Here is a 72089-nt window from a genome sequence, read left to right on the forward strand (position 1 = left end):
TACAAATGCCACAATGCCTACTTAAGTACAAGAGGACTGACACTCTCACTTTCAATGAATTCATCCTCTCCTGTAAGTCCAGTTTTAGGTTCCGATGCCTCACTTCATTGTTACTGTGTACCTTGCACCTTCTTATTGACGACGAAACACAGATATTGCATCCGAATTTAATACAAAAGGCACAATGCCGACTTAAGTAATAGAAGACAGACACTCTAACTTTCAATGATATGAACCTCTCCTGTGAGTCCAGTTTTAGATTCCAATGCTTCACTTCAGGTTTACTGTATCCCTTGGACTTTCTTATTGACGATGAAACACAGAAATTACATCCAAATTTAATACAAAGGGCACAATGCCGACTTAAGAAAATAGGACTGACACTCTAACTTTCTATGATTTGAACCTCTCCTGCGAGTAGAGTTTTAGATTCCGTTGCTTCACTTAAGTTTACTGTATCCCTTGGACCTTCTTATTGACGATGAAACACAGAAATTGCATCCGAATTTAATACAAAAGGCACAATACCGACTTAAGTACAAGAGGACTGACACTCTCACTTTCTATGATATGAACAACTCCTGTGAGTCCAGTTTTAGATTCCGATGCTTCACTTCAGGTTTACTGTATACCTTGCACCTTCTTATTGACGATGAAACACAGAAATTGCATCCGAATTTAATACAAATGCCATAATGCCGACTTAAGTACAAGAGGACTGACACTCTCACTGTCTATGATTTGAACCTCTCCTGTGAGTCCAGTTTTAGATTCCGATGCTTCACTTCAGGTTTACTGTATACCTTGCACCTTCTTATTGACGATGAAACACAGAAATTGCATCGGAATTAAACTCAAAAGGCACAATGCCGACATAAGTGCAAGAGGACTGACACACTAACTTTCAATGATTCGAACCTCTCCTGTGAGTACAGTTTTAGATTCCGATGCTTCACTTCAGGTTTACTGTATCACTTTGACTTTCTTATTGACGATGAAAAACAGAAATTGCATCCGAATTTAATACAAATGGCACAATGCCGACTTAAGTACAAGAGGAGTGACACTCTAACATTCTATGATTTGAACCTCTCCTGTGAGACCAGATTTAGATTCCGATGCTTCACTTCAGGTTTACTGCATCGCTTGGACCATCTTATTGACGATGAAACGCAGATATTGCATCCGAATTTTAATACAAATGGCACAATGCCGACTTAAGTACAAGAGGACTGACACTCTCACTTTCTATGATTTTAACCTCTCCTGTGAGTCCAGTTTTAGATTCCGATACTTCACTTCAGGTTTACTGTATACCTTGCACCTTCTTATTGACGATGAAACAAAGAAATTGCATCGGAATTAAATTCAAAAGGAACAATGCCGACTTAAGTGCAAGAGGACTGACACACTAACTTTTTATGATTCGAACCTCTCCTGTGAGCCCAGTTTTAAATTCTGATGCTTCACTTCAGGTTTACTGTATCATTTGGACCTTCTTATTGACTATTCAACACAGAAATTGCATCCGAATTTAATACAAAGGGCACAATACCGACTTAAGTACAGGAGGAGTGACACTCTAACTTCCTATGATTTGAACCTCTCCTGTGAGTCCAGTTTTAGATTCCGATGCCTCACTTCAAGTTTACTGTATACCTTGCACCTTCTTATTGACGATGAAACACAGAAATAGCATCCGAATTTAATACAAAAGGCACAATGCCAACTTAAGTAAAAGAGGACTGACACTCTCACTTTCTATGATTTGAACCTCTCCTGTGAGTCCAGTTTTAGATTCCGATGCTTCACTTCAGGTTTACTGTATCCCTTGGACCTTCTTATTGACGATGAAACACAGAAACAGCATCCGAATTTATTACAAAAGGCACAATGCCGACTTAAGTAAAAGAGGACTGACACTCTCACTTTCTATGATTTGTACCTCTCCTGTGAGTCCAGTTTTAGATTCCGATGCTTCACTTCAGGTTTACTGTATCCCTTGGACTTTCTTATTGACGATGAAACACAGAAATTGCATCCGAATTTAATACAAATGCCACAATGCCTACTTAAGTACAAGAGGACTGACACTCTCACTTTCAATGAATTCATCCTCTCCTGTAAGTCCAGTTTTAGGTTCCGATGCCTCACTTCATTGTTACTGTGTACCTTGCACCTTCTTATTGACGACGAAACACAGATATTGCATCCGAATTTAATACAAAAGGCACAATGCCGACTTAAGTAATAGAAGACAGACACTCTAACTTTCAATGATATGAACCTCTCCTGTAAGTCCAGTTTTAGATTCCAATGCTTCACTTCAGGTTTACTGTATCCCTTGGACTTTCTTATTGACGATGAAACACAGAAATTACATCCAAATTTAATACAAAGGGCACAATGCCGACTTAAGAAAATAGGACTGACACTCTAACTTTCTATGATTTGAACCTCTCCTGCGAGTAGAGTTTTAGATTCCGTTGCTTCACTTAAGTTTACTGTATCCCTTGGACCTTCTTATTGACGATGAAACACAGAAATTGCATCCGAATTTAATACAAAAGGCACAATGCCGACTGAAGTACAAGAGGACTGACATTCTAACTTTCTATGATTTGAACCTCCCCTGTGAGTCCAGTTTTAGATTCCGATGCTTCACTTCAGGTTTACTGTATCCCTTGTACTTTCTTATTGATGATGAAACACAGAAATTGCATCTGAATTTAATACAAAAGGCACAATACCGACATAAGTGAAAGAGGAGTGACACTCTAACATTCTATGATTTGAACCTCTCCTGTGAGACCAGTTTTAGATTCCGATGCTTCACTTCAGATTTACTGTATCGCTTGGACCTTCTTATTGACGATGAAACACAGATATTGCATCCGAATTTTAATACAAATGGCACAATGCCGACTTAAGTACAAGATGACTGACACTCTCATTTTCTATGATTTTAACCTCTCCTGTGAGTCCACTTTTAGGTTCCGATACTTCACTTCAGGTTTACTGTATACCTTGCACCTTCTTATTGACGATGAAACAAAGAAATTGCATCGGAATTAAATTCAAAAGGCACAATGCCGACTTAAGTGCAAGAGTACTGACACACTAACTTTTTATGATTCGAACCTCTCCTGTGAGCCCAGTTTTAAATTCCGATGCTTCACTTCAGGTTTACTGTATCATTTGGACCTTCTTATTGACTATTCAACACAGAAATTGCATCCGAATTTAATACAAAGGGCACAATACCGACTTAAGTACAGGAGGAGTGACACTCTAACTTCCTATGATTTGAACCTCTCCTGTGAGTCCAGTTTTAGATTCCGATGCCTCACTTCAAGTTTACTGTATACCTTGCACCTTCTTATTGCCGATGAAACAATAAAATAGCATCCGAATTTTAAACAAAAGGCACAATGCCAACTTAAGTAAAAGAGGACTGACACTCTCAATTTCTATGATTTGAACCTCTCCTGTGAGTCCAGTTTTAGATTCCGATGCTTCACTTCAGGTTTACTGTATCCCTTGGACTTTCTTATTGACGATGAAACACAGAAATTGCATCCGAATTTAATACAAATGCCACAATGCCGATTTAAGTACAAGAGGACTGACACTCTCACTTTCAATGATTTCAACCTCTCCTGTAAGTCCAGTTTTAGGTTCCGATGCTTCACTTCAGGGTTACTGTATACCTTGCACCTTCTTATTGACGACGAAACACAGAAATTGCATCCGAATTTAATACAAAAGGCTCAATGCCGACTTAAGTAAAAGAGGACTGACACTCTAACTTTCAATTATATGAACCTCTCCTGTAAGTCCAGTTTTAGATTCCGATGCTTCACTTCAGGTTTACTGTATCCCTTGGACTTTCTTATTGACGATGGAACACAGAAATTGCATCCAAATTTAATACAAAGGGCACAATGCCGACTTAAGTACAAGAGGACTAACACTCTCACTTTCTATGATTTGAACCTCTCCTGTGAGTCCAGTTTTAGATTCCGATGCTTCACTTCAGGTTTACTGTATACCTTGCACCTTCTTATTGACGATGAAACACAGAAATTGCATCCGAATTTAATACAAAAGGCACAATGCCGACTGAAGTACAAGAGGACTGACATTCTAACTTTCTATGATTTGAACCTCTCCTGTGAGTCCAGTTTTAGATTCCGATGCTTCAGTTCACATTTACTGTATCCCTTGCACTTTCTTATTGACGATGAAACACAGAAATTACATCTGAATTTAAAACAAAAGGCACAATACCGACTTAAGTGCAAGAGGAGTAACACTCTAACCTTCTATGATTTGAACCCCTCCTGTGAGTCCAGTTTTTGATTCCGATGCTTCGCTTCATGTTTACTGTATCCCTTGGACCTTCTTATTGACGATGAAACACAGAGTTTGCATCCGAATTTAATACAGAATGCACAATGCCGACTTAAGTACATGAGGACTGACACTCTAACTTTCTATGATTTGAATCTCTCCCGTGAGTCCAGTTTTTAATTCCGATACTTCACTTCAGGTTCACTGTATCCCTTGGACCTTCTTATTGACGATGAAACACAGAAATTGCATCCGAATTTAATACAAAATTCACAATACCGACTTAAGTACAAGAGGACTGACACTCTCACTTTCTATGATATGAACAACTCCTGTGAGTCCAGTTTTAGATTCCGATGCATCACTTCAGGTTTACTGTATACCTTGCACCTTCTTATTGACGATGAAACACAGAAATTGCATCCGAATTTAATACAAATGCCATAATGCCGACTTAAGTACAAGAGGACTGACACTCTCACTGTCTATGATTTGAACCTCTCCTGTGAGTCCAGTTTTAGATTCCGATGCTTCACTTCAGGTTTACTGTATACCTTGCACCTTCTTATTGACGATGAAACACAGAAATTGCATCGGAATTAAATTCAAAAGGCACAATGCCGACTTAAGTGCAAGAGGACTGACACACTAATTTTCAATGATTCGAACCTCTCCTGTGAGTACAGTTTTAGATTCCGATGCTTCACTTCAGGTTTACTGTATCACTTTGACTTTCTTATTGACGATGAAAAACAGAAATTGCATCCGAATTTAATACAAATGGCACAATGCCGACTTAAGTACAAGAGGAGTGACACTCTATCTTTCTTTGATTTGAACCTCTCCTGTGAGTCTAGTTTTAGATTCCGATGCTTCACTTCAGGTTTACTGTATCCCTTGGACCTTCATATTGATGATGAAACACAGAAATTGTATCCGAATTTAATACAAATGGCACAATGCCGACTTAAGTACAAGAGGACTGACACTCTCACTTTTTATGATTTGAACCTCTCCTGTGAGTCCAGTTTTAGATTCCGATGCTTCACTTCTTGTTTACTGTATACCTTGCACCTTCTTATTGACGATGAAACACAGAAATTGCATCAGAATGTAATACAAAAGGCACAATGCCGACTTAAGTAAAAGAGGACTGATACTCTAACTTTCTATGATTTGAACGTCTCCTGTGATTCCAGTTTTAGATTCTGATGCTTCACTTCAGGTTTACTGGATCCCTTGGACTTTCTTATTGACAATGAAACACAGAAATAGCATCCGAATTTAATACAAAAGGCACAATGCCGACTTAAGTAAAAGAGGACTGACACTCTCACTTTGTATGGTTTGAACCTCTCCTGTGAGTCCAGTTTTAGATTCCGATGCTTCACTTCAGGTTTACTGTATCCCTTGGACCTTCTAATTGACGATGAAACACAGAAATTGCATCCGAATGTAATACAAATACCACAATGCCGACTTAAGTACAAGAGGACTGACACTCTCACTTTCTATGATTTGAAACTCTCCTGTAAGTCCAGTTTTAGATTTCGATGCTTCACTTCAGTTTTACTGTATACCTTGCACCTTCTTATTGACGATGAAACACAGAAATTGCATCCGAATTTAATACAAAAGGCACAATGCCGACTGAAGTACAAGAGGACTGACATTCTAAGTTTCTATGATTTGAACCTCTCCTGTGAGTCCAGTTTTAGATTCCGATGCTTCACTTCAGGTTTAATGAATCCCTTGGACCTTCTTATTGACGATGAAACACAGAAATTGCATCTGAATTTAATACAACAGGCACAATACCGACCCAAGTACCAGAGGAGTGACACTCTAACTTTCTATGATTTGAATGTCTCCTGTGAGTCCAGTTTTAGATTCCGATGCTTCACTTCAGATTTACTGTATCCCTTGGACTTTCTCATTGACGATAAAACACAGAAAAAGCATCCGAATTTAATACAAATGCCACAATGCCGACTTAAGTACAAGAGGACGGACACTCTGACTTTCTGAGATTCGAACCTGTCCTGTGAGGTCAGTTTTAGATTCCGATGCTTCACTTCAGGTTTACTGTATCCCTTGGACCCTCTTATTGACGATGAAACACAGAAATTGCATCCGAATTTAACACGAAAGGCACAATGCCGACTTCAGTACTAGAGGATTGACACTCTCACTTTCTATGATTTCAACCTCATGTGTGAGTCCAGTTTTAGATTCCGATGCTTCACTTCAGGTTTACTGTATCCCTTGGACCTTCTTATTGACGATGAAACACAGAAATTGCATCCGAATTTAACACAAAAGGCACAATGCCGACTTAAGTACAAGAGGACGGACACTCTCACTTCTATGATTGGAACCTCACCTGTGAGTCCAGTTTTAGATTCCGATGCTTCACTACAGGTTTACTGTATCCCTTGGACCTTCTTATTGACGATGAAACCCAGAAATTGCATCCGAAATTAATACAAATGGCACAATGCCCACTTAAGTACAAGAGTACTGACACACTAACTTTTTATGATTCGAACCTCTCCTGTGAGCCCAGTTTTAAATTCCGATGCTTCACTTCAGGTTTACTGTATCATTTGGACCTTCTTATTGACTATTCAACACAGAAATTGCATCCGAATTTAATACAAAGGGCACAATACCGACTTAAGTACAGGAGGAGTGACACTCTAACTTCCTATGATTTGAACCTCTCCTGTGAGTCCAGTTTTAGATTCCGATGCCTCACTTCAAGTTTACTGTATACCTTGCACCTTCTTATTGCCGATGAAACAATAAAATAGCATCCGAATTTTAAACAAAAGGCACAATGCCAACTTAAGTAAAAGAGGACTGACACTCTAACTTTCAATTATATGAACCTCTCCTGTAAGTCCAGTTTTAGATTCCGATGCTTCACTTCAGGTTTACTGTATCCCTTGGACTTTCTTATTGACGATGGAACACAGAAATTGCATCCAAATTTAATACAAAGGGCACAATGCCGACTTAAGTACAAGAGGACTAACACTCTCACTTTCTATGATTTGAACCTCTCCTGTGAGTCCAGTTTTAGATTCCGATGCTTCACTTCAGGTTTACTGTATACCTTGCACCTTCTTATTGACGATGAAACACAGAAATTGCATCCGAATTTAATACAAAAGGCACAATGCCGACTGAAGTACAAGAGGACTGACATTCTAACTTTCTATGATTTGAACCTCTCCTGTGAGTCCAGTTTTAGATTCCGATGCTTCAGTTCACATTTACTGTATCCCTTGTACTTTCTTATTGACGATGAAACACAGAAATTACATCTGAATTTAAAACAAAAGGCACAATACCGACTTAAGTGCAAGAGGAGTAACACTCTAACCTTCTATGATTTGAACCTCTCCTGTGAGTCCAGTTTTTGATTCCGATGCTTCGCTTCATGTTTACTGTATCCCTTGGACCTTCTTATTGACGATGAAACACAGAGTTTGCATCCGAATTTAATACAGAATGCACAATGCCGACTTAAGTACATGAGGACTGACACTCTAACTTTCTATGATTTGAATCTCTCCCGTGAGTCCAGTTTTTAATTCCGATACTTCACTTCAGGTTCACTGTATCCCTTGGACCTTCTTATTGACGATGAAACACAGAAATTGCATCCGAATTTAATACAAAAGGCACAATACCGACTTAAGTACAAGAGGACTGACACTCTCACTTTCTATGATATGAACAACTCCTGTGAGTCCAGTTTTAGATTCCGATGCATCACTTCAGGTTTACTGTATACCTTGCACCTTCTTATTGACGATGAAACACAGAAATTGCATCCGAATTTAATACAAATGCCATAATGCCGACTTAAGTACAAGAGGACTGACACTCTCACTGTCTATGATTTGAACCTCTCCTGTGAGTCCAGTTTTAGATTCCGATGCTTCACTTCAGGTTTACTGTATACCTTGCACCTTCTTATTGACGATGAAACACAGAAATTGCATCGGAATTAAATTCAAAAGGCACAATGCCGACTTAAGTGCAAGAGGACTGACACACTAATTTTCAATGATTCGAACCTCTCCTGTGAGTACAGTTTTAGATTCCGATGCTTCACTTCAGGTTTACTGTATCACTTTGACTTTCTTATTGACGATGAAAAACAGAAATTGCATCCGAATTTAATACAAATGGCACAATGCCGACTTAAGTACAAGAGGAGTGACACTCTATCTTTCTTTGATTTGAACCTCTCCTGTGAGTCTAGTTTTAGATTCCGATGCTTCACTTCAGGTTTACTGTATCCCTTGGACCTTCATATTGATGATGAAACACAGAAATTGTATCCGAATTTAATACAAATGGCACAATGCCGACTTAAGTACAAGAGGACTGACACTCTCACTTTTTATGATTTGAACCTCTCCTGTGAGTCCAGTTTTAGATTCCGATGCTTCACTTCTTGTTTACTGTATACCTTGCACCTTCTTATTGACGATGAAACACAGAAATTGCATCAGAATGTAATACAAAAGGCACAATGCCGACTTAAGTAAAAGAGGACTGATACTCTAACTTTCTATGATTTGAACGTCTCCTGTGATTCCAGTTTTAGATTCTGATGCTTCACTTCAGGTTTACTGGATCCCTTGGACTTTCTTATTGACAATGAAACACAGAAATAGCATCCGAATTTAATACAAAAGGCACAATGCCGACTTAAGTAAAAGAGGACTGACACTCTCACTTTGTATGGTTTGAACCTCTCCTGTGAGTCCAGTTTTAGATTCCGATGCTTCACTTCAGGTTTACTGTATCCCTTGGACCTTCTAATTGACGATGAAACACAGAAATTGCATCCGAATGTAATACAAATACCACAATGCCGACTTAAGTACAAGAGGACTGACACTCTCACTTTCTATGATTTGAAACTCTCCTGTAAGTCCAGTTTTAGATTTCGATGCTTCACTTCAGTTTTACTGTATACCTTGCACCTTCTTATTGACGATGAAACACAGAAATTGCATCCGAATTTAATACAAAAGGCACAATGCCGACTGAAGTACAAGAGGACTGACATTCTAAGTTTCTATGATTTGAACCTCTCCTGTGAGTCCAGTTTTAGATTCCGATGCTTCACTTCAGGTTTAATGAATCCCTTGGACCTTCTTATTGACGATGAAACACAGAAATTGCATCTGAATTTAATACAACAGGCACAATACCGACCCAAGTACCAGAGGAGTGACACTCTAACTTTCTATGATTTGAATGTCTCCTGTGAGTCCAGTTTTAGATTCCGATGCTTCACTTCAGATTTACTGTATCCCTTGGACTTTCTCATTGACGATAAAACACAGAAAAAGCATCCGAATTTAATACAAATGCCACAATGCCGACTTAAGTACAAGAGGACGGACACTCTGACTTTCTGAGATTCGAACCTGTCCTGTGAGGTCAGTTTTAGATTCCGATGCTTCACTTCAGGTTTACTGTATCCCTTGGACCCTCTTATTGACGATGAAACACAGAAATTGCATCCGAATTTAACACGAAAGGCACAATGCCGACTTCAGTACTAGAGGATTGACACTCTCACTTTCTATGATTTCAACCTCATGTGTGAGTCCAGTTTTAGATTCCGATGCTTCACTTCAGGTTTACTGTATCCCTTGGACCTTCTTATTGACGATGAAACACAGAAATTGCATCCGAATTTAACACAAAAGGTACAATGCCGACTTAAGTACAAGAGGACGGACACTCTCACTTCTATGATTGGAACCTCACCTGTGAGTCCAGTTTTAGATTCCGATGCTTCACTACAGGTTTACTGTATCCCTTGGACCTTCTTATTGACGATGAAACCCAGAAATTGCATCCGAAATTAATACAAATGGCACAATGCCCACTTAAGTACAAGAGGACAGACACTCTCACTTTCTATGATTTGAACCTCTCCTGTGAGTCCAGTTTTAGATTCAGATGCTTCACTTCAGGTTTACTGTATCCCTTGGACCTTCTTATTGACGATGAAACACAGAAATTGAATCCAAAATTAATACAAATGGCACAATGCCGACTTAAGTACAAGAGGACGGACCCTCTGACTTTCTGAGATTCGAACCTGTCCTGTGAGGTCAGTTTTAGATTCCGATGCTTCACTTCAGGTTTACTGTATCCCTTGGACCTTCTTATTGACGATGAAACACAGAAATTGCATCCGAATTTAATACAAATGCAATAATGCCGACTTAAGTACGAGAGGACTGACACTCTCACTTTCTATGATTTGAACCTCTCCTGTGAGTCCAGTTTTAGATTACGATGCTTCACTTCATGTTTACTGTATCCGTTGGACCTTCTTATTGACGATGAAACACACAGTTTGCTTCCGAATTTAATACAAAAGGGACAATGCCGACTTAAGTACAAGAGGACTGACACTCTAACTTTCAATGATTTGAACCGCTGCTGTGAGTCCAGTTTTAGATTCCGATGCTTCACTTCAGGTATACTGTATCCCTTGGACCTTCTTATTGACGATGAAACACAGAAATTGCATCCAAATTTAATACAAAAGGCACAATTGCGACTTAAGATCAAGAGGACTGACACTCCCTCTTTCTATGATTTGAACATTTCCTGTGAGTCCAGTTTGATTCCGATGCTTCACTTCAGGTTTACTGTATACCTTGCATCTTCTTATTGACGATGAAACAGAGGAATTGCATCGGAATTAAATTCAAAAGGCACAAAGCCGACTTAGTACAAGAGGACTGACACTCTAACTTTCTATGATTTGAACCCCTCCTGTGAGTCCAGTTTTAGATTCCGATGCTTCACTTCAGGTTTACTGAATCCCTTGGACCTTCTTATTGACTATTCAACACAGAAATTGCATCCGAATTTAATACAAAGGGCACAATACCGACTTAAGTACAGGAGGAGTGACACTCTAACTTCCTATGATTTGAACCTCTCCTGTGAGTCCAGTTTTAGATTCCGATGCTTCACTTCAGGATTTCTGTATCTCTTGGACCTTCTTATTGACGATGAAACACAGAAATTGCATCCGAATTTAATACAAAGGGCACAATGTCGACTTAAGTACAAGAGGACTGACACTCTCACTTTCTATGATTTGAACCACTCCTGTGAGTCCAGTTTTAGATCCTGATGCATCACTTCAGGTTTACTGTATACCTTGCAGCTTCATATTGACGATGAAACACAGAAATTGCATCCGAATTTAATACAAAAGGCACAATGCCGACATAAGTACGAGAGGACTGACATTCTAACTTTCTATGATTTGAACCTCTCCTGTGAGTAAAGTTTTAGATTCCGATGCTTCACTTCAGGTTTACTGTATCCCTTGGACCTTCATATTGAGGATGAAACACAGAAATTGCATCCGAATTTAATACAAATGGCACAATGCCGACTTAAGTACAAGAGGACTGACACTCTCACTTTCTATGATTTGAACCTCTCCTGTGAGTCCAGTTTTAGATTCCGATGCCTCACTTCAAGATTACTGTATACCTTGCACCTTCTTATTGACGATGAAACACAGAAATAGCATCCGAATTTAATACAAAAAGCACAATGCCGATTTAAGTAAAAGAGGACTGACACTCACACTTTCTATGATTTGAACCTCTCCTGTGAGTCCAGTTTTAGATTCCGATGCTTCAGTTCAGGTTTACTGTATCCCTTGGACTTTCTTATTGACGATGAAACACAGAAATTGCATCCGAATTTAATACAAATGCCACAATGCCGACTTAAGTACAAGAGGACTGACACTCTCACTTTCAATGATTTCAACCTCTCCTGTAAGTGCAGTTTTAGGTTCCGATGCTTCACTTCAGGGTTACTGTATACCTTGCACCTTCTTATTGACGACGAAACACAGAAATTGCATCCGAATTTAATACAAAAGGCACAATGCCGACTTAAGTAAAAGAGGACTGACACTCTAACTTTCAATGATATGAACCTCTCCTGTAAGTCCAGTTTTAGATTCCGATGCTTCACTTCAGGTTTACTGTATCCCTTGGACTTTGTTATTGACGATGAAACACAGAAATTGCATCCGAATTTAATACAAATGCCACAATGCCGACTTAAGTACAAGAGGACTGACACTCTCACTTTCAATGATTTCAACCTCTCCTGTAAGTCCAGTTTTAGGTTCCGATGCTTCACTTCAGGTTTACTGTATACCTTGCACCTTCTTATTGACGGCGAAACACAGAAATTGCATCCGAATTTAATACAAAAGGCACAATGCCGACTTAAGTAAAAGAGGACTGACACACTAACTTTCTATGATTTGAACCTCTCCTGTGAGTAAAGTTTTAGATTCCGATGCTTCACTTCAGGTTTACTGTATCCCTTGGACCTTCATATTGAGGATGAAACACAGAAATTGCATCCGAATTTAATACAAAGGGCACAATACCGACTTAAGTACAGGAGGAGTGACACTCTAACTTCCTATGATTTGAACCTCTCCTGTGAGTCCAGTTTTAGATTCCGATGCCTTACTTCAAGTTTACTGTATACCTTGCATCTTCTTATTGCCGATGAAACACAGAAATAGCATCCGAATTTAATACAAAAGGCACAATGCCAACTTAAGTAAAAGAGGACTGACACTCTCACTTTCTATGATTTGAACCTCTCCTGTGAGTCCAGTTTTAGATTCCGATGCTTCACTTCAGGTTTACTGTATCCCTTGGACTTTCTTATTGACGATGAAACACAGAAATTGCATCCGAATTTAATACAAATGCCACAATGCCGACTTAAGTACAAGAGGACTGACACTCTCACTTTCAATGATTTCAACCTCTCCTGTAAGTCCAGTTTTAGGTTCCGATGCTTCACTTCAGGGTTACTGTATACCTTGCACCTTCTTATTGACGACGAAACACAGAAATTGCATCCGAATTTAATACAAAAGGCTCAATGCCGACTTAAGTAAAAGAGGACTGACACTCTAACTTTCAATTATATGAACCTCTCCTGTGAGTCCAGTTTTAGATTCCGATGCTTCACTTCAGGTTTACTGTATCCCTTGGACTTTCTTATTGAAGATGGAACACAGAAATTGCATCCAAATTTAATACAAAGGGCACAATGCCGACTTAAGTACAAGAGAACTAACACTCTCACTTTCTATGATTTGAACCTCTCCTGTGAGTCGAGTTTTGGATTCCGATGCTTCACTTCAGGTTTACTGTATACCTTGCACCTTCTTATTGACGATGAAACACAGAAATTGCATCCGAATTTAATACAAAAGGCACAATGCCGACCGAAGTACAAGAGGACTGACATTCTAACTTTCTATGATTTGAACCTCTCCTGTGAGTCCAGTTTTAGATTCCGATGCTTCACTTCACATTTACTGTATCCCTTGTACTTTCTTATTGACGATGAAACACAGAAATTACATCTGAATTTAAAACAAAAGGCACAATACCGACTTAAGTGCAAGAGGAGTAACACTCTAACTTTCAATGATTTGAACCGCTCCTGTGAGTCCAGTTTAAATTCCGATGATTCACATCAGGTTTACTGTATCCCTTGGACCTTCTTATTGACGATGAAACACAGAAATTGCATCCGAATTTAATACAAAAGGCAGAATGGCGACTTAAGTACAAGTGGACTGACACTCTCTCTTTCTGTGATTTGAACCTCTCCTGTGAGTCCAGTTTCAGATTCCGATGCTTCACTTCAGGTTTACTGTATACCATGCACCTTCTTATTGACGATGAAACACAGAAATTGCATCGGAATTAAATTCAAAAGGCACAATGCCGACTTAAGTACATGAGGACTGACACTCTAACTTTCTATGATTTGAATCTCTCCTGTGAGTCCAGTTTTTAATTCCGATACTTCACTTCAGGTTCACTGTATCCCTTGGACCTTCTTATTGACGATGAAACACAGAAATTGCATCCGAATTTAATACAAAAGGCACAATACCGACTTAAGTACAAGAGGACTGACACTCTCACTTTCTATGATATGAACAACTCCTGTGAGTCCAGTTTTAGATTCCGATGCATCACTTCAGGTTTACTGTATACCTTGCACCTTCTTATTGACGATGAAACACAGAAATTGCATCCGAATTTAATACAAATGCCATAATGCCGACTTAAGTACAAGAGGACTGACACTCTCACTGTCTATGATTTGAACCTCTCCTGTGAGTCCAGTTTTAGATTCCGATGCTTCACTTCAGGTTTACTGTATACCTTGCACCTTCTTATTGACGATGAAACACAGAAATTGCATCGGAATTAAATTCAAAAGGCACAATGCCGACTTAAGTGCAAGAGGACTGACACACTAATTTTCAATGATTCGGACCTCTCCTGTGAGTACAGTTTTAGATTCCGATGCTTCACTTCAGGTTTACTGTATCACTTTGACTTTCTTATTGACGATGAAAAACAGAAATTGCATCCGAATTTAATACAAATGGCACAATGCCGACTTAAGTACAAGAGGAGTGACACTCTATCTTTCTTTGATTTGAACCTCTCCTGTGAGTCTAGTTTTAGATTCCGATGCTTCACTTCAGGTTTACTGTATCCCTTGGACCTTCATATTGATGATGAAACACAGAAATTGTATCCGAATTTAATACAAATGGCACAATGCCGACTTAAGTACAAGAGGACTGACACTCTCACTTTTTATGATTTGAACCTCTCCTGTGAGTCCAGTTTTAGATTCCGATGTTTCACTTCTTGTTTACTGTATACCTTGCACCTTCTTATTGACGATGAAACACAGAAATTGCATCAGAATGAAATACAAAAGGCACAATGCCGACTTAAGCAAAAGAGGACTGACACTCTAACTTTCTATGATTTGAACGTCTCCTGTGATTCCAGTTTTAAATTCTGATGCTTCACTTCAGGTTTACTGGATCCCTTGGACTTTCTTATTGACAATGAAACACAGAAATAGCATCCGAATTTAATACAAAAGGCACAATGCCGACTTAAGTAAAAGAGGACTGACACTCTCACTTTGTATGATTTGAACCTCTCCTATGAGTCCAGTTTTAGATTCCGATGCTTCACTTCAGGTTTACTGTATCCCTTGGACCTTCTAATTGACGATGAAACACAGAAATTGCATCCGAATGTAATACAAATACCACAATGCCGACTTAAGTACAAGAGGACTGACACTCTCACTTTCTATGATTTGAACCTCTCCTGTAAGTCCAGTTTTAGATTTCGATGCTTCACTTCAGTTTTACTGTATACCTTGCACCTTCTTATTGACGATGAAACACAGAAATTGCATCCGAATTTAATACAAAAGGCACAATGCCGACTGAAGTACAAGAGGACTGACATTCTAAGTTTCTATGATTTGAACCTCTCCTGTGAGTCCAGTTTTAGATTCCGATGCTTCACTTCAGGTTTACTGAATCCCTTGGACCTTCTTATTGACGATGACACACAGAAATTGCATCTGAATTTAATACAACAGGCACAATACCGACCCAAGTACCAGAGGAGTGACACTCTAACTTTCTATGATTTGAATGTCTCCTGTGAGTCCAGTTTTAGGTACCGATGCTTCACTTCAGATTAACTGTATCCCTTGGACTTTCTCATTGACGATAAAACACAGAAAAAGCATCCGAATTTAATACAAATGCCACAATGCCGACTTAAGTACAAGAGGACGGACACTCTGACTTTCTGAGATTCGAACCTGTCCTGTGAGGTCAGTTTTAGATTCCGATGCTTCACTTCAGGTTTACTGTATCCCTTGGACCTTCTTATTGACGATGAAACACAGAAATTGCATCCGAATTTAACACGAAAGGCACAATGCCGACTTAAGTACAAGAGGATGGACACTCTCACTTCTATGATTGGAACCTCACCTGTGAGTCCAGTTTTAGATTCCGATGCTTCACTACAGGTTTACTGTATCCCTTGGACCTTCTTATTGACGATGAAACCCAGACATTGCATCCGAAATTAATACAAATGGCACAATGCCCACTTAAGTACAAGAGGACAGACACTCTCACTTTCTATGATTTGAACCTCTCCTGTGAGTCCAGTTTTAGATTCAGATGCTTCACTTCAGGTTTACTGTATCCCTTGGACCTTCTTATTGACGATGAAACACAGAAATTGAATCCAAAATTAATACAAATGGCACAATGCCGACTTAAGTACAAGAGGACGGATCCTCTGACTTTCTCAGATTCGAACCTGTCCTGTGAGGTCAGTTTTAGATTCCGATGCTTCACTTCAGGTTTACTGTATCCCTTGGACCTTCTTATTGACGATAAAACATAGAAATTGCCTCCGAATTTAATACAAAAGGCACTATACCGACTTAAGTACAAGAGGAGTGACACTCTATCTTTCTATGATTTGAACCTCTCCTGTGAGTCCAGTTTTAGAATCCGATGTTTCACTTAAGGATTACTGTATCCCTTGGACCTTCTTATTGACGATGAAACACAGAAATTGCATCCGAATTTAATACAAATGCAATAATGCCGACTTAAGTACGAAAGGACTGACACTCTCACTTTCTATGATTTGAACCTCTCCTGTGAGTCCAGTTTAAATTACGATGCTTCACTTCATGTTTACTGTATCCCTTGGACCTTCTTATTGACGATGAAACACAGAGTTTGCTTCCGAATTTAATACAAAAGGCACAATGCCGACTTAGTACAAGAGGACTGACACTCTAACTTTCTATGATTTGAACCCCTCCTGTGATTCCAGTTTTAGATTCCGATGCTTCACTTCAGGTTTACTGAATCCCTTGGACCTTCTTATTGACTATTCAACACAGAAATTGCATCCGAATTTAATACAAAGGGCACAATACCGACTTAAGTACAGGAGGAGTGTCACTCTAACTTCCTATGATTTGAACCTCTCCTGTGAGTCCAGTTTTAGATTCCGATGCTTCACTTCAGGATTTCTGTATCCCTTGGACCTTCTTATTGACGATGAAACACAGAAATTGCATCCGAATTTAATACAAATGGCACAATGTCGACTTAAGTACAAGAGGACTGACACTCTCACTTTCTATGATTTGAACCACTCCTGTGAGTCCAGTTTTAGATCCTGATGCATCACTTCAGGTTTACTGTATACCTTGCAGCTTCATATTGACGATGAAACACAGAAATTGCATCCGAATTTAATACAAAAGGCACAATGCCGACATAAGTACAAGAGGACTGACATTCTAACTTTCTATGATTTGAACCTCTCCTGTGAGTAAAGTTTTAGATTCCGATGCTTCACTTCAGGTTTACTGTATCACTTGGACCTTCATATTGAGGATGAAACACAGAAATTGCATCCGAATTTAATACAAATGGCACAATGCCGACTTAAGTACAAGAGGACTGACACTCTCACTTTCTATGATTTGAACCTCTCCTGTGAGTCCAGTTTTAGATTCCGATGCCTCACTTCAAGTTTACTGTATACCTTGCACCTTCTTATTGACGATGAAACACAGAAATAGCATCCGAATTTAATACAAAAGGCACAATGCCGATTTAAGTAAAAGAGAACTGACACTCACACTTTCTATGATTTGAACCTCTCCTGTGAGTCCAGTTTTAGATTCCGATGCTTCACTTCAGGTTTACTGTATCCCTTGGACTTTCTTATTGACGATGAAACACAGAAATTGCATCCGAATTTAATACAAATGCCACAATGCCGACTTAAGTACAAGAGGACTGACACTCTCACTTTCAATGATTTCAACCTCTCCTGTAAGTCCAGTTTTAGGTTCCGATGCTTCACTTCAGGGTTACTGTATACCTTGCACCTTCTTATTGACGTCGAAACACAGAAATTGCATCCGAATTTAATACAAAAGGCACAATGCCGACTTAAGTAAAAGAGGACTGACACTCTAACTTTCAATGATATGAACCTCTCCTGTAAGTCCAGTTTTAGATTCCGATGCTTCACTTCAGGTTTACTGTATCCCTTGGACTTTGTTATTGACGATGAAACACAGAAATTGCATCCAAATTTTAGTACAAAGGGCACAATGCCGACTTAAGTACAAGAGGACTAACACTCTCACTTTCTATGATTTGAACCTCTCCTGTGAGTCCAGTTTTAGATTCCGATGCTTCACTTCAGGTTTATTGTATACCTTGCACCTTCTTATTGACGATGAAACACAGAAATTGCATCCGAATTTAATACAAAAGGCACAATGCCGACTGAAGTACAAGAGGACTGACATTCTAACTTTCTATGATTTGAACCTCTCCTGTGAGTCCAGTTTTAGATTCCGATGCTTCACTTCACATTTACTGTATCCCTTGTACTTTCTTATTGACGATGAAACACAGAAATTACATCTGAATTTAAAACAAAAGGCACAATACCGTCTTAAGTGCAAGAGGAGTGACACTCTAACTTTCTATGATTTGAACCTCTCCTGTGAGTCCAGTTTTTGATTCCGATGCTTCACTTCATGTTTACTGTATCCCTTGGACCTTCTTATTGACGATGAAACACAGAGTTTGCATCCGAATTTAATACAGAAGGCACAATACCGACTTAAGTACAAAAGGACTGACACTCTAACTTTCAATGATTTGAACCGCTCCTGTGAGTCCAGTGTAAATTCCGATGATTCACTTCAGGTTAACTGTATCCCTTGGACCTTCTTATTGACGATGAAACACAGAAATTGCATCCGAATTTAATACAAAAGGTAGAATGGCGACTTAAGTACAAGAGGACTGACACTCCCTCTTTCTATGATTTGAACCTCTCCTGTGAGTCCAGTTTCAGATTCCGATGCTTCACTTCAGGTTTACTGTATACCATGCACCTTCTTATTTACGATGAAACACAGAAATTGCATCGGAATTAAATTCAAAAGGCACAATGCCGACTTAAGTACATGAGGACTGACACTCTAACTTTCTATGATTTGAACCTCTCCTGTGAGTCCAGTTTTAGATTCCGATGCTTCACTTCTTGTTTACTGTATACCTTGCACCTTCTTATTGACGATGAAACACAGAAATTGCATCAGAATGTAATACAAATGGCACAATGCCGACTTAAGTAAAAGAGGACTGACACTCTAAATTTCTATGATTTGAACGTCTCCTGTGAGTCCAGTTTTAGATTCTGATGCTTCACTTCAGGTTTACTGGATCCCTTGGACTTTCTTATTGACAATGAAACACAGAAATAGCATCCGAATTTAATATAAAAGGCACAATGACGACTTAAGTAAAAGAGGACTGACACTCTCACTTTGAATGATTTGAACCTCTCCTGTGAGTCCAGTTTTAGATTCCGATGCTTCACTTCAGGTTTACTGTATCCCGTGGACCTTCTAATTGACGATGAAACACAGAAATTGCATCCGAATGTAATACAAATGCCACAATGCCGACTTAAGTGCAAGAGGACTGACACACTAACTTTCAATGACTCGAACCTCTCCTGTGAGTACAGTTTTAGATTCCGATGCTTCACTTCAGGTTTACTGTATCACTTTGACTTTCTTATTGACGACGAAAAACAGAAATTGCATCCGAATTTAATACAAATGGCACAATGCCGACTTAAGTACAAGAGGAGTGACACTCTAACTTTCTTTGATTTGAACCTCTCCTGTGAGTCCAGTTTTAGATTCCGATGCTTCACTTCAGGTTTACTGAATCCCTTGGACCTTCTTATTGACGATGAAACACAGAAATTGCATCTGAATTTAATACAACAGGCACAATACCGACTCAAGTACAAGAGGAGTGACACTCTAACTTTCTATGATTTGAATCTCTCCTGTGAGTCCAGTTTTAGATTCCGATGCTTCACTTCAGACTTACTGTATCCCTTGGACTTTCTCATTGACGATAAAACACAGAAAAAGCATCCGAATTTAATACAAATGCCACAATGCCGACTTAAGTACAAGAGGACGGACACACTGACTTTCTGAGATTCGAACCTGTCCTGTGAGGTCAGTTTTAGATTCCGATGCTTCACTTCAGGTTTACTGTATCCCTTGGACCTTCTTATTGACGATGAAACACAGATATTGCATCCGAATTTAACACGAAAGGCACAATGCCGACTTCAGTACCAGAGGATTGACACTGTCACTTTCTATGATTTCAACCTCATGTGTGAGTCCAGTTTTAGATTCCGATGCTTCACTTCAGGTTTACTGTATCCCTTGGACCTTCTTATTGACGATGAAACACAGAAATTGCATCCGAATTTAACACAAAAGGCACAATGCCGACTTAAGTACAAGAGGACTGACACTCTCACTTCTATGATTGGAACCTCACCTGTGAGTCCAGTTTTAGATTCCGATGCTTCACTACAGGTTTACTGTATCCCTTGGACCTTCTTATTGACGATGAAACCCAGAAATTGCATCCGAAATTAATACAAATGGCACAATGCCCACTTAAGTACAAGAGGACAGACACTCTCACTTTCTATGATTTGAACCTCTCCTGTGAGTCCAGTTTTAGGTTCAGATGCTTCACTTCAGGTTTACTGTATCCCTTGGACCTTCTTATTGACGATGAAACACAGAAATTGCATCCAAAATTAATACCAATGGCACAATGCCGACTTAAGTACAAGAGGACGGACCCTCTGACTTTCTGAGATTCGAACCTGTCCTGTGAGGTCAGTTTTAGATTCCGATGCTTCACTTCAGGTTTACTGTATCCCTTGGACCTTCTTATTGACGATAAAACATAGAAATTGCATCCGAATTTAATACAAAAGGCACTATACCGACTTAAGTACAAGAGGAGTGACACTCTATCTTTCTATGATTTGAAACTCTCCTGTGAGTCCAGTTTTAAAATCCGATGTTTCACTTAAGGATTACTGTATCCCTTGGACTTTCTTATTGACGATGAAACACAGAAATTGCATCCGAATTTAATACAAATGCAATAATGCCGACTTAAGTACGAGAGGACTGACACTCTCACTTTCTATGATTTGAACCTCTCCTGTGAGTCCAGTTTTAGATTACGATGCTTCACTTCATGTTTACTGTATCCCTTGGACCTTCTTATTGACGATGAAACACACAGTTTGCTTCCGAATTTAATACAAAAGGCACAATGCCGACTTAAGTACAAGAGGACTGACACTCTAACTTTCAATGATTTGAACCGCTGCTGAGAGTCCAGTTTTAGATTCCGATGCTTCACTTCAGGTATACTGTATCCCTTGGGCCTTCTTATTGACGATGAAACACAGAAATTGCATCCAAATTTAATACAAATTGCACAATGGCGACTTAAGATCAAGAGGACTGACACTCTCTCTTTCTATGATTTGAACATTTCCTGTGAGTCCAGTTTCAGATTCCGATGCTTCACTTCAGGTTTACTGTATACCTTGCATCTTCTTATTGACGATGAAACACAGGAATTGCATCGGAATTAAATTCAAAAGGCACAATGCCGACTTAGTACAAGAGGACTGACACTCTAACTTTCTATGATTTGAACCCCTCCTGTGAGTCCAGTTTTAGATTCCGATGCTTCACTTCAGGTTTACTGAATCCCTTGGACCTTCTTATTGACTATTCAACACAGAAATTGCATCCGAATTTAATACAAAGGGCACAATACCGACTTAAGTACAGGAGGAGTGACACTCTAACTTCCTATGATTTGAACCTCTCCTGTGAGTCCAGTTTTAGATTCCGATGCTTCACTTCAGGATTTCTGTATCCCTTGGACCTTCTTATTGACGATGAAACACAGAAATTGCATCCGAATTTAATACAAATGGCACAATGTCGACTTAAGTACTAGAGGACTGACACTCTCACTTTCTATGATTTGAACCGCTCCTGTGAGTCCAGGTTTAGATCCTGATGCATCACTTCAGGTTTACTGTATACCTTGCAGCTTCATATTGACGATGAAACACAGAAATTGCATCCAGAATTTAATACAAAAGGCACAATGCCGACATAAGTACAAGAGGACTGACATTCTAACTTTCTATGATTTGAACCTCTCCTGTGAGTAAAGTTTTAGATTCCGATGCTTCACTTCAGGTTTACTGTATCACTTTGACTTTCTTATTGACGATGAAACACAGAAATTGCATCCGAATTTAATACAAATGGCACAATGCTGACTTAAGTAAAAGAGGACTGACACTCTAACTTTCAATGATATGAACCTCTCCTGTAATTCCAGTTTTAGATTCCGATGCTTCACTTCAGGTTTACTGTATCCCTTGGACTTTCTTATTGACGATGAAACACAGAAATTGCATCCAAATTTAATACAAAGGGCACAATGCCGACTTAAGTACAAGAGGACTAACACTCTCACTTTCTATGATTTGAACCTCTCCTGTGAGTCCAGTTTTAGATTCCGATGCTTCACTTCAGGTTTACTGTATACCTTGCACCTTCTTATTGACGATGAAACACAGAAATTGCATCCGAATTTAATACAAAAGGCACAATGCCGACTGAAGTACAAGAGGACTGACATTCTAACTTTCTATGATTTGAACCTGTCCTGTGAGTCCAGTTTTAGATTCCGATGCTTCACTTCACATTTACTGTATCCCTTGTACTTTCTTATTGACGATGAAACACAGAAATTACATCTGAATTTAATACAAAAGGCACAATACCGACTTAAGTGCAAGAGGAGTGACACTCTAACTTTCTATGATTTGAACCTCTCCTGTGAGTCCAGTTTTTGATTCCGATGCATCACTTCATGTTTACTGTATCCCTTGGACCTTCTTATTGACGATGAAACACAGAGTTTGCATCCGAATTTAATACAGAAGGCACAATGCCGACTTAAGTACAAAAGGACTGACACTCTAACTTTCAATGATTTGAACCGCTCCTGTGAGTCCAGTTTAAATTCCGATGATTCACTTCAGGTTTACTGTATCCCTTGGACCTTCTTATTGACGATGAAACACAGAAATTGCATCCGAATTTAATACGAAAGGCAGAATGGCGACTTAAGTACAAGAGGACTGACACTCTCTCTTTCTATGATTTGAACCTCTCCTGTGAGTCCAGTTTCAGATTCCGATGCTTCACTTCAGGTTTACTGTATACCATGCACCTTCTTATTGACGATGAAACACAGAAATTGCATCGGAATCAAATTCAAAAGGCACAATGCCGACTTATGTACATGAGGACTGACACTCTAACTTTCTATGATTTGAACCTATCCTGTGAGTCCAGTTTTTAATTCCGATGCTTCACTTCAGGTTCACTGTATCTCTTGGACCTTCTTATTGACGATGAAACACAGAAATTGCATCCGAATTTTATACAAAAGGCACAATACCGACTTAAGTACAAGAGGGCTGACACTCTCACTTTCTATGATTTGAACAACTCCTGTGAGTCCAGTTTTAGATTCCGATGCATCACTTCAGGTTTACTGTATACCTTGCACCTTCTTATTGACGATGAAACACAGAAATTGCATCCGAATTTAATACAAATGCCATAATGCCGACTTAAGTACAAGAGGACTGACACTCTCACTTTCTATGATTTGAACCTCTCCTGTGAGTCCAGTTTTAGATTCCGATGCTTCACTTCAGGTTTACTGTATACCTTGCACCTTCTTGTTGACGATGAAACACAGAAATTGCATCGGAATTAAATTCAAAAGGCACAATGCCGACTTGAGTGCAAGAGGACTGACACACTAACTTTCAATGATTCGAACCTCTCCAGTGAGTCCAGTTTTAAATTCCGATGCATCACTTCAGGCTTACTGTATCATTTGGACCTTCTTATTGACTATGAAACACGGAGATTGCATCCGAATTTAATACAAAGGGCACAATACCGACTTAAGTACAGGAGGAGTGAAACTCTAACTTTCTATGATTTGAACCACTCCTGTGAGTCCAGTTTTAGATTCCGATGCTTCACTTCAGATTTACTGTATCCCTTGGACCTTCTTATTGACGATGAAACACAGAAATTGCATCCGAATTTAATACAAATGGCACAACGTCGTCTGAAGTACAAGAGGACTGACACTCTCACTTTCTATGATTTGAACCACAACTGTGAGTCCAGTTTTAGATTCCGATGCATCACTTCAGGTTTACTGTATCACTTTGACTTTCTTATTGACGATGAAACACAGGAATTGCATCCGAATTTAATACAAATGGCACAATGCCGACTTAAGTACAAGAGGAGTGACACTCTAACTTTCTTTGATTTGAACCTCTCCTGTGAGTCTAGTTTTAGATTCCGATGCTTCACTTCAGGTTTACTGTATCCCTTGGACCTTCATATTGACGATGAAACACAGAAATTGAATCCGAATTTAATACAAATGGCACAATGCCGACTTAAGTACAAGAGGACTGACACTCTCACTTTTTATGATTTGAACCTCTCCTGTGAGTCCAGTTTTAGATTCTGATGCTTCACTTCTTGTTTACTGTATACCTTGCACCTTCTTATTGACGATGAAACGCAGAAATTGCATCAGAATGTAATACAAAGGCACAATGCCGACTTAAGTAAAAGAGGACTGACACTCCAACTTTCTATGATTTGAACGTCTCCTGTGAGTCCAGTTTTAGATTCTGATGCTTCACTTCAGGTTTACTGTATCCCTTGGACTTTCTTATTGACAATGAAACACAGAAATAGCATCCGAATTTAATACAAAAGGCACAATGATGACTTAAGTAAAAGAGGACTGAAACTCTCACTTTGTATGATTTGAACCTCTCCTGTGAGTCCAGTTTTAGATTCCGATGCTTCACTTCAGGTTTACTGTATCCCTTCGACCTTCTAATTGACGATGAAACACAGAAATTGCATCCGAATGTAATACAAATGCCACAATGCCGACTTAAGTACAAGAGGACTGACACTCTCACTTTCTATGATTTGAACCTCTCCTGTAAGTCCAGTTTTAGATTTCGATGCTTCACTTCAGGGTTACTGTATACCTTGCACCTTCTTATTGACGATGAAACACAGAAATTGCATCCGAATTTAATACAAAAGGCACAATGCCGACTGAAGTACAAGAGGACTGACATTCTAAGTTTCTATGATTTGAACCTCTCCTGTGAGTCCAGTTTTAGATTCCGATGCTTCACTTCAGGTTTACTGAATCCCTAGGACCTTCTTATTGACGATGAAACACAGAAATTGCATCTGAATTTAATACAACAGGCACAATACCGACTCAAGTACAAGAGGAGTGACACTCTAACTTTCTATGATTTGAATCTCTCCTGTGAGTCCAGTTTTAGATTCCGATGCTTCACTTCAGATTTACTGTATCCCTTAGACTTTCTCATTGACGATAAAACACAGAAAAAGCATCCGAATTTAATACAAATGCCACAATGCCGACTTAAGTACTAGAGGACGGACACTCTGACTTTCTGAGATTCGAACCTGTCCTGTGAGGTCAGTTTTAGATTCCGATGCTTCACTTCAGGTTTACTGTATCCCTTGGACCTTCTTATTGACGATGAAACACAGAAATTGCATCCAAATTTAACACGAAAGGCACAATGCCGACTTAAGTACTAGAGGATTGACACTCTCACTTTCTATGATTTCAACCTCACCTGTGAGTCCAGTTTTAGATTCCGATGCTTCACTTCAGGTTTACTGTATCCCTTGGACCTTCTTATTGACGATGAAACACAGAAATTGCATCCGAATTTAACACAAAAGGCACAATGCCGACTTAAGTACAAGAGGACTGACACTCTCACTTCAATGATTGGAACCTCACCTGTGAGTCCAGTTTTAGATTCCGATGCTTCACTACAGGTTTACTGTATCCCTTGGACCTTCTTATTGACGATGAAACACAGAAATTGCATCCGAAATTAATACAAATGGCATAATGCCGACTTAAGTACAAGAGGTCGGACACTCTCACTTTCTGTGATTTGAACCTCTCCTGTGAGTCCAGTTTTAGATTCAGATGCTTCACTTCAGGTTTACTGTATCCCTTGGACCTTCTTATTGACGATGAAACACAGAAATTGCATCCAAAATCAATACAAATGGCACAATGCCGAGTTAAGTACAAGAGGACGGACACTCTGACTTTCTGAGATTCGAACCTGTCCTGTGAGGTCAGTTTTAGATTCCGATGCTTTACTTCAGGATTACTGTATCCCTTGGACCTTCTTATTGACGATAAAACATAGAAATTGCATCCGAATATTAATACAAAAGGCACTATACCGACTTAAGTACAAGAGGAGTGACACTCTATCTTTCTATGATTTGAACCTCTCCTGTGAGTCCAGTTTTAGATTTCGATGTTTCACTTAAGGATTACTGTATCCCTTGGACCTTCTTATTGACGATGAAACACAGAAATTGCATCCGAATTTAATACAAATGCAATAATGCCGACTTAAGTACGAAAGGACTGACACTCTCACTTTCTATGATTTGAACCTCTCCTGTGAGTCCAGTTTTAGATTACGATGCTTCACTTCATGTGTACTGTATCCCTTGGACCTTCTTATTGACGATGAAACACACAGTTTGCTTCCGAATTTAATACAAAAGGCACAATGCCGACTTAAGTACAAGAGGACTGACACTCTAACTTTCAATGATTTGAACCGCTGCTGTGAGTCCAGTTTTAGATTCCGATGCTTCACTTCAGGTTTACTGTATCCCTTGGACCTTCTTATTGACGATGAAACACAGAAATTGCATCCAAATTTAATACAAAAGGCACAATGGCGACTTAAGATCAAGAGGACTGATACTCTCTCTTTCTATGGTTTGAACCTCTCCTGTCAGTCCAGTTTTAGATTCCGATGTTTCACTTAAGGATTACTGTATCCCTTGGACCTTCTTATTGACGATGAAACACAGAAATTGCATCCGAATTTAATACAAATGCAATAATGCCGACTTAAGTACGAGAGGACTGACACTCTCACTTTCTAAGATTTGAACCTCTCCTGTGAGTCCAGTTTTAGATTACGATGCTTCACTTCATGTTTACTGTATCCCTTGGACCTTCTTATTGACGATGAAACACACAGTTTGCTTCCGAATTTAATACAAAAGGCACAATGCCGACTTAAGTACAAGAGGACTGACACTCTAACTTTCAATGATTTGAACCGCTGCTGTGAGTCCAGTTTTAGATTCCGATGCTTCACTTCAGGTTTACTGTATCCCTTGGACCTTCTTATTGACGATGAAACACAGAAATTGCATCCAAATTTAATACAAAAAGCACAATGGCGACTTAAGATCAAGAGGACTGACACTCTCTCTTTCTATGATTTGAACCTCTCCTGTGAGTCCAGTTTCAGATTCCGATGCTTCACTTCAGGTTTACTGTATACCTTGCACCTTCTTATTGACGATGAAACACTGGAATTGCATCGGAATTAAATTCAAAAGGCACAATGCCGACTTAAATACAAGAGGACTGACACTCTAACTTTCTATGATTTGAACCTCTCCTGTGAGTCCAGTTTTAGATTCCGATGCTTCACTTCAGGTTTACTGTATCCCTTGGACCTTCTTATTGACGATGAAACACAGAAATTACATCCGAATGTAATACAAAAGGCACAATACCGACTTAAGTACAAGAGGAGTGACATTCTAACTCTCCATGATTTGAACCTCTCCTGTGAGTCCAGTATTAGATTCTGATGCTTCACTTCAGTTTTACTTTATCCGTTGGACCATCTTAATGACGATGAAACACAGAAATTGCATCCGAATTTAATACAAATGGCACAATGCCGACTTAAAAACAAGAGGACTGACACTCTCACTTTCTATGATTTGAACCTCTCCTGTGAGTCCAGTTTTGGATTCCGATGCTTCACTTTAGATTTACTGTATCCCTTGGACCTTCTTATTGACGATGAAACACAGAAATTGCATCCGAATTTAATACAAATGGCACAATGCCGACTTAAGTACAAGAGGACTGACACTCCCACTTTCTATGATGTGAACCTCTCCTGTGGGTCCAGTTTTAGATTCCGATGCTTCACTTCAGATTTACTTTATCCCTTGGACACTCTTATTGAGGATGAAACACAGAAATTTCATACGAAACTAATACAAATCGCACAATGCCGACTTAAGTACAAGAGGACTGACACTCTCACTTACTATGATTGGAACCTCTCCTGTGAGGTCAGTTTTAGATTCCGATGCTTCACTTCAGGTTTACTGTATCCCTTGGACCTTCTTATTGACGATAAAGCACAGAAATTGCATCCGAATTTAATACAAAAGGCACAGTACCGACTTAATTACAAGAGGGGTGTCACTCTAACTTTCTATGATTTGAACGTCTCCTGTGAGTCCAGTTTTAGTTTCCGATGTTTCACTTCAGGTTTAGTGTATCCCTCGGACCTTCTTATTGACTATGAAACACAGGAATTGCATCCGAATTTAATACAAATGGCACAATGCCGACTTAAGTACAAGAGGACTACACTCTCACTTTCTATGATTTGAACCTTTCCTGTGAGTCCAGTTTTAAATTCCGATGCTTCACTTCAGGTTTACTGTATACCTTGCACCTTCTTATTGACGATGAAACATAGAAATTGCATCGGAATTTAGTACAAAAGGCACAATGCCGACGTAAGTAAAAGAGGCCTGACACTCTAACTTTCTATGATTTGAACCTCACCTGTGAGTCCAGTTTTAGATACCGATGCTTCACTTCAGGTATACTGTATCCCTTGTACCTTCTTATTAACGATGAAACACAGAAATTGCATCCGAATTTAATACAAATGGCACAATGTCGACTTAAGTACAAGAGGACTGACACTCTCACTTTCAATGATTTGTACCTCTCCTGTGAGTCCAGTTTTAGATTCCGATGCTTCACTTCAGGTTTACTGTATCCCTTGGACCTTCTTATTGACGATGAAACACAGAAATTGCATCCGAATTTAATACAAATGGCACAATGAGTACTTAAGTACAAGAGGACTGACACTCTCACTTTCTATGATTTGAACCTCTCCTGTAAGTCCAGTTTTACATTCTGATGCTTCACTTCAGGGTTACTGTATACCTTGCACCTTCTTATTAACGATAAAACACAGAATTTGCATCGGAATTAATTCAAATGGCACAATGCCTACTTAAGTAAAAGAGGACAGACACTCTCACTTTCTATGATTTGAACCTCTCCTGTGAGTCCAGTTTTAGATTCCGATGCTTCACTTCAGGTTTACTGTATCCCTTGGACCTTCTTATTGACGATGAAACACAGAAATTGCATCGGAATTAAATTCAAAAGGCACAATGCCGACGTAAGTACAAGAGGACAGACACTCTAACTTTCTATGATTTGAACCTCTCCTGTGAGTCCAGTTTTAGATTCCGATGCTTCACTTCAGATTTACTTTATCCCTTGGACACTCTTATTGAGGATGAAACACAGAAATTGCATACGAATTTAATACAAATCGCACAATGTCGGCTTAAGTACAACAGGAGTGACACTCTCACTTTCTATGATTTGAACCTCTCCTGTGAGTCCATTTTAGATTCCGATGCTTCACTTTAGGTTTACTGTATCCCTTGGACCTTCTTATTGACGATGAAACACAGATATTGCATCCGAATATAATACAAATGGCACAATGCCGACTTAAGTTCAAGTGGACTGACACTCTCACTTTTTATGATTTGAACCTATCCTGTGAGTCCAATTTTACATCCCGATGCTTCACTTCAGGCATACTGTATCCCTTGGACCTTCTTATTAACGATGAAACACAGAAATTGCATCCGAATTTAATACAAATGGCACAATGTCGACTGAAGTACAAGCGGACAGAAACTCTAACTTTCTATGATTTGAACCTCTCCTGTGAGTCCAGTTTTAGATTCCGATGCTTCACTTCAGATTTACTTTATCCCTTGGACACTCTTAATGGGGATGAAACACAGAAATTGCATACGAATTTAATACAAATCGCACAATGCCGACTTAAGTACAACAGGACTGACACTCTCACTTTCTATGATTTGAACCTCTCCTGTGAGTCCAGTTTTAGATTCCGATGCTTCACTTCAGGTTTACTGTATCCCTTGGAACTTCTTATTGACGATGAAACACAGAAATTGCATCCGAATTAAATACAAAAGGCACAATACCGACTTAAGTACAAGAGGAGTGACACTCTAACTCTCCATGATTTGAACCTCTCCTGTGAGTCCAGTATTAGATTCTGATGCTTCATTTCAGGTTTACTGTATCCCTTGGACCATCTTATTGACGATGAGACACAGAAATTGCATCCGAATTTAATACAAATGGCACAATGCCGACTTAAGTACAAGAGGACTGACACTCTCACTTTTTATGATTTTAACCTCTCCTATGAGTCCAGTTTTAGATTCCGATGCTTCACTTAGGGTTTACTGTATCCCATGGACCTTCTTATTGACGATGAAACACAGAAATTGCATCCGAATTTAATACAAATGGCACAATGCCGACTTAAGTACAAGAGGACTGACACTCTCACTTTCCATGATTTTAACCTCTCCTGTGAGTCCACTTTTAGATTCCGATGCTTCACTTCAGATTTACTTTATCCCTAGGACCATCTTAATGACGATGAAACACAGAAATTGCATCCGAATTTAATACAAATGGCACAATGCCGACTTAAAAACAAGAGGACTGACACTCTCACTTTCTATGATTTGAACCTCTCCTGTGAGTCCAGTTTTTGATTCCGATGCTTCACTTTAGGTTTACTGTATCCCTTGGACCTTCTTATTGACGATGAAACACAGAAATTGCATCCGAATTTAATACAAATCGCACAATGCCGACTTAAGTAAAAGAGGCCTGACACTCTAACTTTCTATGATTTGAACCTCACCTGTGAGTCCAGATTTAGATTCCGATGCTTCACTTCAAGTATACTGTATCCCTTGGACCTTCTTATTGACGATGAAACACAGAAATTGCTTCCGAATTTAATACAAATGGCACAATGTCGACTTAAGTACAAGAGGACTTCACTCTCACTTTCTATGATTTGTACCTCTCCTATGACTCCAGTTTTAGATTCCGATGCTTCACTTCAGGTTTCCTGTATACCTTACACCTTCTTATTGACGATGAAACACAGAAATTGTATCCGAATTTAATGCAAAAGGCACAATGCAGACTTAAGTACAAGAGGACTGACATTCTAACTATCTATGATTTGAACCTCTCCAGAGAGTCCACTTTTAGATTCCGATGCTTCACTTTTGGTTTTTCTGTATCCCTTGGACTTTCTTATTGACGATGGAACACAGAAATTGCATCCGAGTTTAATACAAATGGCACAATACCGACTTAAATACAAGAGGAGTGACACACCAACTTTCTATGATTTGAACCTCTCCTGTGAGTCCAGTTTTAGATTCCGATGCTTCACTTCAGGTTTACTGTATCCCTTGGACCATCTTATTGACGATGAAACACAGAAATTGCATCCGAATTTAATACAAATGGCACAATGCCTACTTAAGTACAAGAGGACTGACACTCTCACTTTCTATGATTTGAACCTCTCCTGTAAGTCCAGTTTTACACTCCGATGCTTCACTTCAGGGTTCCTGTATACCTTGCACCTTCTTATTGACGATGAAACACAGAAATTGCATCGGAATTAATTCAAAAGGCACAATGCCTACTTAAGTAAAAGAGGACAGACACTCTCACTTTCTATGATTGGAACCTCTCCTGTGAGTCCAGTTTTAGATTCCGATGCTTCACTTTAGGTTTACTGTATCCCTTGGACCTTCTTATTGACGATGAAACACAGAAATAGCACCGGAGTTAAATTCAAAAGGCACATTGCCGACTTAAGTACAACAGGACTGACACTCTAACCTTCTATGACTTCAACCTCTCCTGTAGGTCCAGTTTTAGTTTCCGATGCTTCACTTCTGGTTTACTGTATCCCTTGGACCTTCTTATTGACGATGAAACACAGAGTTGGCATCCGAATTTAATACAAAAGGAACAATGCCGACGTAAGTACAGGAGGACAGACACTCTAACTTTCTATAATTTGAACCTCTCCTGTGAGTCCAGTTTTAGATTCCGATGCTTCACTTCAGGTATACTGTATCCCTTGGACCTTCTTATTTTCGATGAAACACAGAAATTGCATTCGAATTTATTACAAATGGCACAATGTCGACTTAAGTACAAGAGGACTGACACTCTGACTTTCTATGATTCGTACCCCTTCTGTGAGTCCAGTTATAGATTCCGATGGTTTACTTCGGGTTTCCTGTATACCGTGCACCTTCTTATTGACGATGAAACACAGAAATTGTATAAGAATTAAATACAAAAGGCACAATGCCGACTTCAGTACAAGAGGACTGACATTCTAACTTTCTATGATTTGAACCTCTCCTGTGAGTCCAGTTTTCGATTCCGATGCTTCACTTCAGGTTTACTGTATCCCTTGGACCTTCTTATTGACGATGAAACACAGAAATTGCATCTGAATTAAATTCAAAAGGCACAATGCCGACTTAAGTACAACAGGACTGACACTCTAACCTTCTATGATTTCAACCTCTCCTGTAGGTCCAGTTTTGAATTCCGATGCTTCACTTCAGGTTTACTGTATATCTTGGACCTTCTTATTGACGATGAAACACAGAAATTGCATCCGAATTTAATACAAATGGCACAATGCCTACTTAAGTACAAGAGGACTGACACTCTCACTTTCTATGATTTGAATCCCTCCTGTGAGTCCAGTTTTAGATTCCGATGCTTCACTTCGGGTTTTCTGTATAACTTGCACCTCCTGATTGACGATGAAACACAGAAATTGCATCGGAATTTAATACAAAAGGCACAATGCCGACTTAAGTAAAAGAGGACAGACCCTCTAACTTTCTATGATTTGAACCTCTCCTGTGAGCACTCTCACTTTCTATGATTTGCACCTCTCCTGTAAGTCCGGTTTTAGATTCCGATGCTTCACTTCAGGGTTACTGTATACCTTGCACCTTCTTATTGACGATGAAACACAGAAATTGCATCGGAATTAATTCAAAAGGCACAATGCCTACTTAAGTAAAAGAGGACAGACACTCTCACTTTCTATGGTTTGAACCTCTCCTGTGAGTCCAGTTTTAGATTCCGATGCTTCACTTCGGGTTTTCTGTATAACTTGCACCTCCTGATTGACGATGAAACACAGAAATTGCATCGGAATTTAATACAAAAGGCACAATGCCAAATTAAGTAAAAGAGGACAGACCCTCTAACTTTCTATGATTTGAACCTCTCCTGTGAGCACTCTCACTTTCTATGATTTGAACCTCTCCTGTGAGTCCAGTTTTAGATTCAGATGCTTCACTTCAGGTTTACTGTATCCCTTGGACCTTCTTATTGACGATGAAACACAGAAATTGCATCCAATATCAATACAAATGGCACAATGCCGACTTAAGTACAAGAGGACGGACACTCTGACTTTCTGAGATTCGAACCTGTCCTGTGAGGTCAGTTTTAGATTCCGATGCTTCACTTCAGGTTTACTGTATCCCTTGGACCTTCTTATTGACGATAAAACATAGAAATTGCATCCGAATTTAACACAAAAGGCACTATACCGATTTAAGTACAAGAGGAGTGACACTCTATCTTTCTATGATTTGAACCTCTCCTGTGAGTCCAGTTTTAGATTCCGATGTTTCACTTAAGGATTACTGTATCAATTGGACCTTCTTATTGACGATGAAACACAGAAATTGCATCCGAATTTAATACAAATGCAATAATGCCGACTTAAGTACGAGAGGACTGACACTCTCACTTTCTATGATTTGAACCTCTCCTGTGAGTCCAGTTTTAGATTACGATGCTTCACTTCCTGTTTACTGTATCCCTTGGACCTTCTTATTGACGATGAAACACACAGTTTGCTTCCGAATTTAATACAAAAGGCACAATGCCGACTTAAGTACAAGAGGACTGACACTCTAACTTTCAATGATTTGAACCGCTGCTGTGAGTCCAGTTTTAGATTCCGATGCTTCACTTCAGGTTTACTGTATCCCTTGGACCTTCTTATTGACGATGAAACACAGAAATTGCATCCAAATTTAATACAAAAGGCACAATGGCGACTTAAGATCAAGAGGACTGACACTCTCTCTTTCTATGATTTGAACCTCTCCTGTGAGTCCAGTTTCAGATTCCGATGCTTCACTTCAGGTTTACTGTATACCTTGCACCTTCTTATTGACGATGAAACACAGGAATTGCATCAGAATTAAATTCAAAAGGCACAATGCCGACTTAAATACAAGAGGACTGACACTCTAACTTTCTATGATTTGAACCTCTCCTGTGAGTCCAGTTTTAGATTCCGATGCTTCACTTCAGGTTTACTGTATCCCTTGGACCTTCTTATTGACGATGAAACACAGAAATTACATCCGAATTTAATACAAAAGGCACAATACCGACTTAAGTACAAGAGGAGTGACACTCTAACTCTCCATGATTTGAACCTCTCCTGTGAGTCCAGTATTAGATTCTGATGCTTCACTTCAGGTTTACTTTATCCGTTGGACCATCTTAATGACGATGAAACACAGAAATTGCATCCGAATTTAATACAAATGGCACAATGCCGACTTAAAAACAAGAGGACTGACACTCTCACTTTCTATGATTTGAACCTCTCCTGTGAGTCCAGTTTTGGATTCCGATGCTTCACTTTAGATTTACTGTATCCCTTGGACCTTCTTATTGACGATGAAACACAGAAATTGCATCCGAATTTAATACAAATGGCACAATGCCGACTTAAGTACAAGAGGACTGACACTCCCACTTTCTATGATTTGAACCTCTCCTGTGAGTCCAGTTTTAGATTCCGATGCTTCACTTCAGATTTACTTTATCCCTTGGACACTCTTATTGAGGATGAAACACAGAAATTGCATACGAAACTAATACAAATCGCACAATGCCGACTTAAGTACAAGAGGACTGACACTCTCACTTTCTATGATTGGAACCTCTCCTGTGAGGTCAGTTTTAGATTCCGATGCTTCACTTCAGGTTTACTGTATCCCTTGGACCTTCTTATTGACGATAAAGCACAGAAATTGCATCCGAATTTAATACAAAAGGCACAATACCGACTTAATTACAAGAGGAGTGACACTCTAACTTTCTATGATTTGAACGTCTCCTGTGAGTCCAGTTATAGTTTCCGATGTTTCACTTCAGGTTTAGTGTATCCCTCGGACCTTCTTATTGACTATGAAACACAGGAATTGCATCCGAATTTAATACAAATGGCACAATGCCGACTTAAGTACAAGAGGACTGACACTCTCACTTTCTATGATTTGAACCTTTCCTGTGAGTCAAGTTTTAAATTCCGATGCTTCACTTCAGGTTTACTGTATACCTTGCACCTTCTTATTGACGATGAAACATAGAAATTGCATCGGAATTTAGTACAAAAGGCACAATGCCGACGTAAGTAAAAGAGGCCTGACACTCTAACTTTCTATGATTTGAACCTCACCTGTGAGTCCAGTTTTAGATACCGATGCTTCACTTCAGGTATACTGTATCCCTTGTACCTTCTTATTAACGATGAAACACAGAAATTGCATCCGAATTTAATACAAATGGCACAATGTCGACTTAAGTACAAGAGGACTGACACTCTCACTTTCAATGATTTGTACCTCTCCTGTGAGTCCAGTTTTAGATTCCGATGCTTCATTTCAGGTTTACTGTATCCCTTGGACCTTCTTATTGACGATGAAACACAGAAATTGCATCCGAATTTAATACAAATGGCACAATGAGTACTTAAGTACAAGAGGACTGACACTCTCACTTTCTATGATTTGAACCTCTCCTGTAAGTCCAGTTTTACATTCTGATGCTTCACTTCAGGGTTACTGTATACCTTGCACCTTCTTATTGACGATGAAACACAGAAATTGCATCGGAATTAATTCAAATGGCACAATGCCTACTTAAGTAAAAGAGGACAGACACTCTCACTTTCTATGATTTGAACCTCTCCTGTGAGTCCAGTTTTAGATTCCGATGCTTCACTTCAGGTTTACTGTATCCCTTGGACCTTCTTATTGACGATGAAACACAGAAATTGCATCGGAATTAAATTCAAAAGGCACAATGCCGACGTAAGTACAAGAGGACAGACACTCTAACTTTCTATGATTTGAACCTCTCCTGTGAGTCCAGTTTTAGATTCCGATGCTTCACTTCAGATTTACTTTATCCCTTGGACACTCTTATTGAGGATGAAACACAGAAATTGCATACGAATTTAATACAAAAGGCACAATGTCGGCTTAAGTACAACAGGACTGACGCTCTCACTTTCTATGATTTGAACCTCTCCTGTGAGTCCAGTTTTAGATTCCGATGCTTCACTTCAGGTATACTGTATCCCTTGGACATTCTTATTAACGATGAAACACAGAAATTGCATCCGAATTTAATACAAATGGCACAATGTCGACTGAAGTACAAGCGGACTGACACTCTGACTTTCTATGATTTGTACCTCTCCTGTGAGTCCAGTTTTAGATTCCGATGCTTCACTTCAGGTTTCCTGTATACCTTGCACCTTCTTATTGACGATGAAACACAGAAATTGTATCCGAATTTAATACAAAAGGCACAATGCCGACTTAAGTACAAGAGGACTGACATTCTAACTTTCTATGATTTGAACCTCTCCTCTGAGTCCAGTTTCAGATTCGGATGCTTCACTTCAGGTTTACTGTATACCTTGCACCTTCTTATTGACGATGAAACACAGGAATTGCATCGGAATTAAATTCAAAAGGCACAATGCCGACTTAAGTACAAGAGGACTGACACTCTAACTTTCTATGATTTGAAACACTCCTGTGAGTCCAGTCTTAGATTCCGATGCTTCACTTCAGGTTTACTGTATCCCTTGGACCTTCTTATTGGCGATGAAACACAGAAATTGCATCGGAATTAAATTCAAAAGGCACAATGCCGACGTAAGTACAAGAGGACAGACACTCTAACTTTCTATGATTTGAACCTCTCCTGTGTGTCCAGTTTTAGATTCCGATGCTTCACTTCAGATTTACTTTATCCCTTGGACACTCTTAATGAGGATGAAACACAGAAATTGCATACGAATTTAATACAAATCGCACAATGCCGACTTAAGTACAACAGGACTGACACTATCACTTTCTATGATTTGAACCTCTCCTGTGAGTCCAGTTTTAGATTCCGATGCTTCACTTCAGGTTTACTGTATCCCTTGGAACTTCTTATTGACGATGAAACACAGAAATTGCATCCGAATTAAATACAAAAGGCACAATACCGACTTAAGTACAAGAGGAGTGACACTCTAACCCTCCATGATTTGAACCTCTCCTGTGAGTCCAGTATTAGATTCTGATGCTTCATTTCAGGTTTACTGTATCCCTTGGACCATCTTATTGACGATGAGACACAGAAATTGCATCCGAATTTAATACAAATGGCACAATGCCGACTTAAGTACAAGAGGACTGACACTCTCACTTTTTATGATTTTAACCTCTCCTATGAGTCCAGTTTTAGATTCCGATGCTTCACTTAGGGTTTACTGTATCCCATGGACCTTCTTATTGACGATGAAACACAGAAATTGCATCCGAATTTAATACAAATGGCACAATGCCGACTTAAGTACAAGAGGACTGACACTCTCACTTTCCATGATTTTAACCTCTCCTGTGAGTCCACTTTTAGATTCCGATGCTTCACTTCAGATTTACTTTATCCCTAGGACCATCTTAATGACGATGAAACACAGAAATTGCATCCGAATTTAATACAAATGGCACAATGCCGACTTAAAAACAAGAGGACTGACACTCTCACTTTCTATGATTTGAACCTCTCCTGTGAGTCCAGTTTTTGATTCCGATGCTTCACTTTAGGTTTACTGTATCCCTTGGACCTTCTTATTGACGATGAAACACAGAAATTGCATCCGAATTTAATACAAATGTCACAATGCCGACTTAAGTACAAGACAACTGACACTCCCACTTTCTATGATTTGAACCTCTCCTGTGAGTCCAGTTTTAGATTCCGATGCTTCACTTCAGATTTACTTTATCCCTTGGACACTCTTATTGAGGATGAAACACAGAAATTGCATACGAATTTAATACAAATCGCACAATGCCGACTTAAGTACAAGAGGACTGACACTCTAACTTTCTATGATTTGAACCTCTCCTGTGAGTCCAGTTTTAGATTCCGATGTTTCACTTGAGGTTTAGTGTATCCCTCGGATCTTCTTATTGACTATGAAACACAGGAATTGCATCCGAATTTAATACAAATGGCACAATGCCGACTTAAGTACAAGAGGATTGACACTCTCACTTTCTATGATTTGAACCTTTCCTGTGAGTCCAGTTTTAAATTCCGATGCTTCACTTCAGGTATACTGTATACCTTGCACCTTCTTATTGACGTTGAAACATAGAAATTGCATCGGAATTTAGTACAAAGGGCACAATGCCGACGTAAGTAAAAGAGGCCTGACTCTCTAACTTTCTATGATTTAAACCTCACCTGTGAGTCCAGATTTAGATTCCGATGCTTCACTTCAAGTATACTGTATCCCTTGGACCTTCTTATTAACGATGAAACACAGAAATTGCTTCCGAATTTAATACAAATGGCACAATGTCGACTTAAGTACAAGAGGACTGACACTCTCACTTTCTATGATTTGTACCTCTCCTATGACTCCAGTTTTAGATTCCGATTCTTCACTTCAGGTTTCCTGTATACCTTACACCTTCTTATTGACGATGAAACACAGAAATTGTATCCGAATTTAATGCGAAAGGCACAATGCAGACTTAAGTACAAGAGGACTGACATTCTAACTATCTATGATTTGAACCTCTCCAGAGAGTCCAGTTTTAGATTCCGATGCTTCACTTTTGGTTTTTCTGTATCCCTTGGACTTTCTTATTGACGATGAAACACAGAAATTGCATCCGAGTTTAATACAAATGGCACAATACCGACTTAAGTACAAGAGGAGTGACACACCAACTTTCTATGATTTGAACCTCTCCTGTGAGTCCAGTTTTAGATTCCGATGCTTCACTTCAGGTTTACTGTATCCCTTGGACCATCTTATTGACGATGAAACACAGAAATTGCATCTGAATTTAATACAAATGGCACAATGCCTACTTAAGTACAAGAGGACTGACACTCTCACTTTCTATGATTTGAACCTCTCCTGTAAGTCCAGTTTTACATTCCGATGCTTCACTTCAGGGTTCCTGTATACCTTGCACCTTCTTATTGACGATGAAACACAGAAATTGCATCGGAATTAATTCAAAAGGCACAATGCCTACTTAAGTAAAAGAGGACAGACACTCTCACTTTCTATGATTTGAACCTCTCCTGTGAGTCCAGTTTTAGATTCCGATGCTTCACTTTAGGTTTACTGTATCCCTTGGACCTTCTTATTGACGATGAAACACAGAAATAGCATCGGAGTTAAATTCAAAAGGCACATTGCCGACTTAAGTACAACAGGACTGACACTCTAACCTTCTATGACTTCAACCTCTCCTGTAGGTCCAGTTTTAGTTTCCGATGCTTCACTTCTGGTTTACTGTATCCCTTGGACCTTCTTATTGACGATGAAACACAGAGTAGGCATCCGAATTTAATACAAAAGGCACAATGCCGACGTAAGTACAGGAGGACAGACACTCTAACTTTCTATAATTTGAACCTCTCCTGTGAGTCCAGTTTTAGATTCCGATGCTTCACTTCAGGTATACTGTATCCCTTGGACCTTCTTATTAACGATGAAACACAGAAATTGCATTCGAATTTATTACAAATGGCACAATGTCGACTTAAGTACAAGAGGACTGACACTCTGACTTTCTATGATTCGTACCCCTTCTGTGAGTCCAGTTTTAGATTCCGATGGTTTACTTCAGGTTTCCTGTATACCGTGCACCTTCTTATTGACGATGAAACACAGAAATTGTATAAGAATTAAATACAAAAGGCACAATGCCGACTTCAGTACAAGAGGACTGACATTCTAACTTTCTATGATTTGAACCTCTCCTGTGAGTCCATTTTTCGATTCCGATGCTTCACTTCAGGTTTACTGTATCCCTTGGACCTTCTTATTGACGATGAAACACAGAAATTGCATCTGAATTAAATTCAAAAGGCACAATGCCGACTTAAGTACAACAGGACTGACACTCTAGCCTTCCATGATTTCAACCTCTCCTGTAGGTCCAGTTTTAGATTCCGATGCTTCACTTCAGGTTTACTGTATATCTTGGACCTTCTTATTGACGATGAAACACAGAAATTGCATCCGAATTTAATACAAATGGCACAATGCCTACTTAAGTACAAGAGGACTAACACTCTCACTTTCTATGATTTGAATCCCTCCTGTGAGTCCAGTTTTAGATTCCGATGCTTCACTTCGGGTTTTCTGTATAACTTGCACCTCCTGATTGACGATGAAACACAGAAATTGCATCGGAATTTAATACAAAAGGCACAATGCCGACTTAAGTAAAAGAGGACAGACCCTCTAACTTTCTATGATTTGAACCTCTCCTGTGAGCACTCTCACTTTCTATGATTTGAACCTCTCCTGTAAGTCCGGTTTTAGATTCCGATGCTTCACTTCAGGGTTACTGTATACCTTGCACCTTCTTATTGACGATGAAACACAGAAATTGCATCGGAATTAATTCAAAAGGCACAATGCCTACTTAAGTAAAAGAGGACAGACACTCTCACTTTCTATGATTTGAACCTCTCCTGTGAGTCCAGTTTTAGATTCCGATGCTTCACTTCAGGTTCTCTGTATCCCTTGGACCTTCTTATTGACGATGAAACACAGAAATTGCATCGGAATTAAATTCAAAAGGCACAATGCCGACTTAAGTACAACAGGACTGACACTCTAACCTTCTATGATTTCAACCTCTCCTGTAGGTCCAGTTTTAGTTTCCGATGCTTCACTTCAGGTTTACTGTATCCCTTGGACCTTCTTATTGACGATGAAACACAGAGTTAGCATCCGAATTTAATACAAAAGGCACAATGCCGACGTAAGTACAAGAGGACAGACACTCTAACTTTCTATGATTTGAACCTCTCCTGTGAGTCCAGTTTTAGATTCCGATGCTTCACTTCAGGTTTATTCTATCCCTTGGACCTTCTTATTGACGGTGAAACACAGAAATTGCATCCGAATTTAATACTAAAGGCACAATACCGACTTAAGTACAAGAGAAGTGACACTCTAACTCTCTATGATATGAACCTCTCCTGTGAGTCCAGTTTTAGATTCTGATGCTTCACTTAAGGTTTACTGTATTCCTTGGACCTTCTTATTGACGATGAAACACAGAAATTGCATCCGAATGTAATACAAATGGCAGAATGCCGACTTAAGTACAAGAGGACTGACACTCTCACTTTCTATGATTTGAACCTCTCCTGTGAGTCCAGTTTTAGATTCCGATGCTTCACTTTTGGTTTACTGTATCCCTTGGACCTTCTTATTGACGATGAAACAAAGAAATTGCATCCGAATATAATACAAATGGCACAATGCCGACTTAAGTACAAGAGGACTGACACTCTCACTTTCTATGATTTGAACCTCTCCTATGAGTCCAGTTTTAGATTCCGATGCTTCACTTCAGGTTTACTTTACTCCTTGGACACTCTTATTGAGGATGAAACACAGAAGTTGCTTCCGAATTTAATACAAATCGAACAATGCCGACTTAAGTACAAGAGGACTGACACTCTCACTTTCTATGATTTGAACCTCTCCTGTGAGTCCAGTTTTAGATTCCGATGCTTCACTTTAGGTATACTGTATCCCTTGGACCTTCTTATTGACGATGAAACACAGAAATTGCATCCGAATTTAATACAAATGGCACAATGTCGACTTAAGTACAAGAGGACTGACAATCTGACTTTCTATGATTTGTACCTCTCTTGTAAGTCCAGTTTTAGATTCCGATGCTTCACTTCAGGTATCCTGTATACCTTGCACCTTCTTATTGACGATGAAACACAGAAATTGCATCGGAATTAATTCAAAAGGCACAATGCCTACTTAAGTAAAAGAGGACAGACACTCTCACTTTCTATGATTTGAACCTCTCCTGTGAGTCCAGTTTTAGATTCTGATGCTTCACTTCAGGTTCTCCGTATCCCTTGGACCTTCTTATTGACGATGAAACACAGAAATTGCATCGGAATTAAATTCAAAAGGCACAATGCAGACTTAAGTACAACAGGACTGACACTCTAACCCTCTATGATTTCAACCTCTCCTGTAGGTCCAGTTTTAGATTCCGATGCTTCACTTCAGGTTTACTGTATATCTTGGACCTTCTTATTGACGATGAAACACAGAAATTGCATCCGAATTTAATACAAATGGCACAATGCCTACTTATGTACAAGAGGACTGACACTCTCACTTTCTATGATTTGAACCTCTCCTGTGAGTCCAGTTTTAGATTCCGATGCTTCACTTCAGGTTTACTTTACTCCTTGGACACTCTTATTGAGGATGAAACACAGAAATTGCTTCCGAATGTAATACAAATCGAACAACGCCGACTTAAGTACAAGAGGACTGACACTCTCACTTTCTATGATTTGAACCTCTCCTGTGAGTCCAGTTTTAGATTCCGATGCTTCACTTTAGGTATACTGTATCCCTTGTACCTTCTTATTGACGATGAAACACAGAAATTGCATCCGAATATAATGTAAATGGCACAATGCCGACTTAAGTACAAGAGGACTGACACTCTCACTTTCTATGATTTGAACCTCTCCTGTGTGTCCAGTTTTAGATTCCGATGCTTAACTTCAGGTTTACTGTATACCTTGCACCTTCTTATTAACGATGAAACATTGAAATTGCATCGGAATTTAATACAAAAGACACAATGCCGACGTAATTAAAACAGGCCTGACACTCTAACTTTCTATGATTTGAACTTCTCCTGTGAGTCCAGTTTTAGATTCCGATGCTTCACTTCATTTATACTGCATCCCTTGGACCTTCTTATTAACAATGAAACACAGAAATTGCATCCGAATTTAATACAAATGGCACAATGTCGACTTAAGTACAAGAGGACTGACAATCTGACTTTCTATGATTTGTACCTCTCTTGTAAGTCCAGTTTTAGATTCCGATGCTTCACTTCAGGATTCCTGTATACCTTGCACCTTCTTATTGACGATGAAACACAGAAATTGTATCCGAATTGAATACAAAAGGCACAATGCCGACTTAAGTACAAGAGGACTGACATTCTAACTATCTATGATTTGAACCTCTCCTGTAAGTCCAGTTTTAGATTCCGATGCTTCACTTCAGGGTTACTGTATACATTGCACCTTCTTATTGACGATGAAACACAGAAATTGCATCCGAATTTAATACAAATGGCACAAGGCCGACTTAAGTACAAGAGGAGTGACACTCAAACTTTCTTTGATTTGAACCTCTCCTGTGAGTCTAGTTTTAGATTCCGATGCGTCACTTCAGGTTTACTGTATCCCTTGGACCTTCATATTGACGATGAAACACAGAAATTGCATCCGAATTTAATACAAATGGCACAATGCCGACTTAAGTACAAGAGGACTGATGCTCTAACTTTCTATGATTTCAACCTCTCCTGTGAGTCCAGTTCCAGATTCCGATGCTTCACTTCAGGTTTACTGTATCCCTTGGACCTTCTTATTGACGATGTAACACAGAAATTGCATCCGAATTTAATACTAAAGGCACAATACCGACTTAAGTACAAGAGAAGTGACACTCTAACTCTCTATGATTTGAACCTCTCCTGTGAGTCCAGTTTTAGATTCCGATGCCTCACTTCAGGTTTACTGTATCACTTGGACCTTCTTATTGACGATGAAACACAGAAATTGCATCCGAATTTAATACTAAAGGCACGATACCGACTTAAGTACAAGAGGACAGACCCTCTAACTTTCTATGATTTGAACCTCTCCTGTGAGCACTCTCACTTTCTATGATTTGAACCTCTCCTGTAAGTCCAGTTTTAGATTCCGATGCTTCACTTCAGGGTTACTGTATACCTTGCACCTTCTTATTGACGATGAAACACAGAAATTGCATCGGAATTAATTCAAAAGGCACAATGCCTACTTAAGTAAAAGAGGACAGACACTCTCACTTTCTATGATTTGAACCTCTCCTGTGAGTCCAGTTTTAGATTCCGATGCTTCACTTCAGGTTTTCTGTATCCCTTGGGCCTTCTTATTGACGATGAAACACAGAAATTGCATCGGAATAAAATTCAAAAGGCACACTGCCGACTTAAGTACAACAGGACTGACACTCTAACCTTCTATGATTTCCACCTATCCTGTAGGTCCAGTTTTAGATTCCATGCTTCACTTCAGGTTTACTGTATCCCTTGGACCTTCTTATTGACGATGCAACACAGAGTTTGCATCCGAATTTAATACAAAAGGCACAATGCCGACGTAAGTACAAGAGGACAGACACTCTAACTTTCTATCATTTGAACCTCTCCTGTGAGTCCTGTTTTAGATTCCGATGCTTCAATTCAGGTTTACTGTATCCCTTGGACCTTCTTATTGACGATGAAACACAGAAATTGCATCCGAATTTAATACTAAAGGCACAATACCGACTTAAGTACAAGAGAAGTGACACTCTTACTCTCTATGATTTGAACCTCTCCTGTGAGTCCAGTTTTAGATTCTGATGCTTCACTTAAGGTTTACTGTATCCCTTGGACCTTCTTATCGACGATGAAACACAGAAATTGCATCCGAATGTAATACAAATGGCACAATGCCGACTTAAGAACAAGAGGACTGACACTCTCACTTTCTATGATTTTAACCTCTCCTGTGAGTCCAGTTTTAGATTCCGATGCTTTACTTTAGGTTTACTGTATCCCTTGGACCTTCTTATTGACGATGAAACACAGAAATTGCATCCGAATATAATACAAATGGCACAATGCCTACTTAAGTACAAGAGGACTGACACTCTCACTTTCTATGATTTGAACCTCTCCTGTGGGTCCAGTTTTAGATTCCGATGCTTCACTTGAGGTTTACTTTACTCCTTGGACACTCTTATTGAGGATGAAACACAGAAATTACTTCCGAATTTAATACAAATCGAACAATGCCGACTTAAGTACAAGAGGACTGACACTCTCACTTTCTATGATTTGAACCTCTCCTGTGAGTCCAGTTTTAGATTCCGATGCTTCACTTTAGGTATACTGTATCCCTTGGACCTTCTTATTGACGATGGAACACAGAAATTGCATCCGAATATAATACAAATGGCACAACGCCGACTTAAGTACAAGAGGACTGACACTCTCACTTTCTATGATTTGAACCTCTCCTGTGTGTCCAGTTTTAGATTCCGATGCTTAACTTCAGGTTTACTGTACACCTTGCACCTTCTTATTAACGATGAAACATAGAAATTGCATCGGAAATTAATACAAAAGACACAATGCCGACGTAATTAAAACAGGCCTGACACTCTAACTTTCTATGATTTGAACCTCTCCTGTGAGTCCAGTTTTAGATTCCGATGCTTCACTTCATTTATACTGTATCCCCTGGACCTTCTTATTAACGATGAAACACAGAAATTGCATCCGAATTTAATACAAATGGCACAATCTCGACTTAAATACAAGAGGACTGACAATCTGACTTTCTATGATTTGTACCTCTCTTGTAAGTCCAGTTTTAGATTCCGATGCTTCACTTCAGGTTTCCTGTATACCTTGCACCTTCTTATTGACGACGAAACACAGAAATTGTATCCGAATTTAATACAAAAGGCACAATGCCGACTTAAGTACAAGAGGACTGACATTCTAACTATCTATGATTTGAACCTCTCCGGTAAGTCCAGTTTTAGATTCCGATGCTTCACTTCAGGGTTACTGTATACATTGCACCTTCTTATTGACGTTGAAACCCAGAAATTGCATCCGAATTTAATACAAATGGCACAATGCAGACTTAAGTACAAGAGGACAGACACTCTCACTTTCTATGATTTGAACCTCTCCTGTGAGTCCAGTTTTAGATTCCGATGCTTCACTTCAGGTTTACTGTATACCTTGCACCTTCTTTTGACGATGAAACACAGAAATTGCATCGGAATGTAATACAAAAGGCACAATGCCGACTTAAGTAAAAGAGGACTGACACTCTAACTTTCTATGTTTTGAACATCTCCTGTGAGTCCAGTTTTAGATTTTGATGCTACACTTCAGGTTTACTGTATCCCTTGGACTTTCTTATTGACAATGAAACACAGTAATTGCATCCGAATTTAATAAAAAAGGCACAATGCCGACTTAAGTAAAAGAGGACTGACAGTCTCACTTTCTATGATTTGAACCTCTCCTGTAAGTCCAGTTTTAGATTCCGATGCTTCACTTCAGGTTTACTGTATCCCTTGGACCTTCTTATTGACGATGAAACACAGAAATTGCATCCCAATGTAATACAAATGCCACAATGCCGACTTACGTACAAGAGGACTGACACTCTCACTTTCTATGATTTGAACCACTCCTGTAAGTTCAGTTTTAGATTTCAATGATTCACTTCAGATTTACTGTATCTTTTGGACCTTCTCATTGACGATGAAACACAGAAAAAGCATCCGAATTTAATACAAATGCCACAATGCCGACTTAAGTACAAGAGGACTGACACTCTCACTTTCTATGATTTGAACCTTTCTTGTGAGTCCAGTTTTAGATTCCGATGCTTCACTTCAGGTTTACTGTATCCCTTGGACCTTCTTATTGGCGATGAAACACAGAAATTGCATCCGATTTTAACACAAAAGGCACAATGCCGACTTAAGTTCAAGAGGACTGACACTCTCACTTTCTATGATTTGAACCTCACCTGTGAGTCCAGTTTTAGATTCCGATGCTTCACTTCAGGTTTACTGTATCCCTTGGACCTTCTTATTGACGATGAAACACAGAAATTGCATCCGAATTTAACACAAAAGGCACAATGCCGACTTAAGTACAAGAGGACTGACACTCTCACTTTCTTAGATTGGAACCTCACCTGTGAGTCCAGTTTTCGATTCCGATGCTTCACTACAGGTTTACTGTATCCCTTGGACCTTCTTATTGACGATGAAACACAGAAATTGCCTCCGAATTTAATACAAATGGCACAATGCCGACTTATGTACAAGAGGACGGACACTCTTACTTTCTAAGATTTGAACCTCTCCTGTGAGTCCAGTTTTAGATTCAGATGCTTCACTTCAGGTTTACTGTATCCATTGGACCTTCTTATTGACGATGAAACACAGAAATTGCATCCAAATTTAATACAAATGGCACAATGCCGACTTTAGTACAAGAGGACGGACACTCTGACTTTCTGAGATTCGAACCTCTCCTGTGAGGTCAGTTTTAGATACCGATGCTTCACTTCAGGTTTACTGCATCCCTTGGACCTTCTTATTGACGATAAAACATAGAAATTGCATCCGAATTTAATACAAAAGGCACAATACCGACTTAAGTACAAGAGGACTGACACTCTCTCTTTCTATGATTTGAACCTCTCCTGTGAGTCCAGTTTCCGATTCCGATGCTTCACTTCAGGTTTACTGTATACCTTGCACCTTCTTATTGACGATGAAACACAGGAATTGCATCGGAATTAAATTCAAAAGGCACAATGCCGACTTAAGTACAAGAGGACTGACACTCTCACTTTCTATGATTTGAACCTCACCTGTGAGTCCAGTTTTAGATTCCGATGCTTCACTTCAGGTTTACTGTATCCCTTGGACCTTCTTATTGACGATGAAACACAGAAATTGCATCCGAATTTTACACAAAAGGCACAATGCCGACTTAAGTACAAGAAGACTGACACTCTCATTTTCTATGATTGGAACCTCACCTGTGAGTCCAGTTTTAGATTCCGATGCTTCACTACAGGTTTTCTGTATCCCTTGGACCTTCTTATTGACGATGAAACACAGAGTTGGCATCCGAATTTAATACAAAAGGCACAATGCCGACGTAAGTACAAGAGGACAGACACTCTAACTTTCTATGATTTGAACCTCTCCTGTGAGTCCAGTTTTAGATTCCGATGCTTCACTTCAGCTTTACTGTATCCCTTGGACCTTCTTATTGACGATGAAACACAGAAATTGCATCCGAATTTAATACTAAAGGCACAATACCGAATTAAGTATAAGAGGAGTGACACTCTAACTCTCTATGACTTGAACCTCTCCTGTGAGTCCAGTTTTAGAATCTGATGCTTCACTTAAGGTTTACTGTATCCCTTGGACCTTCTTATTGACGATGAAACACAGAAATTGCATCCGAATATAATACAAATGGCACAATGCCGACTTAAGTACAAGCGGACTAATACTCTCACTTTCTATGATTTGAACCTCTCCTGTGAGTCCAGTTTTAGATTCCGATACTTCACTTCAGGTTTACTTTACCCCTTGGACACTCTTATTGAGGATGAAACACAGAAATTGCTTTCGAATTTAATACAAATCGCACAATGCCGACATAAGTACAAGAGGACTGACACTCTCGCTTTCTATGATTTGAACCTCTCCTGTGAGTCCAGTTTTAGATTCCGATGCTTCACTTCGGGTTTACTGTATACCTTGCACCTTCTTATTAACGATAAAACATAGATATTGCATCGGAATTTAATACAAAAGCCACAATGCCGACGTAAGTAAAAGAGGCCTGACACTCTAACTTTCTATGATTTGAACCTCTCCTGTGAGTCCAGTTTTAGATTCCGATGCTTCACTTCAGGTTTCCTGTATACCTTGCACCTTCTTATTGACGATGAAACACAGAAATTGTATCCGAATTTAATACAAAAACACAATGCCGACTTCAGTACAAGAGGACTGACATTCTAACTTTCTATGATTTGAACCTCTCCTGTGAGTCCAGTTTTAGATTCGGATGCTTCACTTCAGGTTTACTGTATCCCTTGGACCTTCTTATTGACGATGAAACACAGAAATTGCATCGGAATGAAATTCAAAAGGCACAATGCCGACTTAAGTACAACAGGACTGACACTCAAACCTTCTATAATTTCAACCTATCCTGTAGGTCCAGTTTTAGATTCCGATGCTTCACTTCAGGTTTACTGTATATCTTGGACCTTCTTATTGACGATGAAACACAGAAATTGCATCCGAATTTAATACAAATGGCACAATGCCTACTTAAGTACAAGAGGACTGACACTCTTACTTTCTATGATTTGAATCCCTCCTGTGAGTCCAGTTTTAGATTCCGATGCTTCACTTCGGGTTTTCTGTATAACTTGCACCTCCTGATTGACGATGAAACACAGAAATTGCATCGGAATTTAATACAAAAGGCACAATGCCGACTTAAGTAAAGGAGGAGAACCCTCTAACTTTCTATGATTTGAACCTCTCGTGTGAGCACTCTCACTTTCTATGATTTGATCCTCTCCTGTAAGTTCAGTTTTAGATTCCGATGCTTCATTTCAGGGTTACTGTATACCCTGCACCTTCTTATTGACGATGAAACACAGAAATTGCATCGGAGTTAATTCAAAAGGCACAATGCCTACTTAAGTAAAAGAGGACAGACACTCTCACTTTCTATGATTTGAACCTCTCCTGTGAGTCCAGTTTTAGATTCCGATGCTTCACTTCAGGTTTTCTGTATCCCTTGGACCTTCTTACTGACGATGAAAAACAGAAATTGCATCGGAATTAAATTCAAAAGGCACAATGCCGACTTAAGTACAACAGGACTGACACTCTTACCTCCTATGATTTCAACCTCTCCTGTAGGTCCAGTTTTAGTTTCCGATGCTTCACTTCAGGTTTACTGTATCCCTTGGACCTTCTTATTGACGATGTAACACAGTGTTTGCATCCGAATTTAATACAAAAGGCACAATGCCGACGTAAGTACAAGAGGACAGACACTCTAACTTTCTATGATTTGAACCTCTCCTGTGAGTCCAGTTTTAGATTCCGATGCTTCACTTCAGGTTTACTGTATCCCTTGGACCTTCTTATTGACGATGAAACACAGAAATTGCATCCGAATTTAATACTAAAGGCACAATACCGACTTAAGTACAAGAGAAGTGACACTCTAACTCTCTATGATTTGAACCTCTCCTGTGAGTCCAGTTTTAGATTCTGATGCTTCACTTAAGGTTTACTGTATCCCTTGGACCTTCTTATTGACGATGAAACACAGAAATTGCATCCGAATTTAATACAAATGGCACAATGCCGACTTAAGTACAAGAGGACTGACACTCTCACTTTCTATGATTTGAACCTCTCCTGTGAGTCCAGTTTTTGATTCCGATGCTTCACTTTAGGTTTACAGTATCCCTTGGACCTTCTTATTGACGATGAAACACAGAAATTGCATCCGAATATAATACAAATGGCACAATGCCGACTTAAGTACAATAGGACTGACACTCTCACTTTCTATGATTTGAACCTCTCCTGTGAGTCCAGTTTTAGATTCCGATGCTTCACTCCAGGTTTACTTTACTCCTTGGACACTCTTATTGAGGATGAAACACCGAAATTGCTTCCGAATTTAATACAATTCGCACAATGCCGACTTAAGAACAAGAGGACTGACGTTCTTACTTTCTATGATTTGAACCCCTCCTGTGAGTCCAGTTTTAGATTCCGATGCTTCACTTTAGGTTTACTGTATCCCTTGGACCTTCTAATTGACGATGAAACACAGAAATTGCAACCTGATATAATACAAATGGCACAATGCCGACAAGTACAAGAGGACTGACACTCTCACTTTCTATGATTTGAACCTCTCCTGTGAGTCCAGTTTTAGATTCCGATGCTTAACTTCAGGTTTACTGTATACCTTGCACCTTCTTATTAACGATGAAACATAGAAATTGCATCGGAATTTAATACAAAAGACACAAGGCCGACGCAATTAAAACAGGCCTGACACTCTAACTTTCTGTGATTTGAACCTCTCCTGTGAGTCCAGTTTAAGATTCCGATGCTTCACTTCAGGTTTCCTGTATACCGTGCACCTTCGTTTTGACGATGAAACACAGAAATTGAATCCGAATTTAATACAAAAGGCACAATGCCGACTTAAGTACAAGAGGACTGACATTCTAACTATCTATGATTTGAACCTCTCCTGTAAGTGCAGCTTTAGATTCCGATGCTTCACTTCAGGGTTACAGTATACATTGCACTTTCTTATTGACGATGAAACACAGAAATTGCATCCGAATTTAATACAAATGGCACAATGCCGACTTAAGTATAAGAGGAGTGACACTCTAACTTTCTTTGATTTGAACCTCTCCTGTGAGTCTAGTTTTAGATTCCGATGCGTCATTTCAGGTTTACTGTATCCCTTGGACCTTCATATTGACGATGAAACACAGAAATTGCATCCGAATTTAATACAAATGGCACAATGCCGACTTAAGTACAAGAGGACTGACACTCTCACTTTCTATGATTTGAACCTCTCCTGTGAGTCCAGTTTTAGATTCCGATGCTTCACTTCAGGTATACTGTATACCTTGCACCTTCTTATTGACGATGAAACACAGAAATTGCATCGGAATGTAATACAAAAGGCACAATGCCGACTTAAGTACAAGAGGACTGACACTCTCACTTTCTATGATTTGAACCTCTCCTGTGAGTCCAGTTTTAGATTCAGATGCTTCACTTCAGGTTTACTGTATCCATTGGACCTTCTTATTGACGATGAAACACAGAAATTGCATCCAAATTTAATACAAATGGCACAATGCCGACTTAAGTACAAGAGGACGGACACTCTGACTTTCTGAGATTCGAACCTCTCCAGTGAGGTCAGTTTTGGATTCCGATGCTTCACTTGAGGTTTACTGCATCCCTTGGACCTTCTTATTGACGATAAAACATAGAAATTGCATCCGAATTTAATACAAATGGCACAATGCCGACTTATGTACAAGAGGACGGACACTCTTACTTTCTATAATTTGAACCTCTCCTGTGAGTCCAGTTTTAGATTCAGATGCTTCACTTCAGGTTTACTGTATCCATTGGACCTTCTTATTGACGATGAAACACAGAAATTGCATCCAAATTTAATACAAATGGCACAATGCCGACTTAAGTACAAGAGGACGGACACTCTGACTTTCTGAGATTCGAACCTCTCCAGTGAGGTCAGTTTTGGATTCCGATGCTTCACTTGAGGTTTACTGCATCCCTTGGACCTTCTTATTGACGATAAAACATAGAAATTGCATCCGAATTTAATACAAATGGCACAATGCCGACTTAAGTACAAGAGGACTGACACTCTCACTTTCCATGATTTTAACCTCTCCTGTGAGTCCAGTTTTAGATTCCGATGCTTCACTTCAGGTATACTCTATCCCTTGGACCTTCTTATTAACGATGCAACATAGAAATTGCATCCGAATTTAATACAAATGGCACAATGTCGACTTAAGTAGAAGAGGACTGACACTCTCACTTTCTATGATTTGTACCTCTCCTGTGAGTGCACTTTTAGATTCCGATGCTTCACTTCAGGTTTCCTGAATACCTTACACCTTCTTATTGACGATGAAACACAGAAATTGTATCCGAATTTAATGCAAAAGGCACAATGCCGACTTAAGTACAAGAGGACTGACATTCTAACTATCTATGATTTGAACCTCTCCAGAGAGTCCAGTCTTAGATTCCGATGCTTCACTTCTGGTTTACTGTATCCCTTGGACTTTCTTATTGACGATGAAACACAGAAATTGCATCCGAGTTTAATACAAATGGCACAATACCGACTTAAGTACAAGAGGAGTGACCCACTAACTTTCTATGATTTGAACCTCTCCTGTGAGTCCAGTTTTAGATTCCGATGCTTCACTTCAGGTTTACTGTATATCTTGGACCTTCTTATTGACGATGAAACACAGAAATTGCATCCGAATTTAATACAAATGGCACAATGCCTACTTAAGTACAAGAGGACTGACACTCTCACTTTCTATGATTTGAATCCCTCCTGTGAGTCCAGTTATAGATTCCGATGCTTCACTTCGGGTTTTCTGTATAACTTGCACCTCCTGATTGACGATGAAACACAGATATTGCATCGGAATTTAATACAAAAGGCACAATGCCGACTTAAGTACAAGACGACTGACACTCTCACTTTCTATGATTTGAACCTCTCCTGTAAGTCCAGATTTAGATTCCGATGCTTCACTTCAGGGTAACTGTATACCTTGCACCTTCTTATTGACGATGAAACACAGAATTTGCATCGGAATTAATTCAAAAGGCACAATGCCTACTTAAGTAAAAGAGGACAGACACTCTCACTTTCTATGATTTGAACCTCTCCTGTGAGTCCAGTTTTAGATTCCGATGCTTCACTTCAGGTTTACTGTATCCCTTGGACCTTCTTATTGGCGATGAAACACAGAAATTGCATCGGAATTAAATTCAAATGGCACAATGCCGACTTAAGTACAACAGGACTGACACTGTAACCTTCTATGATTTCAACCTCTGCTGTAGGTCCAGTTTTAGTTTCAGATGCTTCACTTCAGGTTTACTGTATCCCTTGGACCCTCTTATTGACGATGAAACACAGAGTTTGCATCCGAATTTAATACAAGAGGCACAATGCCGACGTAAGTACAAGAGGACAGACACTCTAACTTTCTATGATTTGAACGTGTCCTGTGAGTCCAGTTTTAGATTCCGATGCTTCACTTCAGGTTTACTGTATCCCTTGGACCTTCTTATTGACGATGAAACACAGAAATTGCATCTGAATTTAATTCTAAAGGCACAATACCGACTTAAGTACAAGAGGAGTGACAATCTATTTCTCTATGATTTGAACCTCTCCTGTGAGTCCAGTTTTAGATTCTGATGCTTCACTTAAGGTTTACGGTATTCCTTGGACCTTCTTATTGACGATGGAACACAGAAATTGCATCCGAATTTAATACAAATGGCACAATGCCGACTAAAGTACAAGAGGACTGACACTCTCACTTTCTATGATTTGAACCTCTCCTGTGAGTCCAGTATTAGATTCCGATGCTTCACTTTAGGTTTACTGTATCCCTTGGACCTTCTTATTGACGATGAAACACAGAAATTGCATCCGAATATAATACAAATGGCACAATGCCGACTTAAGTACAAGAGGACTGACACTCTCACTTTCTATGATTTGTAACTCTCCTGTCAGTCCAGTTTTAGATTCCGATGCTTCACTTCTGATATACTGTATCCCTTGGACCTTCTTATTAACGATGAAACACAGAAATTGCATCCGAATTTAATAAAAATGGCACAATGTCGACTTAAGTACAAGAGGACTGACACTCTGACTTTCTATGATTTGTAACTCTCCTTTGAGTCCAGTTTTAGATACCGATGCTTCACTTCAGGTTTCCTGTACACCTTGCACCTTCTTATTGACGATGAAACACAGAAATTGTATCCGAATTTAATACAAAAGGCACAATGCCGACTTAAGTACAAGAGGACTGACATTCTAACTTTCTTAGATTTGAACCTCTCCTGTAAGTCCAGTTTTAGATTCCGATGCTTCACTTCAGGGTTCCTGTATACATTGCACCTTCTTATTGACGATGAAACACAGAAATTGCATAGGATTTAAATTCAAAAGTCACAATGCCTACTTAAGTAAAAGTGGACAGACACTCTCACTTTCTATGATTTGAACCTCTCCTGTGAGTCCAGTTTTAGATTCCGATGCTTCACTTCAGGTTTACTTTATCCCTTGGACATTCTTATTGACGATGAAACACAGAAATTGCATCCGAATGTAATACAAATGCCACAATGCCGACTTAAGTACAAGAGGACTGACACTCTCACTTTCTATGATTTGAACCTTTCCTGTAAGTCCAGTTTTAGATTTCAATGCTTCACTTCAGGGTTACTGTATACCTCAGACCTTCTTATTGACGATGAAACACAGAAATTGCATCTGAATTTAATACAACAGGCACAATACCGACTCAAGTACAGGAGGAGTGACACTCTAACTTTCTATGATTTGAATCTCTCCTGTGAGTCCAGTTTTAGTTTCCGATGCTTCACTTCAGATTTAGTGTAGCCCTTGGACCATCTCATTGACGATGAAACACAGAAAAAGCATCCGAATTTAATACAAATGCCACAATGCCGACTTAAGTACAAGAGGACTGACCCTCTCACTTTCTATGATTTGAACCTTTCCTGTGAGTCCAGTTTTAGATTCCGATGCTTCACTTCAGGTTTACTGTATCCCTTGGACATTCTTATTGGCGATGAAACACAGAAATTGCATCCGAATTTAACATCAAAGGCACAATGCCGACTTAAGTTCAAGAGGACTGACACTCTCACTTTCTATGATTTGAACCTCACCTGTGAGTCCAGTTTTAGATTCCGATGCTTCACTTCAGGTTTACTGTATCCCTTGGACTTTCTTATTGACGACGAAACACAGAAATTGCATCCGAATTTAACACAAAAAGCACAATGCCGACATAAGTACAAGAGGACTGACACTCTCACTTTCTATGATTGGAACCTCACCTGTGAGTCCAGTTTTAGATTCCGATGCTTCACTACAGGTTTACTGTATCCTTTGGACCTTTTTATTGACGATGAAACACAGAAATTGCATCCGAATTCAATACAAATGGCACAATGCCGACTTAAGTACAAGAGGACGGACACTGTCACTTTCTTTGATTTGAACCTCTCCTGTGAGTCCAGTTTTAGATTCAGATGCTTCACTTCAGGTTTACTGTATCCATTGGACCTTCTTATTGACGATGAAACACAGAAATTGCATCCAAATTTAATACAAGTAGCACAATGCCGACATAAGTACAAGAGGACGGACACTCTGACTTTCTGAGATTCGAACCTCTCCTGTGAGGTCAGTTTTAGATTCCGATGCTTCACTTCAGGTTTACTGCATCCCTTGGACCTTCTTATTGACGATAAAACATAGAAATTGCATCCGAATTTAATACAAAAAGCACAATACCGACTTAAGTACAAGGGGAGTGACACTCTAACTTTCTATGATTTGAACCTCTCCTGTGAGTTCAGTTTTAGATTCCGATGTTTCACTTAAGGTTTACTGTATCCCTTGGACCTTCATATTGACGATGAAACACAGAAATTGCATCCGAATTTAATACAAATGCAATAATGCCGACTTAAGTACAAGAGGACAGACACTCTCACTTTCTATGATTTGAACCTCTCCTGTGAGTCCAGTTTTAGATTCCGATGCTTCACTTCATGTTTACTGTATCTCTTGGACCTTCTTATTGACGAAGAAACACAGAGTTTGCATCCGAATTAATTACAAAAGGCAAAATGCCGACTTAAGTACAAGAGGACTGACACTCTAACGGTCAATGATTTGAACCGCTGCTGTGAGTCCAGTTTTAGATTCCGATGCTTCACTTCAGGTTTACTGTATACCTTGCACCTTCTTATTGACGATGAAACACAGGAATTGCATCGGAATTAAATTCAAAAGGCACAATGCCGACTTAAGTACAAGAGGACTGACACTCTAACTCTCTATGATTTGAACCTCTCCTGTGAGTCCAGTTTTAGATTCCGAAGCTTCACTTTAGGTTTACTGTATCCCTTGGACCTTCTTATTGACGATGAATCACAGAAATAGCATCCGAATTTAATACAAAAGGCACAATACCGACTTAAGTACAAGAGGAGTGACACTCTAACTCTCCATGATTTGAACCTCTCCTGTGAGTGCAGTATTAGATTCTGATGCTTCACTTCAGGCTTACTGTATCCCTTGGACCATCTTATTGACGATGAGACACAGAAATTTCATCCGAATATAATACAAATGGCACAATGCCGACTTAAGTACAAGAGGACTGACACTCTAACTTTCTATGATTTGAACCTCTCCTGTGAGTCCAGTTTTAGATTCCGATACTTCACTTCAGGTTTTCTGTATCCCTTGGACCTTCTTATTGACAATGAAACACAGAAATTGCATCCGAATTTAATACTAAAGGCACAATGCCGACTTAAGTAAAAGCGGAGAACCCTCTAACTTTCTATGACTTGAACCACTCCTGTGAGTCCAGTTTTAGATTCCGATACTTCACTTCAGGTTTTCTGTATCCCTTGGACCTTCTTATTGACAATGAAACACAGAAATTGCATCCGAATTTAATACTAAAGGCACAATACCGACGTAAGTAAAAGAGGCCTGACACTCTAACTTTCTATGATTTGAACCTCTCCTGTGAGTCCAGTTTTAGATTCCGATGCTTCACTTCAGGTATACTGTATCCCTTGGACCTTCTTATTAACGATGAAACACAGAAATTGCATCCGAATTTAATACAAATGGCACAATGTCGACTTAAGTACAAGAGGACTGACACTCTGACTTTCTATGATTTGTACCTCTCCTGTGAGTCCAGTTTTAGATTTCAACGCTTCACTTCAGGTTTCCTGTATACCTTGCACCTTCTTATTGACGATGAAACACAGAAATTGTATCCGAATTTAATACAAAAGCACAATGCCGACTTCAGTACAAGAGGACTGACATTCTAACTTTCTATGATTTGAACCTCTCCTGTGAGTCCAGTTTTAGATTCCGATGTTTCACTTCAGGTTTACTGTATCCCTTGGACCTTCTTATTGACGATGAAACACAGAAATTGCATCCGAATTAAATTCAAAAGGCACAATGCCGACTTAAGTACAACAGGACTGACACTCTAACCTTCTATAATTTCAACCTATCCTGTAGGTCCAGTTTTAGATTCCGATGCTTCACTTCCGGTTTACTGTATATCATGGACCTTCTTATTGACGATGAAACACAGAAATTGCATCGGAATTAATTCAAAAGGCACAATGCCTACTTAAGTAAAAGAGGACAGACACTCTCACTTTCTATGATTTGAACCTCTTCTGTGAGTCCGGTTTAAGATTCCGATGCTTCACTTCAGGTTTTCTGTATCCCGTGGACCTTCTTATTGACGATGAAACACAGAGTTTGCATCCGAATTTAATACAAAAGGCACAATGCCGACGTAAGTACAAGAGGACAGACACTCTAACTTTCTATGATTTGAACCTCTCCTGTGAGTCCAGTTTTAGATTCCGATGCTTAACTTCAGGTTTACTGTATACCTTGCACTTTCTTATTAACGATGAAACATAGAAATTGCATCGGAATTTAATACAAAAGACACAATGCCGACGTAATTAAAACAGGCCTGACACTCTAACTTTCTATGATTTGAACCTCTCCTGTGAGTCCAGTTTTAGATTCCGATGCTTCACTTCATTTATACTGTATCCCTTGGACCTTCTTATTAACGATGAAACACAGAAATTGCATCCGAATTTAATACAAATGGCACAATGTCGACTTAAGTACAAGAGGACTGACAATCTGACTTTCTATGATTTGTACCTCTCTTGTGAGTCCAGTTTAAGATTCTGATGCTTCACTTCAGGTTTCCTGTATACCTTGCACCTTCGTTATGACGATGAAACACAGAAATTGAATCCGAATTTAATACAAAAGGCACAATGCCGACTTAAGTACAAGAGGACTGACATTCTAACTATCTATGATTTGAACCTCTCCTGTAAGTGCAGTTTTAGATTCCGATGCTTCACTTTAGGTTTACTGTATCCCTTGGACCTTCTTATTGACGATGAAACACAGAAATTGCATCCGAATTTAATACAAAAGGCACAATACCGACTTAAGTACAAGAGGAGTGACACTCTAACTTTCTTTGATTTGAACCTCTCCTGTGAGTCTATTTTTAGATTCCGATGCGTCACTTCAGGTTTACTGTATCCCTTGGACCTTCATATTGACGATGAAACACAGAAATTGCATCCGAATTTAATACAAATGGCACAATGCCGACTTAAGTACAAGAGGACTGACACTCTAACTTTCTATGATTTGAACCTCTCCTGTGAGTCCAGTTTTAGATTCTGATGCTTCACTTCAGGTTTACTGTATCCCTTGGACTTTCTTATTGACAATGAAACACAGAAATTGCATCCGAATTTAATGCAAAAGGCACAATGCCGACTTAAGTAAAAGAGGACTGACAGTCTCACTTTCTATGATTTGAACCACTCCTGTGAGTCCAGTTTTAGATTCCGATGCTTCACTTCAGGTTTACTGTATCCCTTGGACCTTCTTATTGACGATGAAACACAGAAATTGCATCCGAATGTAATACAAATGCCACAATGCCGACTTAAGTACAAGAGGACTGACACTCTCACTTTCTATGATTTGAACCTGTCCTGTAAGTCCAGTTTTAGATTTCAATGCTTCACATCAGAATTACTGTATCCCTTGGACCTTCTCATTGACGATGAAACACAGAAAAAGCATCCGAATTTAATACAAATGCCACAATGCCGACTTAAGTACAAGAGGACTGACACTCTCACTTTCTATGATTTGAACCTTTCCTGTGAGTCCAGTTTTAGATTCCGATGCTTCACTTCAGGTTTACTGTATCCCTTGGACCTTCTTATTGGCGATGAAACACAGAAATTGCATCCGAATTTAACACAAAAGGCACAATGCCGACTTAAGTGCAAGAGGACTGACACTCTCACTTTCTATGATTTGAACCTCACCTGTGAGTCCAGTTTTAGATTCCGATGCTTCACTTCAGGTTTACTGTATACCTTGGACCTTCTTATTGACGATGAAACACAGAAATTGCATCCGAATTTAACACAAAAGGGCCAATGCCGACTTAAGTACAAGAGGACTGACACTCTCACTTTCTATGATTGGAACCTCACCTGTGAGTCCAGTTTTAGATTCCGATGCTTCACTACAGGTTTACTGTATCCCGTTGGACCTTCTTATTGACGATGAAACACAGAAGTTGCATCCGAATTTTATACAAATGGCACAATGCCGACTTATGTACAAGAGGACGGACACTCTCACTTTCCATGATTTTAACCTCTCCTGTGAGTCCAGTTTTAGATTCCGATGCTTCACTTCAGGTATACTGTATCCCTTGGACCTTCTTATTAACGATGAAACATAGAAATTGCATCCGAATTTAATACAAATGGCACAATGTCGACTTAAGTAGAAGAGGACTGACACTCTCACTTTCTATGATTTGTACCTCTCCTGTGAGTGCACTTTTAGATTCCGATGCTTCACTTCAGGTTTCCTGAATACCTTACACCTTCTTATTGACGATGAAACACAGAAATTGTATCCGAATTTAATGCAAAAGGCACAATGCCGACTTAAGTACAAGAGGACTGACATTCTAACTATCTATGATTTGAACCTCTCCAGAGAGTCCAGTTTTAGATTCCGATGCTTCACTTCTGGTTTACTGTATCCCTTGGACTTTCTTATTGACGATGAAACACAGAAATTGCATCCGAGTTTAATACAAATGGCACAATACCGACTTAAGTACAAGAGGAGTGACACACTAACTTTCTATGATTTGAACCTCTCCTGTGAGTCCAGTTTTAGATTCCGATGCTTCACTTCAGGTTTACTGTATATCTTTGACCTTCTTATTGGCGATGAAACACAGAAATTGCATCCGAATTTAATACAAATGGCACAATGCCTACTTAAGTACAAGAGGACTGACACTCTCACTTTCTATGATTTGAATCCCTCCTGTGAGTCCAGTTTTAGATTCCGATGCTTCACTTCGGGTTTTCTGTATAACTTGCACCTCCTGATTGACGATGAAACACAGAAATTGCATCGGAATTTAATACAAAAGGCACAATGCCGACTTAAGTACAAGAGGACTGACACTCTCACTTTCTATGATTTGAACCTCTCCTGTAAGTCCAGTTTTAGATTCCGATGCTTCACTTCAGGGTAACTGTATACCTTGCACCTTCTTATTGACGATGAAACACAGAATTTGCATCGGAATTAATTCAAAAGGCACAATGCCTACTTAAGTAAAAGAGGACAGATACTCTCACTTTCTATGATTTGAACCTCTCCTGTGAGTCCAGATTTAGATTCCGATGCTTCACTTCAGGTTTACTGTATCCCTTGGACCTTCTTATTGGCGATGAAACACAGAAATTGCATCGGAATTAAATTCAAATGGCACAATGCCGACTTAAGTACAACAGGACTGACACTCTAACCTTCTATGATTTCAACCTCTGCTGTAGGTCCAGTTTTAGTTTCCGATGCTTCACTTCAGGTTTACAGTATCCCTTGGACCCTCTTATTGACGATGAAACACAGAGTTTGCATCCGAATTTAATACAAAAGCAACAATGCCGACGGAAGTACAAGAGGACAGACACTATAACTTTCTATGATTTGAACGTCTCCTGTGAGTCCAGTTTTAGATTCCGATGCTTCACTTCAGGTTTACTGTATCCCTTGGACCTTCTTATTGACGATGAAACACAGAAATTGCATCCGAATTTAATTCTAAAGGCACAATACCGACTTAAGTACAAGAGGAGTGACAATCTAACTCTCTATGATTTGAACCTCTCCTGTGAGTCCAGTTTTAGATTCTGATGCTTCACTTAAGGTTTACGGTATTCCTTGGACCTTCTTATTGACGATGAAACACAGAAATTGCATCCGAATTTAATACAAATGGCACAATGCCGACTTAAGTACAAGAGGACTGACACTCTCACTTTCTATGATTTGAACCTCTCCTGTGAGTCCAGTATTAGATTCCGATGCTTCACTTTAGGTTTACTGTATCCCTTGGACCTTCTTATTGACGATGAAACACAGAAATTGCATCCGAATATCATACAAATGGCACAATGCCGACTTAAGTACAAGAGGACTGACACTCTCACTTTCTATGATTTCAACCTCTCCTGTGACTCCAGTTTCAGATTCCGATGCTTCACTTTAGGTTTACTGTATCCCTTGGACCTTCTTATTGACGATGAAACACTGGAATAGCATCCGAATGTAATACAAAGGCCACAATGCCACCGTAAGTAAAAGAGGCCTGACACTCTAACTTTCTATGAATTGAACCTCTCCTGTGAGTCCAGTTTTAGATTCCGATGCTTCACTTCAGATATACTGTATCCCTTGGGCCTTCTTATTAACGATGAAACACAGAAATTGCATCCGAATTTAATAAAAATGGCACAATGTCGACTTAAGTACAAGAGGACTGACACTCTGACTTTCTATGATTTGTAACTCTCCTGTGAGTCCAGTTTTAGATACCGATGCTTCACTTCAGGTTTCCTGTACACCTTGCACCTTCTTATTGACGATGAAACACAGAAATTGTATCCGAATTTAATACAAAAGGCACAATGCCGTCTTAAGTACAAGAGGACTGACATTCTAACTTTCTATGATTTGAACCTCTCCTGTAAGTCCAGTTTTAGATTCCGATCCTTCACTTCAGGGTTCCTGTATACATTGCACCTTCTTATTGACGATGAAACACAGAAATTGCATAGGAATTAAATTCAAAAGGAACAATGCCTACTTAAGTAAAAGAGGACAGACACTCTCACTTCCTATGATTTGAACCTCTCCTGTGAGTCCAGTTTTAGATTCTGATGCTTCACTTCAGGTTTACTTTATCCCTTGGACCTTCTTATTGACGATGAAACACAGAAATTGCATCCGAATGTAATACAAATGCCACAATGCCGACTTAAGTACAAGAGGACTGACACTATCACTTTCTATGATTTGAACCTTTCCTGTAAGTCCAGTTTTAGATTTCAATGCTTCACTTCAGGGTTACTGTATACCTTGCACCTTCTTATTGACGATGAAACACAGAAATTGCATCCGAATTTAATACAAAAGGCACAATGCCAACTGAAGTACAAGAGGACTGACATTCTAAGTTTCTATGATTTGAACCTCTCCTGTGAGTCCAGTTTTAGATTCCGATGCTTCACTTCAGGTTTACTGAATCCCTTGGATCTTCTTATTGACGATGAAACACAGAAATTGCATCTGAATTTAATACAACAGGCACAATACCGACTCAAGTACAGGAGGACTGACACTCTAACTTTCTATGATTTGAATCCCTCCTGTGAGTCCAGTTTTAGTTTCCGATGCTTCACTTCAGATTTAGTGTAGCCCTTGGACCTTCTCATTGACGATGAAGCACAGAAAAAGCATCCGAATTTAATACAAATGCCACAATGCCGACTTAAGTACAAGAGGACTGACACTCTCACTTTCTATGATTTGATCCTCACCTGTGAGTCCAGTTTTAGATTCCGATGCTTCACTTCAGGTTTACTGTATCCCTTGGACCTTCTTATTGACGATGAAACACAGAAATTGCATCCGAATTTAATACAAATGCAATAATGCCGACTTAAGTACAAGAGGACAGACACTCTCACTTTCTATGATTTGAACCTCTCCTGTGAGTCCAGTTTTAGATTCCGATGCTTCACTTCATGTTTACTGTATCCCTTGGACCTTCTTATTGACGATGAAACACAGAGTTTGCATCCGAATTTAATACAAAAGGCAAAATGCCGACATAAGTACAAGAGGACTGACACTCTAACGTTCAATGATTTGAACCGCTGCTGTAGTCCAGTTTTAGATTCATATGCTTCACTTCAGGTTTACTGTATCCCTTGGACCTTCTTATTGACGATGAAACACAGAAATTGCATCCAAACTTAATACAAAAGGCACAATGGCGACTTAAGTACAAGAGGACAGACACTCTCTCTTTCTATGATTTGAACCTCTCCTGTGAGTCCAGTTTCAGATTCCGATGCTTCACTTCAGGTTTACTGTATACCTAGCACCTTCTTATTGACGATGAAACACAGGAATTGCATCGGAATTAAATTCAAAAGGCACAATGCCGACTTAAGTACAAGAGGACTGACACTCTAACTCTCTATGATTTGAAACTCTCCTGTGAGTCCAGTTTTAGATTCCGAAGCTTCACTTCAGGTTTACTGTATCCCTTGGATCTTCTTATTGACGATGAAACACAGAAATTGCATCCGAATTCAATACAAAAGGCACAATACCGACTTTAGTACAAGAGGAGTGACACTCTAACTCTCCATGATTTGAACCTCTTCTGTGAGTCCAGTATTAGATTCTGATGCTTCACTTCAGGCTTACTGTATCCCTTGGACCATCTTACTGACGATGAGAAACAGAAATTTCATCCGAATTTAATACAAATGGCACAATGCCGACTTAAGTACAAGAGGACTGACACTCTAACTTTCTATGATTTGAATCTCTCCTGTGAGTCCAGTTTTAGTTTCCGATGCTTCACTTCAGATTTAGTGTAGCCCTTGGACCTTCTCATTGACGATGAAACACAGAAAAAGCATCCGAATTTAATACAAATGCCACAATGCCGACTGAAGTACAAGAGGACTGACACTCTCACTTTCTATGATTTGAACCTTTCCTGTGAGTCCAGTTTTAGATTCCGATGCTTCACTTCAGGTTAACTGTATCCCTTGGACATTCTTATTGGCGATGAAACACAGAAATTGCATCCGAATTTAACACCAAAGGCACAATGCCGACTTAAGTTCAAGAGGACTGACACTCTCACTTTCTAAGATTTGAACCTCACCTGTGAGTCCAGTTTTAGATTCCGATGCTTCACTTCAGGTTTACTGTATCCCTTGGACCTTCTTATTGACGATGAAACACAGAAATTGCATCCAAATTTAACACAAAAAGCACAATGCCGACATAAGTACAAGAGGACTGACACTCTCACTTTCTATGATTGGAACCTCACCTGTGAGTCCCGTTTTAGATTCCGATGCTTCACTACAGGTTTACTGTATCCTTTGGACCTTCTTATTGACGATGAAACACAGAAATTGCATCCGAATTTAATACAAATGGCACAATGCCGACTTAAGTACAAGAGGACGGACACTGTCACTTTCTATGATTTGAACCTCTCCTGTGAGTCCAGTTTTAGATTCAGATGCTTCACTTCAGGTTTACTGTATCCATTGGACCTTCTTATTGACGATGAAACACAGAAATTGCATCCAAATTTAATACAAATGGCACAATGCCGACTTAAGCACAAGAGGAGTGACACTCTAACTTTCTATGATTTGAGCCTCTCCTGTGAGTTCAGTTTTAGATTCCGATGTTTCACTTAAGGTTTACTGTATCCCTTGGACCTTCATATTGACGATTAAACACAGAAATTGCATCCGAATTTAATACAAATGCAATAATGCCGACTTAAGTACAAGAGGACAGACACTCTCACTTTCTATGATTTGAACCTCTCCTGTGAGTCCAGTTTTAGATTCCGATGCTTCACTTCATGTATACTGTATCCCTTGGACCTTCTTATTGACGATGAAACACAGAGTTTGCATCCGAATTTAATACAAAGGCAAAATGCCGACTTAAGTACAAGAGGACTGACACTCTAACATTCAATGATTTGAACCGCTGCTGTAGTCCAGTTTTAGATTCATATGCTTCACTTCAGGTTTACTGTATCCCTTGGACCTTCTTATTGACGATGAAACACAGAAATTGCATCCAAACTTAATACAAAAGGCACAATGGCGACTTAAGTACAAGAGGACAGACACTCTCTCTTTCTATGATTTGAACCTCTCCTGTGAGTCCAGTTTCAGATTCCGATGCTTCACTTCAGGTTTACTGTATACCTAGCACCTTCTTATTGACGATGAAACACAGGAATTGCATCGGAATTAAATTCAAAAGGCACAATGCCGACTTAAGTACAAGAGGACTGACACTCTAACTCTCTATGATTTGAACCTCTCCTGTGAGTCCAGTTTTAGATTCCGAAGCTTCACTTCAGGTTTACTGTATCCCTTGGACCTTCTTATTGACGATGAAACACAGAAATTGCACCCGAATTTAATACAAAAGGCACAATACCGACTTTAGTACAAGAGGAGTGACACTCTAACTCTCTATGATTTGAACCTCTCCTGTGAGTCCAGTTTTAGATTCTGATGCTTCACTTAAGGTTTACTGTATCCCTTGGACCTTCTTATTGACGATGAAACACAGAAATTGCATCCGAATATAATACAAATGGCACAATGCCGACTTAAGTACAAGAGGACTGACACTCTCACTTTCTATGATTTGAACCTCTCCTGTAAGTCCAGTTTTAGATTCCGATGCTTCACTTCAGGTTTACTTTACGCCTTGGACACTCTTATTGAGGATGAAACACAGAAATTGCTTCCGAATTTAATACAAATCGCACAATGCCGACTTAAGTACAAGAGGACTGACACTTTCACTTTCTATGATTTGAACCTCTCCTGTGAGTCCAGTTTTAGATTCCGATGCTTCACTTTAGGTTTACTGTATCCCTTGGACCTTCTTATTGACGATGAAACACAGAAATAGCATCCGAATATAATACAAACGGCACAATGCCGACTTAAGTACAAGAGGACTGACACTCTCACTTTCTATGATTTGAACCTCTCCTGTGAGTCCAGTTTTAGATTCCGATGCTTAACTTCAGGGTTACTGTATACCTTGCACCTTCTTATTAACGATGAAACATAGAAATTGCATCGTAATTTAATACAAAAGCCACAATGCCGACGTAAGTAAAAGAGGCCTGACACTCTAACTTTCTATGATTTGAACCTCTCCTGTGAGTCCAGTTTTAGATTCCGATGCTTCACTTCAGTTATACTGTATCCCTTGGACCTTCTTATTAACGATGAAACACAGAAATTGCATCCGAATTTAATACAAATGGCACAATGTCGACTTAAGTACAAGAGGACTGACACTCTGACTTTCTATGATTTGTACCTCTCCTGTGAGTCCAGTTTTAGATACCGATGCTTCACTTCAGGTTTCCTGTACACCTTGCACCTTCTTATTGACGATGAAACACAGAAATTGTATCCGAATTTAATACAAAAGGCACATTGCCGACTTAAGTACCAGAGGACTGACTTTCTAACTTTCTATGATTTGAACCTCTCCTGTAAGTCCAGTTTTAGATTCCGATGCTTCACTTCAGGGTTACTGTATACATTGCACCTTCATATTGACGATGAAACACAGAAATTGCATAGGAATTAAATTCAAAAGGCACAATGCCAACTTAAGTAAAAGAGGACAGACACTCTCACTTTCTATGATTTGAACCTCTCCTGTGAGTCCAGTTTTAGATTACGATGCTTCACTTCAGGTTTACTTTATCCCTTGGACCTTCTTATTGACGATGAAACACAGAAATTGCATCCGAATTTAATACAAATGCCACAATGCCGACTTAAGTACAAGAGGACTGACACTCTCACTTTCTATGATTTGAACCTCTCCTGTAAGTCCAGTTTTAGATTTCAATGTTTCACTTCAGGGTTACTGAATACCTTGCACCTCCTTCTTGACGATGAAACACAGAAATTGCATCCGAATTTAATACAAATGGCACAATGCCGACTTAAAAACAAGAGGACTGACACTCTCACTTTCTATGATTTGAACCTCTCCTGTGAGTCCAGTTCTGGATTCCGATGCTTCACTTTAGGTTTACTGTATCCCTTGGACCTACTTATTGACGAAGAAACACAGAAATTGCATCCGAATTTAATTCAAATGGCACAATGCCGACTTAAGGACAAGAGGACTGACACTCCCACTTTCTATGATTTGAACCTCTCCTGTGATTCCAGTTTTGGATTCCGATGCTTCACTTCAGATTTACTTTATCCCTGGGACACTCTTATTGAGGATGAAACACAGAAATTGCATACGAATTTAGTACAAATGCCACAATGCCGACTTAAGTACAAGAGGACGGACACTGTCACTTTCTATGATTTGAACCTCTCCTGTGAGTCCAGTTTTAGATTCCGATGCTTCACTTCACGTTTACTGTATCCCTTGGACCGTCTTATTGGCGATGAAACACAGAAATTGCATCCGAATTTAACACAAAAGGCACAATGCCTACTTAAGTAAAAGAGGACAGACACTCTCACTTTCTATGATTTGAACCTCTCCTGTGAGTCCAGTTTTAGATTCCGATGCTTCACTTCACGTTTACTGTATCCCTTGGACCTTCTTATTGGCGATGAAACACAGAAATTGCATCCGAATTTAACACAAAAGGCACAATGTTGACTTAAGGTAAAGAGGACTGACACTCTCACTTTCTATGATTTGAACCTCACCTGTGATTCCAGTTTTAGATTCCGATGCTTCACTTCAGGTTTACTGTATCCCTTGGACCTTCTTATTGACGATGAAACACAGAAATTGCATCCGAATTTAACACAAAAAGCACAATGCCGACATAAGTACAAGAGGACTGACACTCTCACTTTCTTTGATTGGAACCTCACCTGTGAGTCCAGTTTTAGATTCCGATGCTTCACTACTGGTTTACTGTATCCCTTGGACCTTCTTATTGACGAAGAAACACAGAAATTGCATCCGAATTTAATACAAATGGCACAATGCCGACTTAAGTACAAGATGACGGACACTGTCACTTTCTATGATTTGAACCTCTCCTGTGAGTACAGTTTTAGATTCAGAAGCTTCACTTCAGGTTTACTGTATCCATTGGACCTTCTTATTGACGATGAAACACAGAAATTGCATCCAAATTTAATACAAATGGCACAATGCCGACTTAAGTACAAGAGGACGGACACTCTGACATTCTGAGATTCGAACCTCTCCTGTGAGGTCAGTTTTGGATTCCGATGCTTCACTTCAGATTTACTTTATCCCTTGGACACTCAAATTGACGATGAAACACAGAAATTGCATCCGAATTTAATACAAAAAGCACAATACCGACTTAAGTACAAGTGGAGTGACACTCTAACTTTCTATGATTTGAACCTCTCCTGTGAGTTCAGTTTTAGATTTAGATGTTTCACTTAAGGTTTACTGTATCCCTTGGACCTTCATATTGACGATGAAACACAGAAATTGCATCCGAATTTAATACAAATGCAATAATGCCGACTTAAGTACAAGAGGACTAACACTCTCACTTTCTATGATTTGAACCTCTCCTATGAGACCAGTTTTAGATTCCGATGCTTCACTTCATGTTTACTGTATCACTTGGACCTTCTTATTGACGATGAAACACAGAGTTTGCATCCGAATTTAATACAAAAGGCAAAATGCCGACTTAAGTACAAGAGGACTGACAACCTAACTTTCAGTGATTTGAACCGCTGCTATGAGTCCAGTTTTAGATTCCGATGCTTCACTTCAGGTTTACTGTATCCCTTGGACCTTCTTATTGACGATGAAACACAGAAATTGCATCCAAACTTAATACAAAAGGCACAATGGCGACTTAAGTACAAGAGGACTGACACTCTCTCTTTCTATGATTTGAACCTATCCTGTGAGTCCAGTTTCAGATTCCGATGCTTCACTTCAGGTTTACTGTATACCTTGCACCTTCTTATTGACAATGAAACACAGGAATTGCATCGGAATTAAATTCAAAAGGCACAATGCCGACTTAAGTACAAGAGGACTGATACTCTAACTTTCTATGATTTGAACCTCTCCTGTGAGTCCAGTTTTAGATTCCGATGCTTCACTTCAGGTTTACTGTATCCCTTGGACCTTCTTATTGACGATGAAACACAGAAATTGCATCCGAATTTAATACAAAAGGCACAATACCGACTTAAGTACAAGAGGAGTGACACTCTAACTCTCCATGATATGAACCTCTCCTGTGAGTCCAGTATTAGATTCTGATGCTTCACTTCAGGTTTACTGTATCCCTTGGACCATCTTATTGACGATGAGACACAGAAATTGCATCCGAATTTAATACAAATGGCACAATGCCGACTTAAGTACAAGAGGACTGACACTCTCACTTTCCATGATTTGAACCTCTCCTGTGAGTCCAGTTTTGGATTCCGATGCTTCACTTTAGGTTTACTGTATCCCTTGGACCTTCTTATTGTCGATGAAACACAGAAATTGCATCCGAATTTAATACAAATGGCACAATGACGACTTAAGTACAAGAGGACTGACACTCCCACTTTCTATGATTTGAACCTCTCCTGTGAGTCCAGTTTTAGATTCCGATGCTTCACTTCAGATTTACTTTATCCCTTGGACACTCTTATTGAGGATGAAACATAGAAATTGCATACGAATTTAATACAAATCGCACATTGCCGGCTTAAGTACAAGAGGACTGACACTCTCACTTTCTATGATTCGAACCTCTCCTGTGAGGTCAGTTTTAGATTCCGATGCTTCACTTCAGGTTTACTGTATCCCTTGGACCTTCTTATTGACGATAATGCACAGAAATTGCATCCGAATTTAATACAAAATGCACAATACCGACTTAATTACAAGAATAGTGACACTCAAACTTTCTATGATTTGAACCTCTCCTGTGAGTCCAGTTTTAGATTCCGATGTTTCAGTTTAGGTTTAGTGTATCCCTCGGACCTTCTTATTGACTATGAAACACAGGAATTGCATCCAAATTTAATACAAATGGCACAATGCCGACTTAAGTACAAGAGGACTGACACTCTCACTTTCTATGATTTGAACCTTTCCTGTGAGTCCAGTTTTAAATTCCGATGCTTCACTTCAGGTTTACTGTATACCTTGCACCTTCTTATTGACGATGAAACGTAGAAATTGCATCGGAATTTAGTACAGAAGGCACAATGCCGACGTAAGTAAAAGAGGCCAGACTCTCTATCTTTCTATGATTTGAACCTCTCCTGTGAGTCCAGTTTTAGATTCCGATGCGTCACTTCAGGTTTCCTGTATACCTTACACCTTCTTATTGACGAAAATACACAGAAATTGTATCCGAATTTAATGCAAAATGCACAATGCCGACTTAAGTACAAGAGGACTGACATTCTAATTATCTATGATTTGAACCTCTCCAGAGAGTCCAGTTTTAGATTACGATGCTTCACTTCAGGTTTACTGTATCCCTTGGACCTTCTTATTGACGATGAAACACAGAAATTGCATCCGAATTTAATACTAAAGGCACAATACCGACTTAAGTACAAGAGGAGTGACACTCTAACTCTCTATGATTTGAACTTTTCCTGTGAGTCCAGTTTTAGATTCTGATGCTTCACTTAAGGTTTACTGTATCCCTTGGACCTTCTTATTGACGATGAAACACAGAAATTGAAACCGAATTTAATACAAATGGCACAATGCCGACTTAAGTACAAGAGGACTGACACTCTCACTTTCTATGATTTGAACCTCTCCTGTGAGTCCAGTTTTAGATTCCGATGCTTCACTTTATGTTTACTGTATCC

Source organism: Schistocerca serialis, unplaced genomic scaffold (genome assembly GCF_023864345.2).
Source record: "Schistocerca serialis cubense isolate TAMUIC-IGC-003099 unplaced genomic scaffold, iqSchSeri2.2 HiC_scaffold_1417, whole genome shotgun sequence".
Lineage (NCBI taxonomy): Eukaryota > Metazoa > Arthropoda > Insecta > Orthoptera > Acrididae > Schistocerca > Schistocerca serialis.